The sequence below is a fragment of the Phaethon aethereus genome (genome assembly GCF_964289735.1).
Source record: "Phaethon aethereus genome assembly, chromosome: 1".
In the NCBI taxonomy this organism is placed as follows: Eukaryota; Metazoa; Chordata; class Aves; order Phaethontiformes; family Phaethontidae; genus Phaethon; species Phaethon aethereus.
In genome coordinates this window covers 17,959,433-18,020,380 of record NC_138575.1, presented here as the reverse complement: position 1 = coordinate 18,020,380, position 60,948 = coordinate 17,959,433, and the positions used below count along the sequence as shown (strand labels likewise).

General features: G+C 39.9%; 1 protein-coding gene across 1 annotated transcript; it reads left to right on the top strand.

Moving 5' to 3' along the window:
• Positions 1-226: 226 nt before the first annotated feature.
• CERK (ceramide kinase) lies at positions 227-40,541 on the top strand (the record flags this gene model as incomplete). The annotated part of the gene is made up of 13 exons (XM_082009737.1): positions 227-365; positions 9,471-9,584; positions 10,727-10,849; positions 12,830-12,955; positions 13,478-13,541; positions 17,355-17,500; positions 26,085-26,159; positions 28,512-28,664; positions 29,476-29,581; positions 32,319-32,389; positions 36,893-37,095; positions 39,318-39,526; positions 40,442-40,541. The coding sequence occupies 13 exons, from the start codon at positions 227-229 to the stop codon at positions 40,539-40,541; spliced, it is 1,629 nt and encodes a 542-aa protein (XP_081865863.1).
• Between the last annotated feature and the right edge of the window lie 20,407 nt (positions 40,542-60,948).

Sequence of the window (60,948 nt, the reverse complement as noted above, 5' to 3'; positions counted from 1 at the left end):
CCCCGCCCCGCCCCGCGGCGCCGAGCCGGGAAGCCGCGGCCCCCGGAGGCCCCGCCCCGGCGGCGCTGGCGTAGGCGCTGACGCCGCGCCCCGCCCCGCCGCGGGGACGGGCGGGCTAGCGGCGGGCGAGGGGCGCCGTTAGCTGCCGGGGTCGCCCCGCGGCGGCCGCCCGCTCCGCTGGGCCGTGCGGTAGCGGGCTGCGGCGGACCCGGGCGTCTCGGCGGTCATGGAGCAGCTCCGGGGCGGCCGGCGGCGCCGGCTGGTTTCCTCGCTGGGGCTGGGGCAGCGCTCCTGCGAGGTCACCTTAGACGAGGAGCGGGGGCGGCTGGCCTGGCGCGACCCCCGCCCGCCGCGCCGCGGCGGCGGTGAGTGGGGCGGCGGGGCGGGCTGTGGCGGGCGGCGGCGGGCGGCCGTTAGCGCACCTGCCGCGGGCCCTAGGCGGGCCGGGGCCGCCTCCCCTCGGCCGCGGGGGAAGGGCGTTCGCAACGTCCCTGGCGGCGTGGGGCAGCGCGCAAGGGCCGCTTAGGGCGGGGATGCCGGCGGGGGGGACGGGCTGCGGCCGGCCCTGGCCCCGCCGGGGGGCTGCTGGAGCTGCTCGGCCATGTCGGGCCGCAGTACACAGAGCCCTCGGAGCCTTCCGGGGGAGCGGAGCGTTTGGTGTGCTCGGGCGCCTTCTCGCTCTGAGGGGGGCGGGCGGCGGCCCCGGCGTCCGCAGCAGCCGCCGCCTCTGGGGCTCAGAGTCCGACGGCGCTAGACGGAGGGTGGTTCGGTCACGGGCGAGCCTGGGCCGGGCGGTGCGGGACCGGGGGCGACGCGGCGGCAGGAGTGCCGCCCGCGGCCAGCGGCTGCGCCGGGCGTTGTTGGCCGGTTAGCCGGCGCACGCCCTTCGAAACAAAGCCGAAGGCTGCCGGCCGTGAGCCGCGGCGTTCCGTGTTCGGCGGCGAAGGCAGTTAAAAGCATCTGCGCTGAGAGCCTGCCTCTGGGAGCAGGGCGCGAACCGGCCCCTGCAGCCGCGTGGGCGAAGTGGTTCCGTGGCACTGTCAGCCGGTAGCGGCGGGGGGTTGTAGTATTACACAGTAATGTCCGGTAGCGGGACACTGTGGACACTGTGGAGAATTTTAAAAGCAACTTCGTATTAGTTGCATGACTTAGTTAGGGGTTAAAAAACACTTTAATACTGAGTAGTGTTTCAGGCAATTGTTTTTTTCTTTTTCAAGATTTTTTTTAAGCTCTTTGCATTCTAAAGGGCTCCATGGAAAATTCCAAAGAAAGTTTAACTTTTGTGAGTTGCTGTTTTGGAACTATTTAATACAAACTGATAGTTTGTAAAGGGGTAACAGAAGTGTTTATAGTTACCCTTTTGCATGGTTAGAATAGTGCTGACTTAGAAAACTGCAAGTGGGAGAGGTTACTGCTGAAAATACTTGACAGAATTTCGGGATAACTTATGAAAATGGCTGTACATACAGTGTATCAAGCTTTCTACCGCACGCTAGGTGGTATTTTATCAGAGTTTTTGACCTTGGGGTTTTTATATAGTAATTATTCCCATTATTAATATAGCCCTATTAGCGTGGTGTGTGAACTTCTGAAACTGTGTAATGTCCTTTTCACAGCAGCTGCTGTAGAGTGGAAACTGCTGTCATCCTCATTTTAGAGGTCGGAGGAACTGAGACAGAGAGAAACTAATAATAGAAAGGTTGACTAGAAGTTTATCTGTGGAAGGTTTGAATATAGATGTCTCCAGTCCCAGGCAAATTCCCAAACTTAAATAGTTTTTCCCTTCTTACTGTGTACCTTTCTTAAGTATTTTTCTAATTTTATCATAATATCGTACTGGCTTGAGGCTTTTTGAAAAAAAGGTGAGGGAAAAGGAAGAGGACGACTCAAAAAGAATTGTAAGGATTTGGTGTTGTAGCTCACAAAACTGAGAATCAGTCATGTTTTAAGTACATCTCTTTTTATTCCTCATAACATAAAAACAGAGTTTATTATCCTTCCTCTGCTATTCTGTGAATACAATTTGATATAGCTTAGGTTTTATAAAGTATTTGAAAATTCCTGATCTTACTTCAGATGTGCAGCTAAATGAACTTAAGACTTTGAAGACTAAGTAATTCTTTAATTCTGTCTAGCTTAATGTATTGGTGTGAAAAATAAGCTGTGTACGTTTTAAAAAAGAAATTATATGAGTCTAGAGAATGATACCTGGATCTTAAATTTAAAACGTAAAGTTTCAAAGCCTTTTCGGACAATTGCTCACACTAGGTAAAGTAGCCCCTGCTTCGGAGAGAATTTTGTTGAATTGTGTAAAATCCTTCTAAAAATGCCTTTGCCAAGTTAACTAGTTGACTGATCTGTAGGCTAGAGTGGGAGTAATAAATAGTTCAGTGGGAGCTCCATTCTGCTATGTGATAACTTCCTTTAGGCCATGCAAGAGTGCCACAGAATCATGCTAGCTCTTTTGTTAGCACGCTGAAGTTTGCAACTGCTTACAGTTTCAAGATTTTGCAACTTTCTAAGTTGTAAGTTTTCTTGACTTACTCCTGGTAGGCCAAACCAAATATGAACCTGTCATGAAGCCTGTTGCAAAGTGGATGTCAGAATGCTGGGAATGGTGAGAGTGAGACAAAGTAAACTAGACTCTGTTTTGAGGCAGTTTCTTAAGCAGTACCCAGTTGGAAATTGCTTAGGAGGCAAGTTTGGTTACTGAGTGTGGCTGCTGTCCTGTAACGTAGCTATTTACAAGATTTTGGAAAATACGACAAGGAACCGGAAGAGAAAAGGGAGGGTGCTAGAAGAAGAAATGCCTAAGCGTTCTGGAGGCACAGGTATAATTTAGGTATAAAGCAATACAATAGATGATGTCCTCCTCTTAACACCCTGATTAATTCATGTGTTTCTTGCAATTGTTCTTTAATACCAACACAGTTTTATATTATTGCTGCCCTGTTGTCTTTAAGCTCTTGTAAGACCTGGGATGGCTCGTCCTGTTCTCTACATTTATTTTGGAAACATGAGCAGCATACATGCCAGTATATAAATAAACGGTATAATATGGAAGATGGTTAGTTAGAAGTGTATAATTGCAGAGGAGTTGCTTGACCAAGATTGGTATCTTTCTACCATTTAGCCTTTAACTACGTGACTGCTGTGCGTTATGCCTAAATACAGACTTAATTATGCAGTATAAAAGTGCTATATTTTTTGTTTAATAGGTGGTTATTACAGGGAAGCAGTTGTCTTTAAACTGAAAAAACTCAGGGCTTCTTATTTTCTGAGTATTTATTACTGTCTTAGATTTAGCTACGTAAATAAAAATAGTTTGATATATATTTTGTCAAGGTTTTCAGACTTTTGACAGTTAAGGAATTAGAGCTATAGTTAGGTATGTCGTAAAGTGTTGAAGTATCTACCTTTCCCTAGTGCATCCAAATTCAGGAAGAGATAGGAAACAGCAGAGACTTTGTCCTATTGTCCAGGAATATATAATGTTACAGAATATGAGGAAATTCTTCTGTTTTCTCATCTTTGTACAATGATATTAAAATAATGTATTTTTAAAACCCATTCTGTCAAAATGCATTTTGTGCATAAAGAAGTATTAATTCAGGAGAATTATTTTTAATGCTATCATTGAGAAGATACCAACAGTAACAAAAACATGAAGTATTTGTTCAAGTTGTGGTATGTTTTTAAAACCTTAAATCCTAAATACTGTTTACTTTCCTTCCTGCTGTTAGACCTTGTTTAACAGCATCATATTTTCAAGCTCTGTTTTCAGTGCAATGAGGTTCTCATTTCACATTCTTTGGTTGGCAAGACTTATTTGAACTTAGAGGGAAAAGTTTTACCCAAATTTTTTCATGTGCTTCTCTGTTACTTTTAGCTATGCACCTTTTTTTCCTAGGCATGCTTTCATTTTCAAATATTCTGAAGAACATTGTTTTTCAACCTATTAACACTACACTATGAGATTTAGTTGATTTGCAAAGCTGGGCAGATGAATTGTTTTATTATTTTCTCATGTTGATGGCGCAGTCAGATTTTCATCAAGTAACACGTGATAAAATTTGTGTACCAAATTTCATAGCAGATTATATGTTGTACATACGTGCTTGTGGGTATTTAAGAAATACTGACTAAGTCTAGTACTAAGGTATTACAAACACAGAATGAGATTCTCTTGACATTTTTCTTTTTTTATAATTGTAAAGTACAAGTATAAAGGGGGTGATCAAGCTAGACACTGGGCTGTATGCCTTCACTTATTGTGTGCACTTTCTTTTAACCCTTCTGTTTTTCCCTTCAGAATTTTCCCTTGGTGTGTCTTTTCCAGCTTTTCCCCCAAAGCAAGCACTTGAGGAAGCCTCAGTACTAGTATTCACAAGACTGATGCCATTTTGATGTTGTGGAGTCTAAAGAGTGTTCAGTTTGATAAACGCAGTACTGAGACAGCAGGGGTGGGCCTGCTTGGAAACAAGGTCTGTCCAGCACTTGTAGTGTGTTGGCACATCCTTAGTCAAGGTCATTTTTCATCAGTCATTCCTAATTGGCAATGGGCATGTCTAGAAATCTGAACCATAGTTTTCTCTAGACAGTTCCACTGACTACATTGAACTAGTAGGATGAGGGGAATAATAGCTCCAGAAGGCATTGTTTCTTTGGAATGTGTCTTCTGGAAGATACATTATTCAAATATAGATGCATACTACATTAAACATGCTTTTCAGCATACACCTCTTCAGTGGTTTCGGTTTTTTTTCCCCTTAAGGTGAAAAAGTGCATCTTATTTCTTGCTTTACCACTGAAATGTTCATAGTTAAGTTGCAAAGATTTAATTTGGAACAAAAAAATCAATGGGAAGACACTCAGTAGTATGATTTAAATATGCAACTTGATCCAAATTCAAATTCCTGTGATTTGGTTCATATTCAGGTATGTGATGTGAAGTAGCAACTGTGACTGATCATAGTAGGAACTGATCTACTCTCTGTTGGTTTACGAAGTACTCAGACATTTACTTAAAAAAAAAAAAAAAAAAAAAAGCCAGTTTCCCTATATATGTCTGTATATTGTGAGGTCATGACCTTCAGACGTTTCTGTGACTCATCCACTGTTTCGAATTAAATCATTTAGTCATGACTCCTTTTTTTTTTTCTTCCCCTTCCCCCAGGACATGAATTCACTACTTCTGCTCTGTATCTCTGTCCACCATCTTCTCTTATTCTGGTCTTTATTAGACACAGCTTTCTGTAATGCATGATCAATATAGTGTACTGTACCTTCTGATAGAAAACGTTCTTGTTTTCTTGCTTTTAGGTGAAGGCAAAGCTTAAACTTAGGGCAAGATAACTTACCCGTTCATGTGGTCTGTAACAGTAAATTAGTTTTCAAAGTGACTGAAAAAATACTTTTTCTTTAAATCTGCACCGCAGCTTTTTAGTTGTTAATGTGTTTAAGTCACAAGAGTATACTACTAATTTAAATTCATTCTGAATGCGACTGCATCCATGGGCCTGAGCTGAATGTTAAGAATAAACCAAATGCTGTGATCAGCAATGTTTTTTTTTTTATGCTTTTGCATGTCTATGTTGCTTTGAGCTAACACGTTTGTGAGGGAGGAATTTGTCCTGTAGGGAACATAGCTGGCAGTGATGCATGAGCAGATCTGGACTTGGGTGCTGAGTGAGTTTGCTTACAAAGTCAGGAGGTGTTCTGTGAGGGTGGCAGGCAGCGATGACACACTGAAAAGCCATTCTTAAGACAGAAGAACACGCTTCACAACTGCCACCTACATTTTTCACAAAGAAAGCCCACTGTTAGTGTGCTCAGCTCGGAGAGGGGTTTTTTCCTCCTACTTGTTTAATCTGGGGAAAAGTAGTTTGCATCTAACGCGGTATTTTGCTCATTTGTCATTTTGCACTGAGTGTCGATGACAACTATAAGGGCACTCTGACCCTCAATGAGAGATGATGGGCCCAGATTTTTTTTTTTTTTTTTGCCATGCCCCTTCATCTAGCTGTCCTGGAAGGACAACTTGTCTTTAGTGTGTCATGTATACTAGACATTGAAGGTGAAACAGGAAAACATAAATGTGTGAAGATCTTTGAGATCAAGAAAATTGATACGTACTTCAGTATTACTGAACTTGAAATTCAGTCTCTTGAATCTAGATGTGTTATGTTGAAAAAGTCACAGTATTTTGTCAGGAATTTTGTCTAGGAACTGTTGTGTGTTACTTGGTTCAGTATATAGTACTGAGCCAAGAGAAATTGCTTGTTTGGTATGGTCTGAGCCCTTAGTTCAACTATTTTCATTAATGTTGATCTAGTAGTGCTGTTGTAACTACCAATTTTTTTTTGTTAATGTGGCAATAAGATTTTTCAGCGTGTTGGGAGAAACTCGTGGCCTTCTACTTTTATGGGGTGGGTTTTGGTGATAAATGGCAGATGAGGGCACTGTGTTTATAGGAGCAGGATTGTGCTGCTTGTATTGAAGGTACCTGTTTGACTTCACACTTGAAACTTCTACCTTCTGGGGAAGAGGGGGCAGGGTGGGACTAAGCAGTTGATTTGCTTTCTGATTAAACAATATACTGTATAACACTAAGTCGAATAGTGATGGAGTCATATTTGGACTGATTGAAATTCTTAAACTCTATTCAAACACATATGCCAATAAAATGCATTCAGATTTGTTTTTATAAGCTGTAGGGAATGTTCTGAATAACATGTTTGTATTTGAGATAGCTTTGTGTCTTTCTGGCCCTCTGCAGTTACTACATTAGGTTGTGTGTGGTTTTGACTGCCTTAAGATTGGAGTATATTTATCAGGGCGATGGAGTTGCTTGATGCTTGTGCAGTGCCAGGTAATACTGAGGGCCACAGTCGTCAGAGCTGGTATTCATAGAACGGAAACTTGTCAGACTTCTACCAAACCCAAAGAGTTACAGGCAGAAGGTGGGATCATTCTGTTCTTCGCTTTTGTTCTGTTCCTGTTTTTCTTTTTTCCAGGAATCTGTTTTTTCAAATATGTAACTCTTGTGGCTTAAGAAAAAGAAAAATGCACTTGTCCAACTAAAACATTTACTTGTTGCTTTTTTGCTGCATCTGTGAAGAGATTTGCTGGAAAAGCTAAGCTTCCAGTCATGTGACTGTTGGAGGGAGAACACATCTGAAGAATTAGGAGAATTTAGTAGAAGTGGTTTCAAGGTCTAGGGGTTGTTAATATAAGCTGTGTAATATATGCTAAAATACGTACTCTAAAGAAATGTTTTCAGTGATACAGATTTATAAGTGCTTCTTAATCTACTTGCTGTCGGTACAGTTCGACAGCTTTCTCTGTTGTACAGAAAATGCCTAACAAAACATTGACTTCTGTTGCTGCCCCTAGCATACATGCTAATAAGTATCCCGTATGTAGAACTATTTCCCAAAATGTGCATTAGAGCATTGTCATTTAAATTTTGATCTAAATGCGGTTTGTCAGCTTTGTAGCATATCTATGTGCAACAACAAAATGAGTTACCACTTACGTGCAATATTTATAAATGCAACAAGCTTTCTATAATGTTCTGACATATGGATAGGTGGCATAGCCAGTAGAAACATTAGAACTAAAAGAAGTTCTGGGAAAGAAAGGTTGAAGAACATGCTCCGTTCCCTTAAGTTATTGTTCCATGTCTCTCCTGTGGTTCCCCCCCCCCCCCTTTAGATAAATGGATAGGTGGATAATCTTATGAAGATCCCACAGCAAATCTTTTCTCTGAATGTTAGGAAGACCAATTAACTGTTACTAACCAATATTAAATACTTTATATAGTCTTACATGTATATGTATGATATCTCCATCTGTATACAAGTAAAGTGTTTTTAGTGAGTTCATTGCTGCTGTTGGATCTTTATAAAGACATTCTGTGCTGCATTTGCCAATCATTCCTTAAACATAGTAAATACAATTATTATAAGCTGAAATTTGTTTTGTAAGTAGTTAAAACACTCAAATACAGCCAGATTCCTAAAAGACCTCAGTGTGAAGTTTGGAGGCTACATTTCTTTGGAATCAAGCTAAAAACCTCTGTGAAGATAAAATCCCTAAAGAAATATCAATCAAGTCAAATACTAAAACATCTGTAAAGGAAAAAACACCTTGTGTGTGTTGTCCATGACATGTCAATAGACATGACAATATTTGTTATAGTCAGAGTTGTTACCTAAATAGGACAGGGAAAAAAGAAAATTGAACTAGTGGCAAATGAATTGTAGTCACCACTGAAGAGCTCAGCAAAATTTTTTGCTTGTTGTGCATTCCTTACCACCACCATGATACTTCTGCAACATAGTGAGGAAGATGAAATGTAGAATAAAACCCAGCCACAACAGTATTAGTGTTGATATTTTAGGTGTTTAATATCTCTTTGTAGCTCTGTATCTCTCTATATGTCTGTCTATATATGAGAGGAGCAAGTATATTATAATAATCTTTTACATAATAACAAGTATAACAATATAATCTTATGTAATTATGTTTTATATGTGTGTATATACAGAGCACTTGCTTATATGTGAGTACAAAGCATATATTTTCAGTCCCACTTTTTTTGAGATAATGTAAAAGAAATTCTGAAATCGGTGATGAAAATGAGACAAAATCAGCAGTTTGGTAGGAGTAAAGCAGGTGTTGAGGGACTATAAGAAAAAAAAGAGAGTGGAGGAAATTCTTTCATAGTGTAAGAGCAAGAGGCTTTTGATTCTGAAAAACCGTAGTTTTGAAGTTGATACAAGGGAAATAAATTTAACAGTATGTAAACAACATGTTGAAAAACTCATGGTATTTTGCCTGGAATTTTGTCTAGGAACTGTTGTGTGCTACTCAGTTGAGTATATGTACTAAGCCAAGTGAAATTCCTTGTTTCTGAGCTCACAGTTCAACTTTTTTCATCTAGAATTTGCTTCTTGGGAGATCCTGAAGTTTATAAGCTTAGTGAGATTTAAAGTCTTATGAAAGAAGGGCATTCATATGAATTTTTAAGCCAGCTACTTACTTGAGAATAACAAATAGCCTCTGTAGTCTCCTTGTACTAGATTTAGTTGCACATTCTTTGAAATAGCTTGTGTTATTCACTGTCAACTATCTGGACATATAAGGCATCATTTGAAGGGGCAATTTCACTACTCTGAAATCAATGTTGCTGGATTTTGGCTTCATGCAAAAATGTTTTTATACTCAGAATACGTAATTTTCTGAGAAATCATAGACATTTAAATTATTTGGGGTGGTTCATAGGTGGTTATGGATGATGTGCGTTGACTAAAGGCAAAGGAAAATTGAAAATATTCAGCAAATTTCTACTTATGCTCTTGGTTGTGCTTCTTGAGCAGCTACTCTAATTGTATGTCTAAATCATATTATGTGTAGAAGTAATTCTGTTTTAAGATGTTAATGTGTAAGATCTTGTGTTCATACAGAAAACTGTTTTGTGCCAACCTCTGAGATCATTGCTGTAGAAGAAACTGAACTTAACAAGAAACGGCGTAATATTGGCAAATGGCAGAAGATGGCAAAGCCACATGCTTTCACAGGTAAGGCAAATACAGTCTCAGAATGCTTGTGGTAATTACTTTGCTGGAGGTTCTTTGGGGGAGACTCAAAAGGAATCTTCAGAATTTTTTAAAACAGAAATCAGGTGTTTTAAAAAAAACCAACCACCCCGCCCCCGCCAACCCACAGAAGAAAACCCCAAACAAACAAAACCCCACCAAAAATCTGCCAGTGTGCATTTAGAGATCCTTATTTTCGAACATAAAACCTTCCCTTTAAGAACACATGCTGTGTTTAGTTATTTAATGAAGTCCTAACTAATGTCTTAGTTTCTGCTGCTGAATGACTCTGCAGCAGGACACTCACTTTCTACTACTTGACTAGAAAATTAAGAGGCTGGAAAAATGAGTCCTAAACGTTTGTGGTTTGTTTTTTTTAAACTACCCCTAACCATCAGAGTGTACGCATGTAGAGGTTCTTTGTATTAGTGACTGCATTCTTAAAACAAAGTGCCAGAAATAAATTTCTGTTTGTTTTGGGGAAAGAGTGGTGACTTATGTGCTGCAAAGCTGGGGCAACTGTGATTGCTGCCATGCCAAAATTTTATGTTGTGGAGTACTTTCCTCACATTTAGTCCTTCAGTAACCATGATTGGTGATACTGTAGATGGAAAGGTAAGGGTCCTTCTTGTCTCACCAGCCTAGTTCTTAATGCACAAGAAAACTCTAATCTTTTTTCTCAAAGTTCAGCTTCATGAAATTAAATTCACCCTGTTGGTTACATGGGAGCTGATGTGATGGCTTGGCTTATGGCATTTTATATTATGTAGACTTTGCAGACTTTAATATGTATAAAATAATATGTAAGCTCAATGAACTTTTGTATAAGTATGTCTGTAATCTGTTTATGGAAAATGGATTGCACTTGGTTTCAAAAAAAGTTTATGTTTGAGTATCTGCTATAAGGTAATGATGTACAGCAGGTATTTTCATTTATATTTTCATTTTGACTTTTTACAAATGTCCTGTTCCTATTCTGAATGCTTCTGTCACTTGCAGAAATATATAGTGGGGTTAATTACCACTTTTTTTCCAAAGGTAGATATTTTGGAGATGTCTCTGAAATGCATTTTTCATTTCACAGGATGGTCTCATTGTGCCTTTTTTTTTTTTAATTTAAATAGTGTATTATGTGAAGAAAGCCCGAAATCACCGCTGGTGGTGCAGTGATGTGACATTTTGGTGTGTTGATGAGCACTTGTGTAATCAGTGGATCCAGGCGCTGAAAGAATTACTTGAAATGCAGAGTAAGTTTTGACTAAACTACTAACATTTGCAGCATCATTTTACAGGCTTGTATGTCAATTAATATTATTTTGATATATTTACTGTTTTGAAATCTTAAGAGCAGCTTTTGCGGAGCCGAGAGTTGATATGTCTCATTCTTCTTATCACTACTTCTGTATCTCACATATTCGCTAAGTTGTACTGAGTGTTTTATTCTAATCAGTCAGGACTATAGGTGTCTTATTTTGCCCAGTTGTAAATTATTTTCACAAAATAGGGACATGTTAGAAGCTTAGCAGAGGCTTTAAATGACTGTAGCTTTGGAGAAAGTAAAAGGCAGATGTAAGCTCAGAGATCTGAGGTACTCTAGAGATCTGAGGACAAGGATTGTAGCCATTGTAAGATTTATGGGTGGTTTTTTGTGTCTGTCTCACCTTTCCAGTCCCTCTCATCAACAATGTGCTTTATGTAGTAAGAGTTCCCATTAATCATTTCTGGGACTCTTGTACATCTACTCCTTTGAAGGCTAAAAGTAGTTTTGCAGGAGTTATTCCTGAAAGAGATACCTTTATAGATGTCAGGAAGTGGCAGGAGCAGAGAACTCCATGACAGAAGGGAGGTCAAGAACAACCGTAGCGCAGGCAGTGTCCTCACCGACCAGGGTGTAGTCCCGCTGTATCGGAGCAGGGATGGGGATAGCAGCGGGTCCCACTTACAGCCCAGGTGAGATAAAGGAATCTGCTCCATCCAGGGAGGCCAGGCAGGAGCAGCAGGAGGTGGAGCTGAAGGCAGGACTGGAGATAAGCTACCTACAGCGTAGATCTGAGGTCCATCTGAGACGCAGAGCCAGAGAACGAACTGGATACAAGTATACTTACCATGTGACTCAAGCAAATACTTCAGTCTCACAGAATAAAAATGGATATTTGACAAAAAATGTCCTCCTGAATAGGCATTGGAAGCATGCATCTTACTAACGTTTTTTGTTTTGTATACATTACACGAGGTATGTGGACTTCCAATAAAATATTTTAAAAAATGGGGTTTGGGCACCCATTCAGTACACCTGAGAGATGTGGCCTGGGCAGTCACCTCGGAGTGCAGGTGTTCATTCTGCTGGTAACAAATAGTTCAGAAGAGGTAACAGGTTCTCAGGATGAATGGTGCTTTGGGTGTGTGGCAGCTTTAAACCAATCAAACAAGCTAACTTGCGTTATTTATTATGCCAGTGTGCTGATCTAATAACTCTATTCTTTCTTTTTAAAGTAATAATTCAGAACGTCATCTGAGGAAGTGCAGATGTTGTAACAGGTCTTTGTGTTCTATGCAAAAAAGAAATGCCAGAAGCATTACCGTTTTGTGTATCTGTTAGTACAGAGATGTAATGATTGTTTTCATTGTCACCAACAATGTAAATCCATAACTATTTGAACAAACTTGAGATGGTAACACCAAAGGTGTTTTCTGGGGGCAAGGGGTTACACCATAGGGCAAGCACTTGCTGTGCAGCATGTAGTTTTGTGTGGTATTGTTACCGTGTTTTAAACGAAATGCATTCTAGCTGCGTTACCAAAGCAAGAACGTTGTTCAAATAAATTAATGTAAAGGTATTTCTACGTGTGCTTCACTCACAAGTGCCTTCCCTCTTGCTGCCCTTGCTTTGTCTTTTATGCCTGTGATACTAATGCCATTTAGTGGGAAGGTATCGCAAGAATAATATGTGTAAGAACGTGAGACATGGAGTCAGAGGACATGATTCTGAATTTCATCTGCTCTTATTACCAATTTGTTCAGTACTCTCAGTATAATAAAGAGGATAGGTGAAGCAGTTTTATAGCTCTTTTGATAAAGAATTACAGGGTTCTGAGAGTTAATAAAGAAGTATAAAAGGTTTGTATGCTGTGTTCATTTTGATGCTTACAGGATTGTTTTTGTATAGCTTGTTGAATATTTGTTTTGTGTACAAAAGCAGTATGCTGTAATATTTTTCCTTACTGCAGAGTCAAGACCAAAGCAGTTGCTTGTGTATATTAATCCATATGGAGGAAAACGACAAGGGAAGAGGATTTATGAACAGAAAGTTGCTCCACTTTTTAGTCTGGCTTCTATCTGCACTGATGTCGTTAGTGAGTAATGAATATTTTAATTTCTTTAATAAACACAGTATGAACTCTTTAAAACATCTCTTAAGTAGCTTAAGCTCTTTCTGTTACTTGCCGTTTCTTACTAAGGAAGTTAAACTAAGTAGCAGAGCAGGAATGTTTTTTAGTTAAAGCATAGGTAGGCAGATAAATGGTGCCCTTATATCAATTTTCTGCTTACTAAACTAAAACTTCTGGTATTGCTGAGCTATTTGAGCTCTTCATTTATAACATACTGTCTTCTCTTTTTCAGTTTTATTGTTAAAACCAATTGTTCATTTGCACAATTTTTTAGTGAAATATTTTTCCATATATACTGAAGTGTATGTCTGTTTCAATACTTTCCTTGGCATAATATCTTTTGAAACACATTTTATGGGTAGGCTGTTTTATGGTCACATTGGTAATAGAATCATGGTTATTAATGAATTAATTATAACATTTTTATAATTGTGTATTATATACCATTTTATAATAGTAATTTTTAATGTGTTTATTTCTTCATAGTAACTGAACATGCTAACCATGCTAAGGACAATTTATTTGAAGTTAATATTAATAAATATGATGGGTAAGTAACTTCATTTGCCTTTTTTCTAGCTGATATATTCTGTAATCTGTCTGTTCTTGTCTCTAGTTTAAAACAGTAGCCTTCATTGCTGATACGTTTATTGCAACAGCTGAAAGTTCTGGGGCATATTACTTTCCATAGGAGGTCTACATTTTGGACTATAAAAGGAACATACTGTGTATTGAACAGGTTTACTGCAACAGTTTAGGCTTCAAGTGTAGTATAACAGTTTGCATGAGATTTGTGCACAGAAGATGAATGTAAGATTAACTCTGCTCATCCAGAAGTTGAGCATTCTGTGATAGCTTGAAAGCTACCCTGAAATGTTTTGTGGTGTATATGATCTTGACATGTACAGGAGTCCAGAATGCAGTAGCATTCAGCCTGTGTGTAAAAACCATGAACCGTTTACAAACAGTTCAGATGGTTCTCCTCTTGCTATGTAGGACTGTTCAAATAAAGGCTACATCATTTGGTTTTATTTGTGTGTGTTCTGTTGTGGAATTACTGTTTTAAAAGAAGACCTAACTGAATGGTGCAATTGCATTCCATTACTAAATCTTCTGTAGAAGCAGAATATTTTAATAAATAAGCTAGTCATTCCAGTTTCCGGTTCATGACATGAAACAAGTTACATGACTGGAAAAGTATGAAAATGGATGCAGAACCTATGGAGATAAACTCTCAAAACTACAGTATTTTAAAATGGTATCTTGTTGTGCTTGTTGGCAGGTACATTTAAACTGGTAAGTTGCAAAAATAAAACACTTCCGATCTTTTCAGAGTATTTTTGCTTAGGGGAACAGTTCTGTATGCATTGTATAAATCGAGTGAGGGCATGATGTTGACAAATTGTGGTAGTAAGAAATGAGATTCACAGGTTGAGTTCCTAGACTTCACCTGCTTAAAAATGAGGTGGCTTTAAATAAGCAGTTTTGACTATACTGGGATTTTTCTTAATTTTAATTTAATTAATTAAATTTTCTTAATCAGAAGTGCAAGGAAGGGAAACAGGGATTCTAGAAAAACCTATAGTTAAGATTTTTCCTTTTCGTTTGACTTAAGTGATTTGAAATAGATAATACTGGTGGCTGGTGAAATGCCAATACAGTGGAGAAGAGGGAAGCAAGTGAGCCCATGTCCACTCCTGGCAAATTTTTTTTTCACAAGTGACAGTGGCCAGTTAGCAGTATCTGAAGTGTTTTTGGCAGATTCAAACAGTTTCTTATTGTAGACATTTTTAAAATTTTTTTTCTTTGGTGGTTTTTTTTTGTGTTCTTTGTCTAACATGACTGAGCTAAACAACTGGACACAGATTATAATCTCAAGATTCTTTTATTCCCAGACTGGGCCTTAGTAGCAGTTAGTTTGCGAACTGCAACCTGTCTTTCCAAGCCTGATTTTTTTTTTGTCCATCATGTACAAGTCTGTGGTGAACAGTGATGTTACGAAGGAGTTCTTGTGTTAATACTACTCTTTAAATATCAGATCACGTGGTTATATGGAAGATTTTAAAAATGGTTGAACTGCATATATGTGTGTGTTTCTTCAAGTTTGACTCTTCTCACATAGAGGAAAAGCTTCTTTGGATTCCTACATCTAATTGTTGTTCACCTGTCCTCTTATATTGCTTCTGATAAGTGGCTTTCCCTTCATTCAGTGATAAGATTCTTCATTTAATCTCCAGATTGCCTATTTGGCAAAGCCATGCCTGTAATTTCGGAAGTAGATACAGGATTCTTAATGATAACTGCTTCACTGCTTTCAGAGTGTGTTTACTTGAGACAGCTTATTTAAACCTCTTGTGTATGTTTCCTGGTTCTTCTTCCCATTTCCCCTTATAAGAATTTCTTATGGTGACTGTACTAATCTAATAGCTCAGTGATAGAACAGCTTCTCTTTAAAGACAGTTACTTAAAGTATTCATTCACTTACGATATAGCAGGTTTTTGTACATCATTGTGCAGAGCAACTAGAGCATACTGTAGTATTGTTCAGGTAATGACCATGTTTAGAATAAGCCTGGCATGTATGAATGACTATGCTTCCTTATCCACATAACTGTTGCACAAGCCTTTGTAAAACTGTTTCGGGTTGTGTTTTCTTCCTAGTTCTTGATTTAGTTCACAGAATGGTTGAGATTAGAAGGGACTATAGTTCTTTTAAAACTCATTTGTCTTGTGGACTTGCTTCTCCTGAAGTCATTTAGCATATGTATTTTACTGTTATCATCTATCTAAAAAGTGAAATGCTAGTCCATTAGAAAAATAAACCTAAAATGTAACAATCTCCCTAAGAAGATTTCTCTTAACAGTAGTTCTTCACTAGAGGCCTTTACAAGTGTGACTCGCGCATTGGTCATCTGATGTTTGCAATGAATTTGATCATGCTGATGTTGTGTAGGTGAACTTTATCTGTCAGTATTTACCCTTGATACAGACATTCATATCATTGTCAACTCTGAGCCTGGCTATAATATTTCTTACAAACAGAACACTACTGAGACAACATTGACCTTGAACCGATGTGGAAATTTTTGTCCATTTAACCTCTTTCTTAGAGTCTGCAGAGAAAGATGAGACAGGCTAAATAATGTAGTTAAGCTATGAGAAGAGGAATTAATTATAAAAATGAAAAACAAATGTCCTTTTCTCCCTTCTCTCCCAGTCTCTTAGGTCTTGACTTAAAGTTGGACAGTGCATATTCTTAAGATTGTCCTCTATATTCATGAAAAAATGACTGTTTTTTTTCAAGCTTTCCTTCTGCTGAAAATATAACAATAAGTAAATTTAAATCATCAGTACTTAAAAAATAAACTAACTTGTCCTATGAAGTAAGTGCTTGTTCTGCAATACCTGTTGCGGACTGTGGAAGAGTAAATATTAGTTTATGCATTGGAAGTGATTGCTATAGATGACAGTAAACATTCCTAACTGTATATGCTGGGGACTACCTGCATAACTTTGGATTTGTCATGTGTTCCTCTAAAGTGTATTTTAATTAGCTTTTCAGTTAAAGAATGTTTATGCTTTTAGAGTTCAGGGTGTGCATTTGGTTATTGTGCATGAAATGTGTACTGCTGTAAAATAGTCTTTTACTTCCTAGTATTTGCTTGGCTGTGGACTCTCTGCTGAGCTTTAACATATTGAGGATCTGTGTAGCTGCTGCACCAGCTCTGACCTGAATTAAATTTGCAAAACAAAGTTTTGCATCTGGTAACATCTAGAACTCTGTGTTTCATTATGAATGGTTATGTAGATATACATGACTTCTGTCTGTTTGGGCTCTCAGCATGTTCAAAAGAGCATGCAAGCATGCACTTTTCTGTTTTTTTGACTTTCATATAATGTATTTCCCTATTAAATTAATAGCATAAAATACACTTCTGCCTGAAGCCACAAATATTAACTTACTTTTCCCCTTTTTAGTAAAGGTACCCTTTTTCCATTTTCTTTACTTGGAAAGCTGTATGTACAGTCCTGTTCAGTGTTTTCTTTGTATGGTGAATTTCCACTGATATTTGTCTGTCTGCACACAGCAATAGAGGATAAAGTGGTTTTTTTTAGGTTGCATTCCAATATTTTTTTCTAACATTAAAGACATTTCTAGGTGCATTTGCAGTTGTGTAGCTTGAATTTTTTTTTTCTGCTTTTTGTTAATTGCCAAGTTGACTGTGGGCTACTATATGCTGCGAAAATGGAGGAGGAGAATAGAACAACTATTTTTGATGTGCCCAGTGCATGCCTGAAGTAGAACACTTGCTGTGTTGTTTATTGACTGTTAGTGTGCATTCTAATTTGTGTTTCCTGGCAGTGTTATTTGTGTTGGTGGGGACGGCATGTTCAGTGAAGTGATGCATGGTCTCATTGGAAGAATGCAGAAGGACTCTGGCATAGACCAAAATAATCCCAAAGCACCATTAGTCCAGTGCAATATAAGGATTGGCATAATTCCTGCTGGTAAGAAAGGGTTAACTTTCAGTTTACTCTATTCATTTATTCTTGAAATTTCTTCTTACTCATAACTTCTTGAATGTAGACCTAAGTGGAAGATAGGAGCAATGATACTCCATAGAGACGCCTAGCTAAAGCTATTTGTAACCCGATGTAATTATTGATCACATGCAATTTTATTTGGGAAGGGTACTTTGTAAAAGAAAACAAATCTTAATGTGCAACTTTAGAATTTAATTACTTTTTTCTTTTTTTTTGTGGCTTATTGTGTGTTAATACAAGATAAGATATTGACAGTAATACCTTTGCCCATCTTTGCCAATGAGTGAAATTCACGGAACAGAGACTTAACCTGATAAATATTTTTCCAGTTCCAAATGTTCCACAAATGTAGTTAGAATTGTGATGAGAACCTCTCACTGGTCTGGCAAACTCCAAACGAATGCTAAAATTTCTTCTCTCTCCTCCCCCTCCAGCTCCCAACCCCCCAGTTGTCATCACAGAAAGCATAAGGCAACTACAGCTGAGGAACAGTCCTCGGGCTCCAGACCAAGTTGCAGTTTCTGCGCCTTTTTAGAGGTGCTGTACCTTCACAGTTCTCAATGTCAGACACATTTTTTTAGGCAATCCTGACTACTGTCATTGAGAGTCATTTGAGAAAACTCATTCTTGGATTTCAAGTCTTTGGTGATAAACTTACTTTTTTTATTGATGATAGGCACTCTTTTGATCAGTCTTGCTGTTAAATCTAGTGTCCCAGGTGTTACCTCATCCTGCCCAGGTGGTCCCCAAGATTCCTTCAGAAGTGGACTTACAAGATGACTCTTCCAGGACTGGATTCCATGTTGCAACTCTTAAATAGCATCTGCAATTTTGAGGACTCTGTGGAAAGACAAATGGGCAGTTCAGTGTCTTTTCTATGACGTTCTCTTTTTCTTGTCAGATGCTTGAGAGTTGAATTAAAGAACTGGGATATGAAATAAACATTATGAGCTTCTGACTAGAACTAAACCACAGACTTTATGAGAAAATTTAGCACAGGTTAAAAATACACCAAGTGAAATAGTATATTTGTAGCCTCAGGCTTTAGATGACTAATTTTATACTCATTATATCTTTGTGAAGAATGTGTTCAAACCCAAATGGTCTGAATTGTTGATTGGAAGAAGCTTAACCCTTTCTGCTTGCAGTACAATAAGGTTTAGTTATCTAAAAGTTGTAATGTGAATATCCCCTCATGGTTTTTCATTTTCCTTGTTAGCTAGTGCATTAAGGGTTCTGTATAACAGAATTACTATATTTTAAGTATATTCTGATTTTATTTGTTAAAGCTTTGTATTAAAATCGGTTTGTAAAATAAACTTAAGAATAGAATTTGAAGTGCTCTACCCTTCATTTCCTTTATTTGGGCAAATTTCTTGGATTAAAGGATTTGCTTACATGGTTGGTTTCAAAAGGTTTTTGCCTACTGGTGATGTTAGTGACCATAAGATGACAGAATTTTAAAAGTGGAATGTCAATATTAAGAGCTATTTCTTTGTCCTTAGGAAATTACCTACAAGCATGTTAAAATTGTAAGATTAACCTTGCTTTTTGAACAATTTATCAATGCATTTTTTTCCAATTGCAACCAAAAAGGTATGATCTTCACTGATATTTTAATATTGCTAACGTGTATCAAGTCACTTCTCTCATACTTTAGTGTGGTGTTTTTCGTGTTTTGTCTATTGTAGCTGTTTGTGATTTGAATGTGTACTGCATGCTCTATTCCTTGAACTAACAGGAGTTACAGCCTTGTAATCAGTGCTATGATTCTAATATTTTCTCCAAGTCATTATCGAGATCCCACAAAAAAAATTATTTATAATGGTGTATAAGGAATCTGGCCTTGAAGTTATATTAATTAAGTTTTTGGAATTACAGAGGATAATACATATCTTGATCTGTTTGTATATTGTACAATATTTAAAATGATCTGTTACTGAAAATATGGGAAAGTTCTTATATACTGAAAAAGGGAGTCAAATCACTGAACAAATCTTAACCCTATCTCAGCACATCTAGGCATCACAGGGACCTTAAATTGTGTACGATATACCCAAACCCATGCATTGCAGAGTGGTCAGGAAGGTAGCAAGAGCGTTTAGGGGTTTTTTGGTTTTCTTTTTTTTCCAGCCCTTGGTGAAGCTGTTCTCTGTTCATCTTTGCTTGATGTGATAGAGCTCTGACCATGTATTGACCCTAGCAGATCCCCTGGTTGCCAGACTAGTGCAAGAAATCTGTTCCAAAATAAGTGAGATCCTTAAAAAGGCTGCTTTTAAAACTAAACTGACAGTCCTAAAATACAGCAAGTGAAAAGGAATAATGAAATATAAATCATGCATCCAGAAAAGCTTCATCTGTGATGCTCTTTTTAGTTCTGTATAACAAAGCTTCTTTTAAAAATCCCAAGAACTCATTAATAGATATTACAAACAAACACTACCCATAGTTTAGAGATTAAATTCTGAAGGTTTGTCTGTCTCCTGATACATGGAGACAGTTTACGCAGTGTAGACAGGAGCCTGGGGTAAGGTGACAGTGAATCAGTGTGTTTGCCTTTTATCGTTGAGTTCCTAATGTCAAGCTGTGTTAATAGAAACATGGCAGGTTGTGGTGTGGGGTTATGATTGAAGAGTGTCTGTATTCAAACTAACGCTCAATTCAGCAGACTTAATCTTTGCTCAGAAACTGTCAATTTAATTGTACAAAGGCTTGAAATTACAAATGAAAGAGATTTAATGCTAAAACACTTTCTTGTATATGACAGTTCTTGAATAAATAGCTTTATTTCATAGGCAGAATCCTATCGTACAGGCTCTTTTTTTCTTTAACGTTGGATGCTACTTGTAAATCATGGTTCTAACCTTCTGGAGCAAGCCCCTGCTTGGCCTCTCTTTTTGAATGGATGTATGTGTTTCCAGGCAGTCTCTTTCCTCAGTGTGTCTGTTCAAAGACACTTTCCGTAGTGTCTTCTGTTTAAAAAATAGAATTTATGCTTAGGCTTTATGGTACGTTTTAATGAAATAACTTGTGTTTTTATAGACATGAATAAAGGCTTCTACTCAAATGGCAGTTTTAAGTTCTGAATTTCTCTTAGTTGCAGACATTCTTCAAATCTGCCAGTGTAAATTGACTGATTGCTGTTGTAAACAGATTTGCTGTTAAGAGTACTTGGAGGTTGTAGTAACCTGACAAAGTTTTGCACTGCAATGTGGTAACTACAAGTCAGCACACCTACAAAAACGTCTGCTTAGTTATTACTTCCTTCTAGTACCATCTAGCCTTAAAAGCACATTCAGCTGTGGTTTCTCACTGTGTTCAGAGTGGTACTATGCCTCCATGGAACAGAATGATTTCCTCTTACAACATGTGACACTGAGATTTCATCCACATGTTTTAGTATTAAAATTATACTCTCTGGAGTAAGCCAAAGTAATTCATTCTTCTTACTTAACCTGGCATAGAACAGGAGGACAAAACTGTCAACTGCTGTTGGAGGACTCTTAAGTAAAAGAGAATGGATTAGATTAAATACTCTTATGATCTCAGCAGGTAGAAAAAAAAATCATACTTAACTCTGTGCTGTGGCATAATATTAATGCATTCACTCTTCCAAAAACCTATCCTGGAGATAGGGGAAAAATCTTCCAAGCACTAGGGAAGATTGAATAAAGTGTAGATATGAAGTGTTAATTGCTATAGTGATTTTGGCTTCCAGTGTATCCAGGTCCCTCTCACTTTTGTTGTGGTCAAGGTATGAGTTCTGTAATGTCTAGGATTGAAGCATGCAGTGTGATTGTAATTAGCATGTTGGTGTGTAGCTGTAGAAGTTAAGAATGCGCCTAAAGAAAGCAGACTTTTTATGAGAAGGTAGCATAGAAAAATGATGGGGGATTCATTCACAACCTTAAACACAGATGCAAGTAAATCATGAAGCATAACTGGACTCAGTACTGTCATCTAGGCTGTAAAATTCCTCTTTTAAAATTTTTAAAGCATAGCATAAAAAGCTATCTTAATTCTTTTTTAAATTACTCCAGTGTGTCCACAGCCTTTTCTGTTACAACATTTGTAATATTTAAGGGTCCTTGCAGTTTAGTTAGCATCTCATTTCAAGGTTCAGTACGTCCAGCTGGAAATCTGAAGTGCAATGTTTTGTGTTCCACTTTCAGCATTTTAAATTTGTCATACTGCTGGAAATGACAGTCTTAGAGCTAAATACTGTATTTAATACAGTGGGGCTGCTATGAAGACAACTAAGTCAAGATTACTTTTGTCTGTGATGTTAATTTAATCTCTTAAATTTGCCATTATTATGTTAATCCATTTTAGTTGTACTGTGGTACTGAACTTCTGCTGAAGTTATTACGTACTGAAAAAGCCCAGACGAAAGTCCTTCTGAACTACTCCCTTTTGAGCCAGTCTGTCATTCTGCAGATGTTAAACTTGGTTTCTGGATGCAGAAATGAAGGTGTATAAAGCTTTGAGTAGGAAAATGTCTGTATGCCCAAGCCATTCATCTCTCCCTGTAACAGTGGCTTCTCCCTGTACTTTGGAATGTGTCAGATCCCTGTCATCTGAAAATCGCTTCCCAGAAAAGTCACCATCTAGATTTTTCAAAATACTAAATGCTGCTTGACCAAGAATATGCAGTTACTCTGTCATTAGCATGACTCACCTGATACTCCATCTGTGAGGTGACTGCATGGATTGTGACTTCACAAAAATACTACGAACGTAGGGGACCCCCACTGAAGTTGTTATTCTAGCTGTTGCAGTACAGAATCCTCTTGCCATGCTAATTTGTCTGTGAGGATTCTGTGTGTGCTGTGGGAGCACCTGCCCCTGCCAAGGGTATCTCACGTGGAGCACTAAGAGTATTTCTATTGCTTTAAATTCACTCTTTTATATAGAATCAACATCTAGCTCGCTGTTGCTTTTGTCATCTGCTTACTTTAGTACTTCCAGTTCTCTGGAATTTGTTTAGTTTTCCATCAATACAAGCACCAAAATTAATACTTATAGCCCGTGATGTGTGTTTTGGTTTAAGAAAACTTAGTTGTAAATTAGTAGTCTAATCATTTTTCAGATGATGAATTCTAGCACTTTGGGGTTTTTTTTGGTTCACAGAATCAATGGCATAAACTCTTCCATACAACCAGTCATTCATCTGGTTTTGCATATCACTTTGGTGGTTCTGTGACCAATTTAAAGCTTGTGAGGTGGTATCTGAGCACCTATTCACAAATATCCGCAATATTTACATGCAAAGGGGAAATCTGGTGATTTAGCTGTACTGTATTCTACGTAGTGCAGTCCATCACTTCGGTTTCTTTAATCTTGCTTTAGCAAAAATGTTTTATGGGGAGTACATACTCTTTAATATTTTAAACATGTACATATCTTGATCTTTTCTCCTTGTGATTAATTAAAAGGAAAGATTTACTTTATAATTTTTAAACTATTAAATTTATTTTTAAAATTACAATGTTTAAATTTGGGGAGGGAAAGAATGTAGAAGAACTTGCCTGTATAACAATTATGTAGCTGTATGATACCTCCTAATAACAAACAGGCTTTGGTGAAATGGATAATGAAACAGGGCTCTAATGTACATAACGTATGGTAAAGAGTCAAAGTAACTATACTTAGTTTAACAAAGACTAGTTGATGTGTCCTCTACACACTTCATATTTTCAGTAGGCTCTTAGTCTCAAAAGAGCTGGGATGAGAGTTTTCTTTAGCTGGGAGATTTCAGCTGTTCAGTTTGGGATTCAGCTCTCTACATATGGTGGTGTGGTGTCACCATCATTGGAATGTACTAGCCCTATGCAAGACAACTCTTCTACTAGAGTAGCAGTTGGAAGGCAAGCAGAATAATCTGCAGCACTTGAATACTGGTGGTTGCTGTGATTTTAGGTAGAGTTGCTCTCCTTAGGGTGAAATTTGAAATGGGTGCTTAGATTTAGGTGTCTGCAAGTGAGGTGGGCATCTAAACTCATGTTATAGCCAGGGGGCATCTGGCCAATATGGTCAGTAGAGCCTGTAGATCTTGTGTTGCATCTGCCTGTCTTGTGCAGATTCTTGTTTCCTAAGGCCCTTCAAATTGGGCCTGTGAGCCACTACTTTGAATCAACCTCAAGCTGCTGTCAGTATTCCTGACAAGATCTCCTTGACCAGAAGGGAAGCTTTGACATAGTGTGCAGTGTTACATGCAGCTACTTCTAGGTGTCTTAACCTGAAACTTAACCATTCCCTTGCATGCCAATTTTTTCTCTTCTAGCACAACAGTGCAACAATTAGTTTCCACACTGAAGGTCTGTCGTCTTTAATGAATTGAGACTCAGTTAACAAGCAGTCTAACTGCTTTCTTCACATTTGCATGTAGTTCTGTGCAACCCATAAAAACCTCTTTTATTTTCCTTCACTCGGGCTGTTGCCCTTAAAAAATCCCCAAAGAAAATCTGGCAGAGTATGTATTTAATTTTTCTGTTAATTTAACCAGAACAAACAGCCACCACCTAACACTAGTGAAGAGTCATGCCCTGTGAAAGCTTCTTGCACAAATTGAGTGTTCTGGAATTACTAAGATATTAATCAAGGGATGTTAGTCAAGCTACATTTACATTCTAATCCTGCTTTTTGTATCAGATTTATACTGATGAAATAAGCCAAATTTTGGTGGGTTTTGCAAGTGCATCTATTCCAGAGTGCTGTTTCAGTGGTAGTAGATTCCAAATCTATTCAAGACCCACCTAATTTAAAACTAAGGAGAAAACCAATTTTTGTCCAGAATGGTCTAGAATTCCTATTTGCTTATGAAGTAATCAGAGATTCAAATCCTCAGACCTTATGAACATTTTTGTGACCTTTAAATTACTACGGTTAGGTTCATGCTTTCTGTGGTGTTATGACCAGCTATATTCTTATGGAATGTACTTACAGAATGACACTGGTTTTGTTGCCCCACACTACTGACTCTGAGAAAAATTACGACGTTGTACTGTCTATAGTTGGTACTCCACTGGCATGTCTGAGAAAGAGGAATGATCTGACAGTTTGTAAACACTTGTTGGTGTTTCCCCTAGTCTCACATTTTAGAATCTTAGAATTAATTTCAGCCTTCAGATCTAATTTTAGCTCTCCCTTGCTGGTTATGGACTAGAAATGAAAATAAGTTCTATAAAATTGCCCAACAGATAAATCAGCTTTTAATTAACTGCAGAAGAACATAAGGAGATAAGACTCTGGTGTTAAAACACAACTTGCATGAATTCCCCTCTTCTCCTCCCACTTACAGTGTTAGACTACTTGGAAGCTCTGTTTATACCAAGATGAATGTGACTAAGGTAATTTTAGCAGCAGACTGCAAACAGATCTTGCAGAAGTGAGAAGGGTTGGATGAAATGTTTGGCTTGTACATTCAACAGTAAAAGTTCAGGTCAGATCTTTTAGTGGCTATTTCTTTGTTTGTCTCTCTTTTCAAAAGTAGTGAGAATTTTCTTTTCTACCTAACTGAAATTCATGACTGTAGGAAGCAAAATGAAACTGAAAAAAATGGCAGTAAAGCATAGCTTCAGGATTTGAACTCTACTTAATATTTTCTGCTGTAAAACTCCAAATGTGGTATAACAACATCGTCTGAGTACCTTGTCCGTTACGATACCGCGAGAAATTGGAGTCCTCTTTCCTGTGCAGTGGCATATGCTTGTAATGGTACACTGGCCCAGACTTCCAAGTCCCTGCTGCAGAGTAGAAATCAGAACCCTACATTAGGCTCTTAGATTGTTTTTCATAGGGATCAGGGAGAATTGCCTGTCTCTAAACAGTACGTAAAATACTGAGTGGACATACTGACTGGGTGGTGGCCTGAAGGTAGGAACAAAGACAGAATATAGGAGAAACCTAAAGCTTCCCCTCTTTCTTCTTGTAGGTATTTTGCTCACAACTGTAAAGGCATATCTCTATCCACTTTGCTCCCCTATCTAATAAACTAATTCCTGAAAACAAGTATTTACTAGTTTTCAAATAATAGAACTAAGCAGGAGTTTCTGGTTTGAGACACAGCTGGAGGAGAAGGGGATGTCAACAGCCTGGAGTTTAATCAGCCCCCCCAAAAAAGAGGAGACTGGCCAACTTCCCCTCTTTTCATGAGATCTCAATGAGGAAGAAATCTTAAGCCAAGGAGAATCAGCGTATACCTGCCTTCTACTCCATCCTTAATTGATATAAAAGCTGTAATGTAATCCTGAAATTTTTCATGTGAATTAACTTAATTTCCTTTCACTAACTTCACTAAGTGCTATATATTTATTGCTTATATAGTGAAAAATCTTTGTACTTTGTATGGAGAGAATTAAGTTCTTCTCATTGGCCGGGGGGGTGGGAAGTTACAATTTAAGTCATAATATTTGTATCCCTGTATTTACTTTGTTCCATCAAGTAGAAAGGGGCAAACCAAAGGAATGTAATGCTGCTATTACTGGCATGGTCCTCCAAATACTTGTTTTGAAAGATATTAAGTAATCTTTAGTTGTTTATTTTTCAGGATCAACAGATTGCATATGCTATTCAACTGTTGGCATTTCTGATCCTGTAACATCAGCCCTTCATATTATTGTAGGTGGGTAGTCACAGTTTGACATTTTATTATGAAAATGATGAAAATAGCCAAAAATAGTAATTTCATTTAGTTCTTTCTATATGTCCATGAAATATAATTTGAACATAATGGCTGAGTTGAAAGATGAAGTTTTTGTCTGGGATTTAAGTCTCTGATTTGAAATACAGAAGGTTAAAAATTAATTGCTTTCTCTACTGTAAATCATTGTTTTCAATGGATCAATGTTTTGAAATTTTGTATCTGGTGCTTAAGTTTTCATGCCTTATGGTATGCTTTTGAAAATAGCAGTAAAATACAATAAGCTGTGTAAGTTGTTGGACTATATATAATGTTATCTTGTCATAGCTTTCTCTAAGTGCATGTACACTTGAATAGTAGTATTTTATACTAGTTGCCTGATTGTCATAGTATCATAGAATCATTAAGGTTGCAAAAGACCTTTAAGGTCATCAAGTCCCACCATCAACCCAACACCACTATGCCCACTAAACCATGTCCCGAGGTGCCATGTCTACATGTTTTTTATGTTAAAAAAAAAACCCACCACCTTCAGTGGTGGTGACTCCAAGCCTGTTCCAATGCTTGACCACTCTTTCAGTGAAGAAATTATTCCTAATACTTAGTCGGAAACTCCCCTGGCGCAACTTGAGGCCGTTTCCTCTCGTCCTATCACTGGTTACTTGGGAGAAGAGACCAACACCCATCTCACCACAGCCCCCTTTCAGGTAGTTGTAGAGAGCGATAAGGTCTCCCCTCAGCCTTCTCTTCTCCAGACTGAACAACCCCAGTTCCTTCAGCCGCTCCTCATAAGACTTGTCCTCAAGACCCCTCACAGCTTCGTTGCCCTTCTCTGGGCACGCTCCAGCACCTCAATTTCCTGCTAGCAAGGGGCCCAAAACTGAACAGACTATTTGAGGTGCAGCCTCACCAGCGCCGAGTACAGGGGCACGATCACTTCCCTACTCCTGCTGGTCACATCGGTGCTTCCATGCCAAGTTAGAAGTATGGCTTCTGCTTGACTGGAATTAGCTGATAATTCCCCATTTTTACCATCTGTAAGTTATATATTCGAAGAGGAACTAGGGAGGAAAACAACTATTCAATAAATGCTTCTTGATGTGTTGTCATCAGTAGGGATGCTGACATTGCCACTTTTGAAACTCCTCTAGTAATGGAGTCCATGAACTGCACGAGGGCTGAAGTAGACAGCTTGGCATATTCAGTGCATTGTGATTTGTGATGTCCATCCTATCTGACACATACTGAAGAATCAGAATCACCCAGTTCTTAATACTGAATTTGAAAAATTGTGCAAGGCGGTCTTCAGTTCTGATGATGTTGTGTAAGCATAAAGGATAGAATTTCTGAATGATGATTATTTCATTATCACTTGTTATTGAGTGCTTAATGGTTGCAGTTTTAGCAGCTGGTATAGCAAAGGTTTGCACATGTGCTTCTCTGTTACTAACCTATAGTTTACTCTGTTCAGCATATGTAGAGTTTAGGCCTTTGGATTAGGATTACAGAGAAATACGGATTTAGCATATCATAGTATTTTTAGATGGATTATTAAATGTGCATATACACATATGCATTTAGATTTTTCTAAGTGTTTTGTACTTATGTAAATGGTTCTTCACAATAGTCTATGGTGGAAGGATGAGAGACAATGGGCATGAAGTGAAACTGAAGAAAAAAAAAAAAACAAACCAAACACCAAAAAACCAAACAAGCAAAGAAACACCACCACCACCCCACCTCCCAAAAAAAAAAAAACCCCCAACAACCCCATAACCACTCCAAAGCTTACATTTTGAGGACATCAGAAAGGTAGTGTACTCCCTTTTTAGGGATTTTCAGGACTTGACTTGGATAAGCCCTGAGTAACCTGGTCTGACCTCAAAGCTGAACCTACTGTGAGTGGTAGGTTTGATGAGAAACTCCTCTGGCCCCTTCAAGCTTGAATTATCCTTTGATAGTATGACATGTAGGATTATGTAGTATCCAGTATATGTAGAGATACTGCGTTGATCTCTCCTGTAATATCATCTCCTACTGCTACGTGGTAAATGAGTGTAAATTGTTCATTATATATTTCTAGCATATCGACACCTTTCTTCTCCTCACTTGGTGCATAATGCTTTTTAAATATTAAATGAAATTAGTATTAAAAATTACTTTTCCCTTTCTGCATGTGTAAGAAATATATATGGATATGAGATACATGTGTGTTATGACATAAATACAACATTTTTTATTTTTAAAAAAATTGGTAATGTAAAAGTTACTATCATGTTTGCAGCTGCAAATAAAATAAGCCTTAATAGAACCTTGTGCTTCTAATCTTCATAGGTGACTGTCAGCCTCTAGATGTCTCTTCCGTACATCATAACAACACATTTTTGAAGTACTCTGTATCATTGCTGGGTTATGGTTTTTATGGAGATATATTAAAAGATAGTGAAAAGAAGCGGTGGATGGGTCCGATGAGATATGACTACTCAGGTAACCTGTGTAATTATTACATTCTGTTGTCAGCATGTAAACATACTGGAGCAGTTGATATATTCTCTCCAAACCAACCCTCTCTGAAGCTTTTAAATATCAGCAACAGTCTGAACCTGATCTTAAACTCCTTGTAGTAGCAGGTACATTGGATCACATTATGTAAAGCTCTGTAACTTTGGGGATACCGTTAACAGCGTGCTCATTAAAGTTATAAGAATATGTCACCTAGTGATAGCTGCCTAAAAAGTAGTATCTTTTCTGTACTATCATTTTGACTTTCTTTTCCATCAGAGATAGGCAGGCACTCCTCTGTCTTGGACTTTCAACTGATGGAATGAATTGTTAATTTTATCCTGCTTCCAGCATTGATTATAGAGAGAGATTAGTGGTTCAGCCTAGTTAGCTAACACTTGGATAAATCTTATGCTGCTGGAAAGTATTTTTTGCCACCTTTGATTTGTCTTGTGTTAGGGAAAGAAGATGCAAAAGCAGAATTTAAGTAGCGTAGGCCAATTTTAAGATTCAGCGGTGATGTATAGGTAGGATTTTTCATTGTCTTTTAAAGATGTCAAGCAAAGTAATGGCACTATTGCCAAATGTTAAAAAGTTGGGAGTAGTGTGGTATTTCCTTGTCCTTTACAGTCTAAAACAACATAACACAGAGCTGTGAGCTTGGGGAGGACAATTACTGTTTTGCAATCCTTAGAGTCCTCTTAGGAAAGAGAGAACAATCAAGGGATGTATGCAGAGGTGTTTGCAATGTGAATTTATGATGACTGAATGCTGCTTAATACCTTTTTTTATGTAGGCTTCAAGACTTTTCTTTCTCACCATTACTATGAAGGAACAATTGCTTTTCAACCAGCAAAGCACACACTGGGATCTCCACGAGATAAAGATAGCTGCAGAACAGGGTAGGCTAGTGTTACCTCTGGATATTTGGCATGAACTATTTGAAAAGGCCTGTACATAAATAGAGGTCACAGAAATGTTGTTTTTAAATCAAAACACTTACTGTAAAAGAGACAAGCTTGTAAAAAATTTATTGACTCATTAAAGAGAACACTTCATTTTATCAGGTCAGTAAACAAAAATGTAATAAAATTTTGTTACTTGGTCCCCCCTTCCCCCAATTCTAAATGAAGCAAAGTATAACAGCACAGTGCCCAGTTACAAGATGCTGAGGGTACTGTGCTGTGTTACTGCTAATAAATAAAGAATCTGGATGCCTCACAGCTTCTACAAATGGAAATAATTATTCAAAAATTCTCAACTGTTCACATTGTAATTGGATCTAGCAATTTTAGCGATTATTTTAGTGCCATGACAACAGCTGGCCTGGCTTGTCCTGAGGATAGGTCCTTTCAGGAATCAGCCTATTTAGCCTTTTTTTATAGACTGCTGCTGTGCTGTTTAAATTCTGTGTGATATTCTTCACTTGTTTTTTCAATCAAGGGGCATACCTTAATCTCCCAGCGTTCCTTCCTTTCTCCTTGCTTTCACCTGCTTGCAGTTATGCACTAGTATTTGTTATAATTTTATATATATATATATATATATATATGAATGTAGCCATCAGAGATACAGTAGTTGTCACAGCAGCAAACAACACAGAAGGATACAGCGGAGCCAGAACTTTAGCCAGAAACTGCATGGAACTTGTTGAGACTGTGCTGTGTTAGTGCTGTGACATGCTACAGATCATGGTCTCCAGTACTAGCTGGAGCAACTATCCTGATCCATCAGGTGCCTTGATGCAGGGGAAATTCCAGAGGGAGAAAGCTGTCATCAGGTCTCAGTCAGGGGCTAAAGAGTGCCCAGTGCCTCACATTTTGTCCATCCTGATAACTGCTGGAAGGGCAATAGGGCTGGGCACAAGCAATTTACGAGAATCTTGGAGTGTGGTGGTGACAGTGATCACGCAGGTGATTGACAAGCTGACTAGGCCAAATACTCTACTGGTCTTGTTACAGAAAAGGAGAGTGGGGGATGTGACTGTTGAGGGCAGTCTTGGCAGCGGTGACTGTGAGATTATAGAGTTTAAAATACTGAGAGAAGTAAGCAAGAAAAAAAGTAGAATTGTAATCCTGAACTTCAGGAGAGCAGATTTTAGTTTATTCGGGGATCTTGGCAAGATTCCATGGGAGACTGCCCTGGAGCACAAAGAGGCTCGGGAGAGTTAGTTGGTACCTCCTCAAAGCACAAGAACAGTCCATTCTGATATGCAGAAACTTGAGTAAGCACAATAGAAAACCAAAGTGGATGAGCAAGGATCTGAGAAGTAAAGGAAAGGTGCAAGTGGGATGGCTTGCTTCGGAAGAACACAGAGACGTTGCTTAAACGTGCAGAGATGGAACTGAGAAATCCAAAGCTCAGGTGGCATTGAAATCAGTGAGGGATGTGAAGGGTGTTCCTTCTTACAAAGGGATTATGTAAATATACCAATCATAACAAAAGGCTAAAGGAACTGTGGGCCTGCTGCTTAGTGGTTTGGGGAACCTAGTAATAAAAGGTGCAGAAAAGACTGGAAAATTACTCCTTTGCCCCAGTTTTCACTGATGTAGTGTGCCCCCAGGCCTTGCAGGTCTGTGCATGAGGGGGAAACAGTGGGTGTTGCATGCCTTGACTTTAGCAAGGCCTTTGGTACAGTTTCCTGTAGTATTCTTAAAACCAAATTGATGAGCTGTGGACTAGGCAAGTGGCTGGGTGGAAAACTGGCTAGACTACCTAGTACGGTTGTGAGTACCACGTCCAGCTGGCAGCCAGTTACTAATGGTGTCCCTCAGGGATCAATACTGGGACTAACACTAAGCAACATCTTTGTTAATGATGGACAGCGGCAGAGCATGCACTCTCAGCAGCTTTACGGATGGATGATACCAGACTGGGAGGAGTGGTTTACATGTTGAAAGTCAGGGCTGCTATTCAGAGGGACCTTGGTGGGCTGAAGAAATGGCTGATAGGAACCTCCTGAAGTTCAGGAGAGGCGAACGTCATGCACCTGGGGTGGCATTGTCCCATGCAACAGTACTGACTGGGCACTGACTGACTGGAAGGCAGCTCTGCCAAAAAGAACTTGGGGATCCTGGTGCATAACGGCTGTACCTGAGTTAGCAGTGTGTCCTTGCAGTAAGGAAGGACAACTTCATATTGAGCTTTCTAAGCAAAAGAGAACAACATGTCAGGAGAAGTGATTCTTCCTCTGTACTCAGCACTTGTGAGATGAAGGATTGGCTCCAGTATGTTAGTATCTTCCACTGTTACAGCAGTCAAATACTGGAACAAGTTGCCCAGAGGGCTTGTGGACTCTACCCTTGCAGATATTCAAAAATTGACTGAACGAGTCACTGAACATCCTAGTCCTATAACACATGCTTTGAGCAGACAGTTGGACCGCATCAGAGGTCCCTTCCAACCTATGTGATCTTACAGCTCTGTGATGCTGTTATTTCTGACATCCCGCAATCTTCAGCACGGTACTTGAGTACCTGTGCTGCCTGCAGGGCTATCATGATTCATGCCACAACAGGGTTGTCAGTGCCATGCTGCACCTTGTGGTGGGGGATGATCTTGTAATGATTGGGTAAACCAAAAAAGTTTAACTGAATAATAGTTCTGTTTTCAGGAACTGAATGGTATTTTTGTTTTCAGATGTTACATTTGCAAGAAAAGTGAGCAACAGCTGGCAGAGCAGCACAAGGAATATGGAGTAAAACATGAAGGTAATTTGTCATAAAAAGTAAGATTATAAGTATTATACAAATTATTGTTCTTCAGAATATATCAGTTCAAGAGTGTGTGTGTATTGGGTTTTTTTTAAAACATTATAAGTACTAGATAATCCATTGTTTTTTTAAAGGAAAATACATCTAAATATATGAAAAATTTGTGTCTCCACCCAAACCTCAGAAAATTCAGATAAAATTATGCTAATTACTTGTGTATTTCAATGGGTTGAGTTTCTTTCCTTTAGGACAGATATATTCTGTGAGCTAGGACTCTGTGCTCTTTTTTTGATAAGGACTTAACTGGTAAACTGTGAGGTAGTATAGAAGGAAGCAGTTCATTAAGTTAACTTTTGGAATAAATCAGGATTAAAAATTTGTGTTTGTTAGCACAAAAGTCACCCTATGTAAAGCTATTAAATAAATATGAGGCAGTGAGCTTGGACAACTATTAACAGATCTAGTGGACTTAAGTGTTTCTGTACAATACCCCACTAATACTCAGTGTAAATGACAAATGAGATTTTTCTCCTCTTCCTCAAGTTATTCTTATTGTCCGTCTCCCCCCATCCTCACCCCCCAACTCTTGCACACTATTCTATGGAATTTTTTTTCTATGGGCATAATTTTTCCATCCTTTTGTTAAAGCAACTGTTAATATACTGGATTCTGTGCAGTCATCCTCCTAGTTGTATCTCTTTATGTCTGACCACTATGTCCTAAGGGGAAGCACTGATATTGATAAACTTGTGGCCTTGCTGGAGTAAGATACGCAGATTCAGTTGGTTGAGTTTCACCTCTGGTCTCAGTTTGTCATCTTGGATAAACCTCTCTTAAACAGCAGGCAACTTTCCCATGGGTGCTTGCTTCGGCTTTTACTCTTTTTTGTTCTCTTGTAGTGCATAAAACCATCATTTTCTTGACAGAAACATTGGTCCTTATGACCTAGATGACCTTATAATTACAGTTATTTTGTTAGCAAAAAGAGTATCATTATACCATAGAGATTCATTGGTAGCTTAAAGACTGTATATAGATTTCTATGCCAGCTTGAATTTCTGTTACATGTGCTTATATACAGTGCTTTCATCCCAGCTAGTGCTTTCAGATCTTTGATATAGTCAACAGATGGCCAGATTGGAATATTTCTTGAGTTGTTTCAGTTTATGCCCAGATTCAGCTAAAGAAATTATTTTACATAATATTTTCATAGTAGCTAAATCTGATAGTAGATTTTTTCCCTACCAAAAACCTGTCTCTTTGAGAAATGACTGGAATTAGAAATTGCCAACCTTTTTTGCTTTGTGGTTTTTTGTTGGTTGGGGGGGGGATTTTTGTGTTTTGGGTTTTTTTGTGTTTGGGTGGGGATTTTGGCTGGTGTTTTTGTTGTGGGGTTTTTTTTAAATTTGCCATTTTGTTAGCTTTCATCCAGCAAAGGACCAAAGAAAAAAGCTACAGGTTAGTGAGCAATCAAGACTGCTTTAGCCAGCAATGCATGAGACATTAAGCAGCTGATTATGTAGGATATTGTTTACTTACATCCATTTTACTTCTGGTAGCTGGCTTTCTTTGCAGTCCAGTCTCTTCTCCATGCAGTAGTGGTAAGGAAACTCTTGATTTGCAATAAAAAGGATTTTAAATCGCCACCTCAGATAAGCTCTTTACTCAGCAGGGTTTATTGGCTGACACTTTGGTACCTTCTTGGTTTGTGTACAGTTCAGATAAGTTTAGAAGGGTGCTTGCATTGGCTGTCACTGAACATATTTCTTTGCATTGTGCAGAAATCCATGTGCATGTGCTGAGTAAACTTTAAATGTTAGTACTGTACACTGATTTCAGCAACTTGCAGTATATGTACACAATAGCCATCTGAAACCAGTGTTGTTTACGCTCTCCCTGCTTATGATTGTATGAAAGATGTTTTGGGTGAACAATTTGTGCTGTGACAGTGATGCACCCTGTAGAATGGTTATGAAAGCAGTTGGTCATTTAAAATGTGATAAATACCCTGACTTTGTTCTTACTTGAACAGTGGAGCTTTTTTTGAGTAACGTGCTGAAATTCATAGTGAATGGTACTTTTCCACCAGGTGAAAACCATCTATTACAGTAACATATATAAGAATATATATAATGCCTATATATAATATATATGCTTATATATGTAAGCATTATATATGCTTATATAATAATATATAAGTAGTAATATGTAATTACCTTAAGTAATTTGAGACTTACTTGTTACAGTGAGCATACTTCAAAAGTTAACATATATCTAGACACATCACAGACTAAATTACTAACCTTTCTCAGATAAACAACAAAAGGATTTATCAGTAAAGGGTGTTTTCATTTTGGTTTTTGTATGCCTGGTATTCTTGTAAATAAGCACTTGAACAGTTCTGGATACAGATGTTTCCAGTAGTTTCTTACGTTCTGTTCAGTTACCTTCCATCTCAGAGCAGGGCCTCATCATTTCCTGCAGCCTGAAGAGAGTAATTCTGTAGTTTGACGTTTAAGTCTTTCTCATCTCTCTTAAGATATGCATTTTGAGTCTGATTTAAATTATTTCTTTCTGTAATGTTCTGTTTGAAAAGCAACATAAAAAGATCAACAGTCAAGCAAGCAATACTAAAACCACGCTGGCAAATGATGCGAAAATGTTGAATTTAAGGGCTGCGTTTTTATCTTTTTATTACTGATTTGTTTATCAGGAGGTAGAGAGGATAGTCTTGATGGAAAAAGAATAAAGTTTTTAGCTTCCTTTAAGTCTTTTGTCACATTATAATCCTAGTCTATTTTTCCCATTACTAAAGTGTAGATAGTAAGAAGTTGCAATGAAGGAAGCTTCCTTTCAAGGAAGCAAGAAAAGTTCAGAAAGCAAAGAACGACTACAGAATACTTTCCAAACTTTTTTTTTTTTCTGATGAATAAAGCTTGGAAGAGGTCAATTCATCATAGACTTCCTAGACAATTGTAGTAATGATTCTAAAATGTAAAATTAGTATTGATTAGTAAAATGTAAAATTAGTAAATGTGATTAGTAAAATGTAAAATTAATGATGATTCTAAAATGTAAAATGATTAGTAAAATGTAGTAATGATTAGTGATTACTCTAAAGTAAATGTGAAGTTTCTAAAACTAAGACAGTAAAGAATATCAGAATTTCAGGACATGAAATACATAGCATAAATGTCATCCATAGTCCCATCAAAGAAGCACCTTGAAAATAACTGTAAGTTAACCCAAATGTAGGGAACTGTATAACATTAGATTCCCAAGTCCATAATAGTTAATACACCTCAAAACCTCTACCTTGCTGTGCTTTGATGATCAAACTTTAACAAGTTTATATAAACAAACTTTATCTTTCTTGACTTGTTCCTTAATTGTACCTCCATCATCAACAATGCCATTTCACTCCTGAGCTCCAGTCTTAGAACCACATGTATCTTCATAGACTATTCTGCAGTTATTACTTCTGTGGGGTAGTTCGTTTGAAATACCCAGGTCTTATTGGGAGGAGAAAAGGAGTGTTTCCTCCTCCTTATATTGGGAGGAGAAAAGGAGTGTTACGGCTGCTTTATGGCTTTTTCTTACCATAGTGAGGAAGGTGATTATGTGTAATCTAAAAACGCAAAGGCATTTTTAATCTATTTTTATCCATATTCAGGAAAATACTGTTTAGATGACAGCTCTGTCCAGTGCCGGCCAGTGTCGTCTTGTTCCAGAAAATTCCTCTGCCTCTTGGTGGTATTGATGCCATGACACCTTTAAGCTCAGTCTACATCTAATCTCTAACAGAACAGTTTCAAGTTCTTGAAAACAGACTTTTGTACTGTTTTCCAGAAATCTCTGAAGATTTACGTACAGGAAAGTTCAACTCTGTTAATAGCATTCACCTTCAGACATTTGGGGTTGGGGCGGAAGAAACAGACTCCTGATCAGCTGCCTGCTCGTCCTTGCTGAATCCTGAGTCATATATTGCCTTTTTTTTTTGGGTGTTTTTTTTAAATATAATTTGTGGCATTGAAGCAGAAGAGGAAAATTGTTTTAGAAATCAAATACTAAACCCCCTGTCTTTGTGTCATTGTTTATTTAAGACTAACATGTTGGAGGGCAAGAATAAAATGTTTAAAAAGTTAAAAATCCTCCTGAACTTCCACAGTGCAAGAATTGTAACTTGCCTCTGTCTTTTCCCTTCCTAAGACTTTGTGGTTTTACCCAAACAGCATTGATGCCAAATTTGACAGGCATATGTCAGAAATGGTGAGCAGTTTTAGTAGATAATCACAGTCTGTGAAGGGAGAAAGCAACTTTCTCTGATAGTGTATAAAAAATAGATTATTTTTTTAAATTACAGTTTATTTAGGTACTTATTGACTGTGCATGAATATGCCCAGTAAAAACTTTTAAGCTGCCATGAATTATTGCTTTTTAGTGTTCTTGTGAGTAGGTCAAATAATAACCGATCTCCATGCTTTTATTGATGTGTTTCAGAAGAAGAAGAATGGAAAGTTATTAAAGGGAAATTTCTAGCTATCAATGCAGTAAATATGAGCTGTGCCTGTCCACGAAGTCCAAAAGGTCTTTCACCAGCTGCTCATTTGGCAGACGGTTCAGCTGACCTCATTCTAGTTCGTAAATGCTCCAGATTTGATTTTCTACGGTATCTTGTCAGACATACAAACCAAGATGATCAGGTGTGTATTCCTTTGACAATGAATTCTCCAGAGTCAGTCTAAGTTGTAAATATCAATATTCTTATATGAAAAAAATAACATCTACACTGCTGTTTTTGGTGTTGTGGTTGTTTTTTTAAAAAAAGTTTATACATTTTGGGTGACATAATCTCAGCATGTATACCATTAAAAAAAAAAAATTTTTAGCTAAGTCACGTCTTTGGCCATAGCATTCTAACAAGATTCCACTTCTGCTAATTGAATTCTGTTTCATAACGTTTTCCATGTATTTGCTGTGCCCCCTTGTATTTGTCGTGAAAAATTGCTCGCAGCAATATGACGTAGCTGAGATAGAAGATGTAGTGAAGAATAATAAATCACTTCTTGTAAACTGTATAAAAATGTGGTTTAGAAGAAAGTTACCAGAACTGCAGTTAGATTGGGCAGGCTTTTAACAGAATTTTACTGCATATAGTGACCAGGATATGAGCTTTATGCATTCAGCTTCAAAGTTATTCCTTGCATATGTTGTAGCTGTTAGGGTAAACCACAAGGGAAGATGCATCACTGCTTTGGATTGTAGTATCTGTTGAAACCAGAGCTATGGCTTTGAATACACACATTTGTCACAACCTGATATTATTAACATGTTCTGGAAATTACCTGAACAATGGACTAATGTCATATCTAGTTATAAAAGCAGTAATAAATCTCACTTGTTCATGATGCTATTCTTCCTCCTCTGTAGAAGAATTAGTATAGATTCTCTTTCCTGTATTTCCTCATTACCATTCCCTGGGACATTGTGTGTGTCTCCTCCTTCCTGCTATTCTCAGTCTCCACTTCTTCCCTTCACTCCTTCCCACTCACTCTCGCTGTTCCCCTGATATTTTTGATTATTTGAAGCCTCCCTGGCTACCTTTCAAATTGGCCTCAACATTTATCAAGAGACTACATTCTGCTTAGACTTGAAATATGAGAGCATTCATGGGTGGCTCTGGGCGGCCGCAGATACCAGTTTTTGCAACTAGGCTGTTAGGACTAGCACGCTGCTTAGTGAGCCTCATTGTATCCCTGAGCCACTGCTTCCAGGTGTGGAGCTGGACAGCTTCACAGTTTGTTTATGATTAAAAGCCAAGGGACCTTAAGACCTAGGAGGTCCCTTCAACTCTGATGTTTTTTGTGGTTGCCACTGTGGCCATTCCCTTTCCAGTGCTTCCCAACTGTTTCTCTCTGGGATATATTGGTTTTGCAGTGCACATTAAACACAGGGCTGTGCATATGTCCTTACCCTCAGGTTAGTGTCCGCCATAATAGTTTGAAAACTTAAGAAAATGTGAATAGAAAAAGGAAGAAAAAGGTGACCGTACATTAATACAGACTGGTTTATGGGTAAACTGTTGCTTTGTTCACTTTTCTTTCCTTGCCATCCCCTTCCCATAGATGCACACATACTCCATTGCTTTTGCTAAATGACATGTCCATATTTATTAGAGCTTGCTAAATGTTTAAGTCTGTATCAGTTAGGTTGCTTTCAGAGCAGGTGGGGGCACCCTTTAGTTTGATTGTTCCTTTGATTTACAAAGCCTGTTTTAAAGCATTTGTACAATATTGTAGTGTAAATCTGCAACCTGTGTTAATAAGAGCAATCTCGTACTTGTTCCACTTTTTCTAGCTAAATTAACTAGTTAAAATTATTTTTTATTTTGTTCAAATGTAATAATATTGCCCTCTATTCTTACACCCAGCTCTGTGATGTGATCACACTGCCATGGAATTCTCACCTTCAGGGCATTTTTCCAAATGCAGAAGCTGAAGGCTTTCAGAAAAGCCCATGTGTCTTAAAGACTGTAGTTAAAGAAGTCCTAAGGATGGTACAAAGATCCAGTCCAAACCTTTTAGACTTTGATTCCATATTACAATAGTTTTTATAGGGTATTTCTTAATAGTTTTTATATCTCATTTACTCATAATCTCAGAACTTCTTACCTGATTATCTGTAAAGTGGCCGTACTGCAGCTACTTGAAGAGGACCATTGAAAACTTAGGTTCCATTTTTGCTTTATTGACTTGTGCAGTTTTTTGAAAACAAAAATCAGTCCATGCCTCTGGTAAGCTTCTGTAGAAAATTGGAATGGACAGACTTTCTTGAATACAAGAAGCTGCATGCTGAGTTGCTTTATACATCAAATGTATTTAAGTAATTGTAATTGCCTGTTTTGATTTATTTTTTTTCTTTGTAGTTTGACTTCTCATTTGTAGATGTTTATCGGGTGAAGAGTTTTCAATTTACATCAAAGCTTTCGGAAGACAATGAAAGCAATGTCACAGACATAGGAAAGAAACATTTTGGCCAGTTCTGCAGAGATCATCCAGCCTGTTGCTGTAATATTGCTAATAGCACCTGGAACTGTGATGGAGAAACTCTGGACAGTTCAACAATTGAAGTGAGGTAAGCATTGATTTTTCTCTCCATGTACCAGAAAATATATTTGGCCTTTTCACTGATGTTCATAAAGATATCCCCAAAAGGTGGCCCCATAGAGCAAATTTGAGTCTTCTGGTAATAAACTTTTTTCGGTTACTTTTTTTTTTAGTTGTTTCCAGAGAATACTGCAAGCTTGTATATTGTAAATGATCACTCTGAGATGGAGGGATGGCCCTCCCTTTGAAGACCTACTTACTTCTTAGGAACTGATATTATGTGCTTGAAGTCCTGAAGGTGAAGGTGGTGGTAGGAGACTTATTTTTAAATGAATGTAAATTACTTATAATTACTTGTAGCACTAGCTTTTCCTATTAAGCTTAAATAGGCATCTTGGTCTTACAGAAATACTGAGCATGTCCCATACTTTGTGTTTTTTGAGACACAGCACAGAGTTTTATCTCCAGCCTTGCCATATGGAGAAAGAAGTTTGCAGTTCTGCAAATAATCAAATTAGAAGGGAGTAGAGGTTTGTGAAATTTGAAGGGCTTTTTTCTTTTTTGTTTGGTTTATTTTTTGTTGATTGGTTTTGTTTGTTGTTTTTAGAACAAAGGGAACCAAAACCGCAATACAAAATATTTACATGTGAGTGTGTTCCATTAAAATATAATCACTTAGCAGTCCAAAGTGATTTTTATGAATGTTGTGTATTGTATAAGATCAGCTCGTCTAAGTGCCCCAAAGAACTTTTTGTGTGGAAAAGAGGAGTAACAGGAGTGATGGATACATGAAAACATCCAGCCTTCTTTGCAGGGGAGGATTGTATCAAGAATGACAGTGCAGTTCCTGTAATTTGGAGCAAGGAACTTTGTCCAACTGCTTGAAATGCATGAATTACTAGTACCAATTTATTTGTTATTAATTGATTTCCATATTTTTCAGGGTTCACTGCCAGTTAATGAAACTATTTGCAAGGGGAATCGAGGAAAACTGTAAAGATGAAGCTGCCTACAGCCAGAGTAGTGTTGAACAATTCCTATAGACATTGTTCCTCTAATGGGGAGAAGAAAAAATAAAAGCTCAAGGAAATTGAGTAAATATGCATTTTAGTCAAATTGACAAGTATTTTAAAATTTTAAAATTTTTTTTTATGGCTTCGGTATAATTTTAGACATTGCATTGTGTAATTTTTTAGAAAACATTGTAATCATTAAAATACATCTTGGAGCAATGTAATCTAAGTTGTGTTAGAACAGAGAGGATTGGCGTATATATATGTGTTCACAGACTGATAAATTCTCTGTGCTTTTCTAGAGAGCTGATTTAGCAGTTGTGTTGCAATAATATCTAAATGTTATAAAACATTGGTCTTTCCATTGTCATGAAACCAAGATACCAAGACAAGATATTTTCAGTGTCTGAGAAGACATTTTCTGCTGGAAGTGTTATATAGTTGCATGTGGCTTAAATGCTGGACAACAGTGTTGTCATTCACATCTTTTTTTAGTAAAATCTATTGTTTTGTAATTCTGATTATACCTTGCAACTTATCAATGCAATTCAAACACACATTCCTGGCTTTAAGTAATAACAATAAGAGTTTAGAAAAACTTTGAAAAATAAAAGTACATCTGTATACATACCTTATCCTATATATTCTGTTTCTAAAGGCTTCCTTGCATGATGCTTTTTGGGATTATAAAGGGTTTTATGACTGTTTGGATGATACCAAATACCACACACTGCAACTGAAAGGTCTTGCAAGCAACTCGCAGGGATAATTATATAAAACCAGGAAGGCACAGGCAAAGGAAAAGAATTATCTTCTGAAACACCAGAAAGTTTTAATTATTTTAGAATATCTCAAATTAACATATGAAAAGCTTCCCTCTTCAGTACACAGTTCTTTGGAGATTCTACTACCTACATTAAAATGTCTTTGCAAAAGAAGACTTTGGAATGTTAAATTTAAAAATATGATTTGGTGATTCGAAGTTTTTAAAATAGTGTTTATTTAACTGAATATGAAACAAAGTAATCTGTTTTGTGAAGCCAAGGGAAGACAACTGGCATCTGATAAATTACAAATTCACTGTGCTGATTTGTTTTTAAGCAAAAAAACATTAGACTATCACGTATAGCTATGGAGTGATTATTTAAGTTGTGTATGGATTTGTGTACTGTGACACACATGTTCTATATGTACTCCTGGGGCTAAATTTTGCTTTTCTTGTAGTTATTCCTCTCTGAGGATCAGAAGTGAGCACCTGCTCTCTTCTGTCTTTTCTTAAGTGTGTAGTTCTCTTTAAAGCTCATTGCATTTGAGTTGTTTTTGTGTCTGAACAGCTAACGATTCTCTTTTCATGTATATTTTTTGCACTTCTGTCATTCAGCTTGTTTTAGTTTCATGCCTCTCATGTATTTGCTCTGCATAAGCCATAGTGATTGATCAGCTTATTACTGAAGCACTTGAAAATTGTTATAAATGGCTGATTTTTTTTCTGTTGAAATGATTTACATTCCAGTTTTGTGTAATATAAAAATGGTGTGTTATATCTTTGCTACAAAGTATTATTCATACTGCTGTACATGACAAAAAGCACTTGCAAATGCTATTTGCTTAAAGTACAGTCATACAAAGTTCAGGATCTGTTTTTTGTTATATAGTATTTCAGGGAAATACTTGAATACTTTTCCAAATGTACTGTTGTTTACTTTCCTTATTAATGCAATGAGTTGAAATGTTGATCGATCCAATGTTTTTCAGACATTTGTAACACGAGTGTTATGTATACTATATTTTTAAAGCCATGTTTAATAGGTGAAATAGTATTTTTGACCTAAGAACCTCATTGAAAACGATTATGCAGTTCTACATATGAAAATATTTTTCGAAAGTGTCATTTGTTTAAAAAGTTATGCATTTACTTTGCTCTATCCATGAATATTGTGAGAGAACACAGACTTCAAGTTACTGTAACTCTTGTGCAGGATATGATGGTGCACGCTCAGCTCACCAACAGACGAGGGCATTTGTGAGGCCTTACAGCTCTCCAGATCACGTTCTCATAAATGAGAACAGGAGTAAATACTAACCAGCTCTTTCCATTAGTTTACTAGCCGTCATGAGACCCTTGAAAAATGGAGGCTTAATCTTGTCGTGAACGTGTACTGAAATGCTTTGAATGTTTTTGATAGCTGAAATTAAGTGCTTGGTGTTTCCAAAGAAAGCCACAGTGAAGGCCCCCTTTCTGACAAGTCACCGGAAAAGCAGAAAAGATCATTCTGTAGTATAGTAATGAAGTGTGAAGTAAATAACAAAGGTACTGCAATGTAATAAAATGGAAAGGTCTTAGGTGATGGAAAAGCTGCCTAGTTGCATTTGAATAATTCTATTTGTAGCACATTATACTAGCGAAGCACCGTATGTGAGTTGTATGACATGTCCAGTTTATTTTTTAAGAGAGCTGCGTAAGTAATGTCTGCTTACATTTTAGTTCTAGGGTTTTTTCTCTGAATGTAGTGTCAATATGGAAATTACATATAGGAAAAGCAAGTTCGATTTTTCTTTTTTCCCAATCTTGCTGGCTTCAAGATTAGAAAATGTATTCTGTTTCATGACACTAGGGCATTTCATTGAAAAAATAAAATTACGTTGTACTGCAATACAGTGGTTTTCTTCTTTTCACAACTTGATTAGGAAAAATACCTATTGCCAGATTTCTACCGAACAGAGGTCATGTGCTTGGTGTAACCAACGTGGGCAGATTAAATCAGGTGGAGAAGTAATTATAAGCTCCCATTTGGGTTGACCACAGCTTTGTAGGAAGTGTGAGTGTGGACAAACGCTGAGAGTGAAGAAAAGCAACTAGTGAAGCTGGACTTCAGCTAAAACTACGCAACTCTACCAAGATGAACTAGAGATTGAAGGAGGGAGAAGAAACCTGGTTATAGTGTTAAGCATTTAGAATTATCGATTCCAGGAAAATCTAAACTAGAAAAAGTCAGAGAAAAGTAGCATTCTAAGCAGCATGAAATACATTATATACCCTAAAGAGTATAATAAAAAGATGGGTTTTTAGAATTTCATTGCAGCAATTACTATGGATGCAGTACATAGCCTAATATGAAATAAAACTTGTTCATTGTAGATGAAGAGTGGGCACAGTAGGAGAACATGCTTTTCCGCACTGTGGAGACTTCTGCCTTTGAAGTGTATTGGGTTTACGTGGCAAGGTGTTGGGAGCTGGGGGACTGCATGGGGGGCTTCTCTGAGAAGGCACCAGAAGCTGCCCCCACGTGGGACAGAGCCAGTTCCAGCTGGCTCCAAGATGGACCTGCTGCTGGGCAAAGCTTGAGCCCATCAGTGATGTCAGTAGCACTTCTGTGGTAACATTTTAAGAAAGAGTAAAAACCACTGTGCAGCAGCTGCGAGAGGGGAGGGAAGAGGGAAACTGCCCTGCAGACACCAAGGTCAGTGAAGAAGGAGAGGGAGAAGATGGTCCAAGCACCAGAGCAGAGGAGGCTGTGGAGAAGACCACGGTAAAGCAGGTTGTCTCTGTGCAGCCCATGGAGGTCCACAGTGGAGCAGATCTCCACCTGCAGTCCTTGGAGGACCCATGTTGGAGCAAGTTTCCTGGCAGGAGCTGCAGAGGTGGAGAGGAGAACATGCAGGAGCAGGTTTTCTGGCAAGAACTGTGGCCCACTGGGGACCCGAGTGGGAGAGACTGTGTTATGAACTGACCACAACACCCGCTTCCCATCCCCCTGCGCGGCTCCAAGTGGAGGGAAGAGGTAGGAGAGTCGAGAGCGAAGTTGGACCGGGGCGGGGGGGAGGGAAGGAAAGGAGGAGGGGGGCTTAGTTTCTTTTTTATTTCTGTCTGTCCTACTCTGTTATTAATTGGCATCAAATTAGTCTTCCCCAACTTGAGTCTGTTTTGCCCCTGACTGCAGTTGCTGAGTGATCACCCTGTCCTTATCTTGACCCATAAGATTTTCATTGTATTTTCTCCCTGTGTCCTGCTGAGGAGGAGGAGGGACAGAGTGGCTGGGTGGGCACCTGGTGGCTTCTTATAGGAAATTGATGATTATTCATGAAGAGGAAAGATGGTATGTAGAATCAGAAATTTCTCTGAACACCTCTGTGTTGCAATTCAAGTATTATTTCCCTAGAACTCCTGCCTCAATCCCTATGAAGTAAATTAGTATTAGGAATTAATCATTTTTATTCTCATTAGTCACATTGTTCTTATTTCAAATTTCCAACAGGATAGTTAAGTACGTTTAATAAAGTCTAACTGGTATTTAAGTTGCAGTAAACGAATTCTGTCCGTACTTAAAGGAACAGTCTCCCCAGACTTCTGCCTTACCCACTGACATGCACACAACGCACATCTTGCAAAGGCTTATGCCTGTTCTTAATTAATCTGTGACTAGTCCCATTAATTTGAAGGGGGTGCGGCATTTGTTCTGCAATCAGTCATACCTTTCAAATCCTCTGCAGTGAGAGGAATTAACAATTTTTTTATTCCATTTCCTACTGTTTAGAAATAGCTCCTAGCATGTACCTACTGAAATAGCCAACAAGAGGTTGTCTTCAAGAGGTGTTTGCTCCTATAAGACTCTTACATGTCTGAAGGGGTGGCTTGCTCTTGTTGATAGTTTTTTCACCTAGAGTGCAGTTTTGTGCCTTATTTCACAGGAATCCTCCAGCAAAAAATAAAATGAATAGGTTTTTCTCTCTTTTTTTTTTTGCACGTAGAGAAGACTTCAGTAGTGTCGAACAAGAGAAAAATAGAAGGCGAAAAATATTTATTCATAAAGGAAAAATACTGAAAGAATAACAGAAGTGATGCAAATTAAAAAATCCATGGAGACCAAATTCTGGAAAGGATGGAAGAGAACAACTGCAAAATAAATTTTAAAAAGAAGAAAAAGAGAAGTAGAAATATGAAAACAAAATACAGATTTTTTTTTTTTTAATTTTGCCAGAAAGCAATTGCCCAGGCTTGTGTATTTTAACTGCACAGTAAAACTAGCACAAAAGGTTTGAGTAGATTGCTAGAAGTTTGCCTTCTGATAGACAGAATAAAAGCTTTATCACTGTTGTGAAGACATATTTCTAAAAAAATGCTGGGCCACGCTCTATATCTCTGCTGACACGGTTTACCAAAATAGCAGCATCGCTAGAAGAGGTGTTAAAGGGGAATTGTAAAAGCAGCCTCCTGTAGCAATGTGCGGCAATCTGAAATGACTTGTTCAATTTAATCTGCCAAATATTTATTTTTCATGTTCATATTTAGCAGCTGTATTTTAGGAAAGGGGAGGTTGGGCAGCAGGAAGAAATGCTAGGTTAGTACTTCAGTGCTGCTGAGGTTAAGGTGGTGGGACAGCAACTCACACCAGCGAAGAGTCTGCCCCATAGACCTTGTAATGTCAGGGAAAGTTCCTGCAGAAAATGATTGCATACAGAAATACCTATGCCATTCCTGGGAGATGTTTGTGTAACCTCTTCTTCTGAGCTCTCAGTGATGTATATTCTGCAAAGCAGCTTAGTCGTCAGAACAGATTACTTAAAGATTTTAATAGTTGGAAAACTTTGGTTACTCAACTGACTCTCCCTTGCTGTGTTTACGCGTGCCTGCTCCGTCCTTGGTGGGCACAGAGAACGACTCGTTGCCTTCAGGGAAATTCCCTACCTATGGTGTCTGTTCTCTCAGCACCTTCTGTTTTTTGTCTAAGCAGTATTAATATTCAGACAGAGAAGGAAAAAACCACAGTATTCAAGCACATATCAATACCAAGAAAGACTGCTTGAAGCTGGTGTCCGTTTACCACCAAAGAAGGGATTCTATAGAAAGAGCTGGTATTGACAGGGTCGCTCTGAGAAAGGAATGAGTATCTGCATAAAGTCTTCAATCAAATCAGATACTGTTAGTTCCTAGATACCATGTTTTCACAGAATGCTGTCTGAAGCTCTGATGGATGTGTTTAGAGTAGATATCTCTCCTCAGCAATACCTATCAGATAGATAACTGCTCTGAGGGTTACACTGCTGGTAGATGCTGCCCTGCCCCTGGCTCAGGAAGAATCAACCCAAGAAAATAAGAAGCTGTCAGGGGGTTGGAACCTTCCGTTTCCATTTTGTCTCATAATGCTCGAATCTTCTAGGGAAAAGAGGCAAAACCTGAACACCCAGGCATTGCAGTAGTTGCAATTTCCTAGTAAGAGCTTTCAGAAAATCTTCAAACGCAATTGGTAGCAGGATCAGGAAAGAGTAAATAGACGTATTCTCTCACCGGAACAGCAGATTGTGTTGTTTGTTCTCCTCTGAGCGCAGGCAAAGCTTTGAGCTAACAGAAGAATTTGTGTGTTTTCCTGCATAAAAGAGTCTTCAGTCACGGTGGAGGAAGGTGAGGCGAGGAGGCATGGGGCACCTGCTGCCGTCAGTGCTCAGAGGAATCCATCCTGAGGCTGTTGTGGTGGGAACAGCCGGCAGCAATTCGTCCTCTGGATGGATCAGTGCAGAAGGCAGATGAGGTGAGTAGGAGTATCAAAAGATCTGTGGCTGTGCAGACTCAGCAGTCCAAACTCACCTCCCAGTCAACAAAACGTTGCGCTGCACCTGTGTAAATTGCTTGGGTTTGGGGACTGAAGGTCACTGCTGTCTGCCCTGCCTTCATTTGTTGGAAGAAATTCCACTGGTTTGGGATAAATCTGTCCTGTAGCACTGCTGTGAAAAAGCAGAGCAGGAATTTATTAGCAAAGTAGACCAGGTTCAGTTTTTTCGCTGGAGCTAAAAGCAAGGAAGAAGGAAGTGCTGAAAGGGTTGTTGATTCACCCTGTCCTGTACTGAAGGAACCGAACACGATGCTTCAGCAGGTCAAGGGAGGTGATTCTGCCCCTTTACTCTGCTCTGCTGAGACCCCACTGAGAGTCCTGTGTCCAGCTCTGGAGCCCTCAACACAGGAAAGACATGGCCCTGCTGGGGTGGGCCCAGAGGAGGGCCACAAAAATGGCATCCCCACTCAAAAGGGGCTTATAAGAAAGATGGGGACAAGCTTTTTAGAAGAGCCTGTTGCGACAGGACAAGGGGTAATAGTTTTAAACTAGAAGAGGGCAGATTTAGACTAGATAGAAGGAAGAAATGTTTCACCATGAGGGTGGTGAAACACTCACCCAGGTTGCCCAGGGAGGTGGTAGATGCCCCATCCCTGGAAACATTCAAGGTCAGGTTGGACGGGGCTCTGGGCAACCTGATCTAGTTGAAGATGTCCCTGCCCATTGCAGGGGGTTGGACTAGATGACCTTTAAAGGTCCCCTCCAGCCCAAAGATTCTATGATTCTATGATCTTACATTACACACGCAAGGGGAGTGGGAGGCTACTGCTGCTTCTATTTCTATCAGGGTTTCTGATTTCTACCTTCCAACAAAGGCTTCTGAGGTACCAGAACTCATTTCTCCACTTGGCATGGGTGGGGGCTAAGGAAATGAATATTATACCCATTCAAAAGCACAAATAGCTGTATTTTAATTCCTTTCAGTCCCAGGGCACAGCATACATCCCTCAGTGGTGACAGCTGGAGCTTCCTGTGGAGTGGAAAATGTCTCCCTATGCTCTTAGTGCAAGGCAGTGGTGAAAGGAGCTACAGTTACTGTGGGTTTAATGTTTGTTGTAAAGCCGTGCAGGTGGGAATGCATCCCTGCTGTCTTCATAAAGTCTGGGAAATACACATCAGGTCACGGTGACCCCTGCAGTGCCCTTTCTACTGACATCGACTGATGTCTTAGTACCAACAGGCTGTGGGCCATGTGAAGGTGTAATCAGAAGACATCCATCAGGAAACAAGGTTGCCGTTATCTTTCAGCTAAGGCCACAGACATTTTAGCAGAAAAGGAGGTGTTGTTGACGACCGTGCAGTTGTTGCCTCTCATACGTGTTGAAATGTGTGCTGGGAATCCCTGGTAGGTACCCGGACAGATGTGGGTATCAGGGCGGCCTGCAGTCACCAGGAGCACTGGTGTGGAGCACGCCTCGCAAAGGACCTCAGTTCAGGGAGTGCGTCGCATTGGTGGCTCTGACACAAGTCACTCTCTGCCTCCAGAACGCAGAAGTGACACTGGGAGCAACAACCAACCGGGAGCAGACAAAACAGGCTATACAAAATAGAGGAGACAACAGAAACGGTGTCAATGATGTCAGTAGGGGACTTGCGGACTGTGAGCTGCTGGGGCTGGGCACAGCCAGCTGGCTGAAGGCAATGCCCACGCACTCAGCTGAGGGCGAGGGCCTGGAAACAAGTGCACTGGCACTCCAGATCTAAGGGCAACTCTTGGCCAAAGATCTAAAAATTAACCACTTGTAGGTGGTTATGTTGTGCCAGGAAGGTTGAAAGGTCCCAGATCTCTAAAACATAGCAGGCCTGATCTCATGAGCAGTGGCCTCCAGCAACTTAGCCATCCTCCGTTGTTTTCGTTGTTTTAATACTGGCTAAGACAGCGTGACTCCTGAGAAGCACTGGGGCACTTAATGTAGTGGTTCTCCTACCTGGAGCTCTCTCCAGCCTCCTGGTTGCCCTTTTGCCTTTCCCTCCTTGCACGAGTACCAGCCGGTTACAATCTACTGATGAGCAGGAAGGATATCGACACTGAGAGGTTACCACATCGGGACCATTTATACAGGGCAGCGGAGTCTACATGGTGCAGAAGAGCTCAGATGGAGGAGCAGAGTCTTGTCCTTTCGGTTTGTGTCACATACCAAGTGGTGTGGATGCGTCATGGGGGACACCCAATGCGTGAAGCAGCCGTCAGGAATGACTGAAGAGCAGCGCTACTGCTGCTGCCCAGTGTTACAGCATATTTGTGACTGTGGGTATTTGGGAGCAATTTGACATGACAAAATAATTGTGACAAAGGTGTATTTTCAGGGCCTCTTCATGCGGGTACGCTGGAGGAGATGCTCAACTCTAAATAAAAATCTCAGGCACATTCTTGGATTTAGTCTGAGACCTGTAAATAACATCGGATATTTTGTCGTAACCTCATTTTCCTCTGTTCAGGCACTTGTCAAGGTCTTGTTTTTCAGTCTTGGCTGACACGGCCGACCCAGCGGTGTCAGTACGGAGAAGGCTCACTAACACTGAGCGATGCTAAACATCTGTAAATGACACAGCATTTCAAATGTTGCTAACCGGCCTGCGTTGGTAGAGCAGTGTTGAGAGAGAAAAGGCTCAGTGCATGTCGAGTATAAAGGATAACGCTTGAAAATGACAGATCTAGAGAAAATTGCACACGCAGAAGATTTGCTGTTGGGTAGAAGGAGATTATTTTGCATACAAATATGAGGGGATGGGAACAGCACAGATAACTCTGCCTATTGCTCTCCGATCTGCACGTTGATTGCATCTCTGAACCTGCAGTCTACAGTTATCGTATTGGAAATATTGCCACTAACTTTCAATAAGGAAAGAAATATAGTTTTGTTTTGGTTTTGGAGTCTTTGTATCACAAATCAGTGCCTATAATCCAGGAAAAGAAAAGATTATTTTTCAGTAAAACATCAAACGATGCCCTTACATGCTGTTATATACGTCACTTATTTTCTCCACACCCTAAGCTGCAGTGGAGAGTTCTAAAGCTTAAATCATTTTATGATAATAAACTCTCTGGTACACCGTTTAATAATTCTGCATGTTAATATAAATACTTTTTTATCTGCCTTACTGCAGTGACTGCTATTCAGTGTTTAAGTCTGACTTGGTCCTGCAGCTCCCTCTACTGAAAATTATTTCTCTTGAAAATAACTCTACCTTTCAAAATACAGTAGTCATTTTTAAGGTAGTCTGACAAATCTATTTCCTATGGTTCCCTACGGATGAGATCTGCAGTAAGGTGCTTCAGTTCAAATTACGTGTTACTTCATATTGGTAATTTCTACTTCTGATTTTCTTTGCAAGATTCAGTGTGATCGAAGAGTGATAGATGCTCCACAGTTGTTTTTTGTCCCAAACAACTGAACGATTTGAATAATGTCTTCATCAGAAAAGGACAGAAACGTAAGTCCAATAGGGGAAAACTGTAATTGTAAATTTTAGCATCTGGGACCCTTAGATTCTTGTTCATGTACCAACTTTCTCAGCTCGGGAGAATTTGCCTGTGCTGCAAGTGTGTTGGGCACACTATTAAAGGTGGCTTAAATATTTGTTTCCACCAGGTCTCAGGTAGCTCTAGTTCTTAGTGAATGAGGGTTCACTGCACTCTGCCCTAAGCAAGCATAGAAGAATGTCACAAATAAAGAAAATAAGCTTCCATATCTGTCAAGCTGTTAGCCTGCAAGGACAGACCGTATCATGTATCATTTTCAATCAGTGCCACGTGCTGTATGGGAGGGCTGAACCTGACTAGATCTGGTGTTGCTTCTCCTCTCCCTGCCAGTTCCTGCCCCTCGGACTCAGCCCCATTTGCTCCCTTTATGGCCGTAGTAGCATTTACAAGCGTTCTTGGTCTCCCCCAGAGTTTCCCCTTCCTCTTTGCTACCCTGACTTTTCATGATTCCCATTGCTTTCTTCTACTGGCTCCTTCTGAAGTATGGTACCTGTAGTACTGGCCTGATGACGTTCCTCTCTGTTGCTTTGACCTCCTTTGCTCCACCTTTGGTACTCCCTCAGTCTGGCTGCCTCCTGCCCCAGCACCCCGGCCGTCAAGCTCTTCTCTATGTTATTTTTCTTCTGGAGTTTTTCTGCTTGATTTTGTGATGGAGATTTACATCTGGAAAAGATGTACATCTGAGAAAAGACGTTTGGCATCTGGACACGTCCTTGGACACCCAAGCATTTTACATTGTGGGATATCCAAGCCGTACTGATCAGCTTTGGGTTTGTGGCTTTGTGAGTGTTTTTCTGCCTGAGTGTTTGAAAATTCTCCAAAACTCCTTTTATCAAGGGGAAGCACTGATGTATAATAAATGAATGACAATAGCAATAGGAAATTATTATTCTTTATGTGGATCTCAATTACAAATAAGTGCATATTCTCCAAGGGATCATTTAAAAGCTGAGTATCACTGACATGAGGTTACGTAACGTCACCGTCGGGGTAAGGCACTGCCATATCCATACTTCTTTTCTGTCTAAAAGACTGGGTTAGAGAAAGCACGTCACTGTGAACAGTGAGCTTTTCTTACTCATTTCTACATTAAAAGGAATCTCCAAGGAAACAGAAGTACCGTATGGCACTGCTAAGATGTTTGTTCCCTCTCTTAACCTTCCAACAGCCATCTTTATTGAAAGCCTTTAAAAAAATAATTATTTCTTTAACATGTACAAGTATGGACAATATAAATGTCAATATTTACGCTCCACATATTTTCTCCTCCATAGCAGAGCAATGATACATGTGTAAAAGCAATTTTGCAGAAAATAGGATAGAGTGATTTCAGTGCAAATGTTCCTAGCATTTCTTGCTATGAGCTGGCTTGTTTACAATGGGATCCATAATTCACACAACACTTGATTGAAGTGCCTCCTAATGTTTGTAACTGGATTTCATCAGAAACCATAAGCTCTAAAAAGGAAAATGGCTGCTCCCATGGCCAAAAGGGCTGTGTAGTCTGTGCTGTGTGTGGACATCTTTTAAATTCAGGAGCATTGAGATCCCTGGGGCCTGTAGTGGAAAATGATGAGAGAGAACACAATGCTATCAAAAAGGTAGCAGGAGAAGTACCGATCCCTCTGTCCTGGAGGGAGCCGTAGGGGAATGATACATAGCAGAGAAAAGCACAAACCGAAGCCAGACCTCTGTGTGCTTGTGTATTCCAGGTCGTGTTAAAGGCCCAGCTAGTGAGACGCTGATTACAAAATCCAAACTGACTGCACTTCGGAGCCTTTGGCATGTGACCATTCCTCTTCAACAGCCTTACATAAATGTTTTCAAATTCAGCCGCTCCTCAACGGAGCCCTTGGAGCTGAACACCAGAGGGTTTCCTCCTCTTCTGAAGAGCAAAAGGACAAGACACGGGGGCCAGGTCAGCTACACCCTCACCTGATGGAAATCAGCTCCTTTGATCTTTAATAGAGCCACATCAATTTACCATAGGTGAAGATCTGCTGCTTTGCTTAGCTGATATACATGCTTAATCCAAGCACGTATCAGGAAGTATTGCATCAAAATTATGAACAGACTTTGCGTCCATGGTGTGACCTCTGGAATTGTGTTCTGTCAGCTCTAGCAAAGAAGTAACTTTTTATTCTATTTCAGTATACTCTGAACAAGAGGAACTAGACTAATAGGAGTGTTAGGTTCATTTCCAGCTGGGTCTCGAGTAAGGCAAATTTGCATTTTCTGTTGAATACACAAGCCCATCTAAACAGAGGCAAGGAGAAGATGGTCTATTGACATTATGTAAAGGTGACATATCAGCTTAAAGGGTTCTGTTTGCCTAGAAGAGTGTGAAGGACACTATTTAATTACCTGTCTAGGGTTGACAAAGATAAACACCCTGTTATTATTCTATGTATTTGCTTGTAACTCAATTAAGGATGTGTACTTAATTGTATCACCAATAGGAAGAAATAAATGTTAAGGTGTTTGAAACCTAGAGGAAATGAGATATTCCTCAAGAAACACAAAAGGTCAGTATCGTGGTTTAACCCCAGCTGGCAACTAAGCACCACGCAGCCGCTCACTCACTCCCCTCAGTGGGATGGGGGAGAGAATCGGAAGAGTAAAAGGGGGAAAACTGGTGGTTTGAGATAAAGACAGTTTAATAGGGAAAGCAAAAGCCGCGCATGCAAGCAGAGCAGAACAAGGAATTCATTCACTCTTCCCCATGGGTGGGCAGGAAGGTGCTCAGCCATCTCCAGGGAAGCAGGGCTCCATCACACATTACGGTTACTTGGGAAGACAAACGCCATCACTCTGAACATCCCCCTCTTCCTTCTTCTTCCCCCAGCTTTCTATGCTGAGCATGACATCATATGGTATGGAATATCCCTTTGGTCAGTTGGGGTCAGCTGTCCTGGCTGTGTCCCCTCCCAGCTTCCCGTGCACCCCCAGCCTCCTCGCTGGTGGGGTGGGGTGAGAAGCAGAAAAGGCCCTGACTCTGTGTAAGCCCTGCTCAGCAGTAACAAAAACATCTCTGTATTATCAACACTATTTTTAGCACAAATCCAAAACACAGCCCCATACTAGCTACTATGAAGAAAATTAACTCTACCCCAGACAAAACCAGCACAGTCAGGGAGTAGAGAAAGCAAGGAAGCATAAAATTATGGCATTGGTATTCAACTAAGATCAGAAATGGAGGGCTATGTTATCCGAATTCCCCATTGTAAGGTTGAATTGAGGAGTTAACAGAAAAAGTGCGGACTTACAAAGCAGAGCAACACAGCACAGCAGCATGAACTAAATCAAACACATCTAGCTGTTCTGTCAGTGGTGAAGAAGAGCTTATGTTCTCGAGTTATTTCAGTTACATTGAATCATCCCTGACATATCTACAATATTTGCTGTCTTCTGCGTACAACATTCTTGAATGATAACATTTAATGCATGGCACTAAGTGATCAGCCTATTTCATTTTTCTGTTTCCCCATATTAATTTTGCCATTAAAAACATGGAAATAACAAAGGAGATGAGGTTTGGGCTTTTTTTAAATTTAAGATTAATGGACAGGGTTCTCTGATCATCTCCCTACCTGTCCCTTTTAATGTGCTAATTCTTTAGCATGGATTATGATTGCATATATCATATAAGCCAAATTGGTTAACCCCACCTTCACCCGATGCACATTAGCCTTAATGTTTTGCACAGCAAACACAGAAGAACAGGATGTGTTTCCCTGAGGAGGTGCGCTCTCCCTAATCCTGCCCCTTGGACACCGGCTGTTCCTGCCAGCACCAGCACAGTGAGGCGATCCCAGCCCACCAGCACCAAGGCAAGGAGAGGACGAGTGATAAGATGCAACAGCAAAGCACAGCCGCATGTTGCCCCTGTCATACAACCCTGCAGCAAGAGCGATGCTGCCGGCCGACGTCCCATAATTGCAGCCAGAGCTGTCGTTTTAGCAGCAGAGTCAGAAGAGTAAGTCATTAGGAGACTTTTTCTGGCTTTTTTCCCTCTTTCTGAAGAATCAAGTGTTCTTATCAGTGCAAGTCTGAGAGGGTGCAGGAAGCAGGCAGGGGATGTCACTTGGCCATGTTGGGACGGAGGTGGCACTTCTAGGATGCTGTAGCAGCAGAGAACAAGGGAAAGGATCTTCCCTGCTTCTCCCATGCCATTACAACATCTCCATGTAATCTTCCTTTTGACACACCCGATGATATAAATATGTTCTTTGCAACCCCAGAAGACTTCTCCAGCTGCAATTTATCATTGAAATAGCTTGATTAAATTAAATTTTGCTCTTTATAATTTTTTTTCTTAAAGTACCTCAGCACTTTCAGAGGAAACTGTTTTTTTTCATCTGACAGCTGATTGTTTTGAGGTTTTTTTACAGCATCTGACACAGCTGACACCACTGTTCTTATCATAAATATCTGCCACATTAGTTTAAAGCTATGATTAAAGCTGCTCTGCATTCTACTGGCAAGGCAGCTGGACCTGCACGAATTACGATAATAACCACAGAAGCTCCTTCCTGAGCAGAGTGCTGTTTTTGTAGCCATCTCAGACAAGTGCTGCCTTTTAAGAATCATTGCTCAGCTCTAAATGACATTTTCGACTTTCTTTTAGAGGAGTAAGTTATTTATTTTCCTGGGATTTTAACTAAAGAACACTATCATCCCTAGAGAACAATTTTGTTTTTCAGCACCGGAGCAATTACTTTCAGCTGTATCAAGCACCTGATGTTTAAAAGTCTGTGTGGTTTCATGAGTTTGAAAAACACCTTCTCTTAAAGACTCCTAAACTAGCTTCTCTGTGGCTCTCACCAGTCCCACCATCTCTGAAGTAGATAGCTACATACCACCTGGCCAACACGCCCTTACCTTTTGCTGTTTGTGAGAATAATACATATGTAACCAGGAGATGGTGTACTCAAAGTTGAAGCAGAAGACGAACATATACGGTTATGATGCCATCATTAAGACAACAGAAAGTTGTCTGGAAAACCTGTTCTCATACAGGACAACAATCACAGAGTCATAGAACAGCCCAGGTTGGAAGGGACCTCAAAAGATCATCTGGTCCAACCTTTTGTGAGAAAGGGAGACTAGATGAGATTATCTGGTGGCCTGTCCAACCATCTCTTGAAAACGTCCGGTGATGGAAACTCTACCATGTCCCTGGGGAGCCTGTTGCAGTGATTGATAGTTCTCACTGTGAACAATTTCTTTCTTATGCTGAGATGAAACCTCTCCTGGCACAACTTGTACATCTTGCCATTTGTCTTCACCTTCTCCATGTGGCTCCTTGTGAGGAGAGAGCCTCCGTCCTCTTTGTAGCTGCCCTTTAAGTACTGGACTACTGTGATGATGTTTCCCTTTGAGCCTTCTCTGGGGAGAAAAAAAGATTAACTCCTTCAGTCTTTCCTCATAGGACAGGTTCTCCAGCCCTTTGATCATCTTTGTGGCCCTCCCTGGGGCCCTCTCCAGTCTTTCCACATCTTTCTTGAATTGTGGGGGCCAGAAATGGACACAGTACTCCAGAGGTGGCCTGACAAGTGCTGGGGGGAGTAACAGAGCACGCAGGTGGCCAGCAGACAGACAAATTACAAATTCAGCAGGAACTGAAAAGCTTCTGCCTTGTGCAGGGGCAAGATACCACTGAATGACAGCACCTTGTCAGAGGTGACATCTCCCACCTCCTGCCTCTGCCGAATTTCTACTGAGCAGCTTCCCCCACACTTGGGTAGGCTGCCAGGGGACTGCCATGGTGGCAGGACTCTGTCATGACTGCAAGAGCCCCCACACCTTCTAAGCAGAAGGTGATGGCACCAGCTCCTCTCCCAGCAGCTGGCACAGAGCATGAGCTTTAGTGCTGCAAAGGAGGTAAGCAGTGAGACCACCAGCGGCCACACCATGTGTGGCCATGGCCACTGTATAGGTAGCATGTATATTCCTGGGTAGGGCTAGTCCCTGATGCCAGAGCAAGGAGAGCAAGACTACAGAGCTGAAGGCAAGATGCCCTGTCAACAGCAGAGCATGCACCTGCACTGTGGTCTGGTGACATGAATCCAAACTGTATTGACAGACAATCCACTAAGGAAAATCTTAAAGCACAACTCACAAGAGCAAAACATGTATATATCCAGATCCATCTATAATTCATACTTACCAGAGACATTTTGACACTCAATTCTTGCCACGCTGAATAATTAATATAGTCTTTGTGCTGGAAGTAAATAATGGACATGAAACATATGATCCACAAAATGATATTAAATGCGTAAGACCATGCTATTGCCGTCTTCTCATGCCAACAACTGCAACAACAAAAAAAAAAAGAAAGAAAACCAGAATGGGAAAAAATGACAAAACAAAAAATAATTATAATAAGGGTCATTCTTAAGTTCTTACAGGTTTTCAAACAAAACACATGGCCACCAGCTAGATTCTACATTAGTGGTTTGTACTCCGATGCAAATCAATTTGTTGCTGTGTCTTCCCATCCTTTAGTGGTATCACACTTCCATGTAAGACCTAGTCAGTCTAAGCGATGACCACGACTTCTTTTTCTTCTCCTCCATTGGCTCCTTCCACATGTGCCCTCTCCATCCTTGGCTCCTCACCTTCTCCAAGCTCTTTGACTGTATGAGGTTTAATAAGGCCAAGTGCAGGGTCCTGCACTTCGGCCACAACAACCCCATGCAATGCTACAGGCTTGGGGAGGAGTGGCTGGAGAGCTGCCCAGCGGAAAGGGACCTGGGGGTGCTGGTTGACAGCCGGCTGAACATGAGCCGGCAGTGTGCCCAGGTGGTCAAGAAGGCCAACAGCGTCCTGGCCTGTATCAGGAATAGTGTGGCCAGCAGGAGTAGGGAAGTGATTGTGCCCCTGTACTCAGCACTGGTGAGGCCGCACCTCAAATACTGTGTTCAGTTTTGGGCCCCTCACTACAGAAAGGACATTGAGGTGCTGGAGCGTGTCCAGAGAAGGGCAACGAAGCTGGTGAGGGGTCTGGAGCACAAGTCTTATGAGGAGCGGCTGAGGGAACTGGGGTTGTTTAGTCTGGAGAAGAGGAGGCTGAGGGGAGACCTTATCGCTCTCTACAACTACCTGAAAGGGGGTTGTGGCGACGAGGGCGCTGGTCTCTTCTCCCAGGTAACCAGCAATAGGACAAGAGGAAATGGCCTCAAGTTGCACCAGGGGAGGTTTAGATTGGATATTAGGAAAAATTTCTTCATTGAGAGGGTGGTCAGGCATTGGAACAGGCTGCCCAGGGAGGTGGTGGAGTCGCCATCTCTGGAAGTGTTCAAAAAACGTGTGGATGTGGCAGTTCAGGACATGGTTTAGGGGACATGGTGGCGCTGGATTAATGGTTGGACTTGATGATCTTGAAGGTCCTTTCCAACCTTAGTGATTCTGTGATTCTGTGACATGGTGTCCACTGCTTGCTGGGGACACAGACAGGCTGGCTTGTGTGTGGGTGTGTGTCTGAGCACAGGGAAAGCTGAGCTGACCATCTCCCATGAATTCTGGCCTCGCGGGATCCACAGGCTGTGCGGGTGGCTTGTTGGTGTGCCTGGGAAGCCAAATGCATGGGAGCTTCTGCCAAAAGGGAAAAAATATCCAGTGTGGTCTGTGATGGCAGAGTATTTCATGACAAGGCATGGATGGGGGAAGGCTTGCTAAAGATACAACTGAGTTTGGGTATGAAGCTCCTGTGTGACTTAGTGATACATCTGAGGATGCTGCTGAGGAGGACTTCTGCCTTCCTGGGCTCTTCTAGGAGGAGGAACCTTCTAGGACCTGTGAGGCATGGGGAGCTGAGTATGGGAAACTCTTCATTTCCTCCCAATCTCTTTCTCTTGGCCCCGACTTACTCCAGGAGGGTTAAAGACCACAGTCCAGGCATGTTCCCATCTCTTTCCAGTGGTAGGCTGAAAACACTGAAATTACAACATGGAGGAAGCATGGGGTCCCGGCAAGCCCGGCTGGAATGCGTGCAGTGGTGACTGCTCGCCTCTCTGGAGACTGGTGCTGGAGTAGCACTTGTGGCTGGGGAGGGCAGCTGGCCAGGCAGCCCCGTCCTTCATCAGGATTTCCAACGGAAGGGTGACAGTGGCATGGCTTTCAGGTCTGTGGCCAGCCCCTTTTCCGTGGGCGCTGCGCTCCGTTACTGCCTGCGGGGCGGCTGCAGTGGGAAGGAGCGGGTCTGCGTGTCGGGCAGGCAGAGGCGGGGGATGAGCGCGCCGGGTGACGGACGGCAGGTCGTGTCACCGGCGGGTCTCGTCTCTCAGGCGTGAGGGTGCTAGCTGCGTGTTACCAATCCCGCGGTCCGCGGCAACTGCATCGAACTGAGCGTGGGCCCATACCCGGAGGGAGACGTTTACTCTGCTTTGGGAGCCTGAACTAGGGCAGATGAAACTCAGTCACTGGGTCTATATACAATTAATAATATTCTCAATACATTTAGGCCATTTTTCTCTTAGTCTTTTATTCCGGAACAGGCACTCTTTATTATTGTATTAATTTTCCTATATTACTTTAAAAAGGAACTCATGTACAGAATAAACTGCCAATATGGCTCGATGAAATGACCATGAAAGCTCACCCACAGCTCAAAGAGCAGCGTGAGGGCGAACGATGCGGCTCAGAGGTGCTGCCTGCCCCAGCCGTACCGCAGGGAGGTCCCGGCATCTGCCTGGCACGTACCTGCCTGGGGCCAAAGTCTGCCCTTAGGAGGAACACAGCAGAATTATATTCTCTCAAAAATATTACAGTTATCATAGGCTTTTTTTGATTCGGTGAGTTATAAATCAGGAAAATAATTCTATTTCTAACACAATCTACAGTTTCTTGAGGGGAGTGGGCCATTTAAAGGCAAAAGGCTGAGGCTTTTACTCCTTGGTTTAGGGTATGTTATGTCATTTCAGCTCATCGATTTTCACTACTTTGTTCTTGTTCTGAAAAAACATTTCATGTGGGTGTTTTGACCTCACAAACCAGATGTCAGTGTTACTGCCTGCAGCTTCATGGGGGGTGGGGGGGGGTGGAGGACTGCTGTTTTCTGTGTTTATTATGGGAATTTATTACTTGAGTACAGCTCATGTCTTGCTAGCGCACATTTTCTCCACAGCCATCGCTTTCAAAATATCTTTTTAATTTGAGCCCTTCCCTGTGCTCAAAGATTTCTGTTCATGCTTTCTGTCTCCCAGCGGCTGTTCAGGCCAGTTCTCAAAATGAAGACAAGCACCTCACTGGATATAGGCTGCACTGGACATACAGTTGTCCAGCTGTGGGCCGTGCTGTCTGAGAACCATCATTGAAATTAGCCAAGAAAACAGGAAAATACATCATCATTCCTTTGGTTGTTTTTTTTTTTTTTTAAACACTTTCGAGTGACAGGTCATGGAACAAAGCGGTAGTTATAAAATGACACACTCTTATAATAATGAAGCCACAAATATTTATGATTAGTTAAAGGCAACAAAGGAAGGATTAGACTGAAGTAGTCATCTAAAACGACAGCTGAGATGCTGTCTGCAGCAGCTGGATGTGGTGCGCTGCTCCTCTCCCAGCGTGAGATCTTCCGAGGGTGCCGGGCTGTGGATTGCGAGGGCCCGTCTGTGCTGCGCTCGGGGAGGGGGAAATTAAATACGTTGTCAGACACAATTAAAAACAACAAATGTTTATCCTTCTTAATTGGACTGTAGAACACTTATCACCAACCTCTCCCAATGCTTGCTGTTGAAAGCAAATTATGCTGAGAGTGCTTTTAATGTGACTTTTTTGCAACTTGCTGAAATCCTTACACCTTCTTTAGTAAGGCTGATGGCTTGAGACCCCAGCAGGGGCTCAAATAAAGTATAAAAACTAGACAAGTAGCAAAAGTTTTTAAAGAGGGCAATGGCCTTGAGCTGGCTTCAATCCACGTATTCCTTCTCAGCGACTGGGAATGTCCCCCGTCGTGACAGTGAGCATATTATAGAGACTGGTAATAGGGATCACACTGGTATTGTGATTGTACTGTGCATTGCTATATTTTGCTAAGGGTAACTTACATTTGTACTGTGTTTTCAGTATATTTTGTATTACTCTGTTAAATCAGAAATCCCATGTAACATCAACTATCTTCAAATAAGTAAGTTTTTGACATTAAGCATTACACCATCCTCCACCCGTGGCATCTCCGAAAGAAGCTGGTCAGAGAGTGTTGGACTCCGACATGGCTGTTCAATAATAAGACTATAAAAGTTATTTTGTAATTACATTGTTCGCAAGTTTACGTGGCTTTGACATTTGTTGGATAGTTTCTCATCAGAGAAACTTACTTAACTAAATGCTAGCAGCA